The sequence below is a fragment of the Oncorhynchus nerka genome, linkage group LG18 (genome assembly GCF_034236695.1).
Source record: "Oncorhynchus nerka isolate Pitt River linkage group LG18, Oner_Uvic_2.0, whole genome shotgun sequence".
In the NCBI taxonomy this organism is placed as follows: domain Eukaryota; kingdom Metazoa; phylum Chordata; class Actinopteri; order Salmoniformes; family Salmonidae; genus Oncorhynchus; species Oncorhynchus nerka.
The window spans coordinates 58993493-59064326 of NC_088413.1; the positions used below are offsets into that span (position 1 = coordinate 58993493).

Consider the following 70834-nt stretch of genomic DNA (forward strand, 5'->3'; position numbering starts at 1 on the left):
GTCACGACTTCTGCCCGAAGTCCAAGCCTCTCCTTGTTCGGGCCATGCTCGGCATATGTATTCATGTCACGACTTCTGCCCGAAGTCCAAGCCTCTCCTTGTTCGGGCCATGCTCGGCATATGTATTCATGTCACGACTTCTGCCCGAAGTCCAAGCCTCTCCTTATTCGGGCCATGCTCGGCATATGTATTCATGTCACGACTTCTGCCCGAAGTCCAAGCCTCTCCTTGTTCGGGCCATGCTCGGCATATGTATTCATGTCACGACTTCTGCCCGAAGTCCAAGCCTCTCCTTATTCGGGCCATGCTCGGCATATGTATTCATGTCACGACTTCTGCCCGAAGTCCAAGCCTCTCCTTGTTCGGGCCATGCTCGGCATATGTATTCATGTCACGACTTCTGCCCGAAGTCCAAGCCTCTCCTTATTCGGGCCATGCTCGGCATATGTATTCATGTCACGACTTCTGCCCGAAGTCCAAGCCTCTCCTTATTCGGGCCATGCTCGGCATATGTATTCATGTCACGACTTCTGCCCGAAGTCCAAGCCTCTCCTTGTTCGGGCCATGCTCGGCATATGTATTCATGTCACGACTTCTGCCCGAAGTCCAAGCCTCTCCTTGTTCGGGCCATGCTCGGCATATGTATTCATGTCACGACTTCTGCCCGAAGTCCAAGCCTCTCCTTGTTCGGGCCATGCTCGGCATATGTATTCATGTCACGACTTCTGCCCGAAGTCCAAGCCTCTCCTTGTTCGGGCCATGCTCGGCATATGTATTCATGTCACGACTTCTGCCCGAAGTCCAAGCCTCTCCTTGTTCGGGCCATGCTCGGCATATGTATTCATGTCACGACTTCTGCCCGAAGTCCAAGCCTCTCCTTGTTCGGGCCATGCTCGGCATATGTATTCATGTCACGACTTCTGCCCGAAGTCCAAGCCTCTCCTTATTCGGGCCATGCTCGGCATATGTATTCATGTCACGACTTCTGCCCGAAGTCCAAGCCTCTCCTTGTTCGGGCCATGCTCGGCATATGTATTCATGTCACGACTTCTGCCCGAAGTCCAAGCCTCTCCTTGTTCGGGCCATGCTCGGCATATGTATTCATGTCACGACTTCTGCCCGAAGTCCAAGCCTCTCCTTGTTCGGGCCATGCTCGGCATATGTATTCATGTCACGACTTCTGCCCGAAGTCCAAGCCTCTCCTTGTTCGGGCCATGCTCGGCATATGTATTCATGTCACGACTTCTGCCCGAAGTCCAAGCCTCTCCTTGTTCGGGCCATGCTCGGCATATGTATTCATGTCACGACTTCTGCCCGAAGTCCAAGCCTCTCCTTATTCGGGCCATGCTCGGCATATGTATTCATGTCACGACTTCTGCCCGAAGTCCAAGCCTCTCCTTATTCGGGCCATGCTCGGGCCATGCTCGGCATATGTATTCATGTCACGACTTCTGCCCGAAGTCCAAGCCTCTCCTTGTTCGGGCCATGCTCGGCATATGTATTCATGTCACGACTTCTGCCCGAAGTCCAAGCCTCTCCTTATTCGGGCCATGCTCGGCATATGTATTCATGTCACGACTTCTGCCCGAAGTCCAAGCCTCTCCTTGTTCGGGCCATGCTCGGCATATGTATTCATGTCACGACTTCTGCCCGAAGTCCAAGCCTCTCCTTGTTCGGGCCATGCTCGGCATATGTATTCATGTCACGACTTCTGCCCGAAGTCCAAGCCTCTCCTTGTTCGGGCCATGCTCGGCATATGTATTCATGTCACGACTTCTGCCCGAAGTCCAAGCCTCTCCTTGTTCGGGCCATGCTCGGCATATGTATTCATGTCACGACTTCTGCCCGAAGTCCAAGCCTCTCCTTGTTCGGGCCATGCTCGGCATATGTATTCATGTCACGACTTCTGCCCGAAGTCCAAGCCTCTCCTTGTTCGGGCCATGCTCGGCATATGTATTCATGTCACGACTTCTGCCCGAAGTCCAAGCCTCTCCTTGTTCGGGCCATGCTCGGCATATGTATTCATGTCACGACTTCTGCCCGAAGTCCAAGCCTCTCCTTGTTCGGGCCATGCTCGGCATATGTATTCATGTCACGACTTCTGCCCGAAGTCCAAGCCTCTCCTTGTTCGGGCCATGCTCGGCATATGTATTCATGTCACGACTTCTGCCCGAAGTCCAAGCCTCTCCTTGTTCGGGCCATGCTCGGCATATGTATTCATGTCACGACTTCTGCCCGAAGTCCAAGCCTCTCCTTGTTCGGGCCATGCTCGGCATATGTATTCATGTCACGACTTCTGCCCGAAGTCCAAGCCTCTCCTTGTTCGGGCCATGCTCGGCATATGTATTCATGTCACGACTTCTGCCCGAAGTCCAAGCCTCTCCTTGTTCGGGCCATGCTCGGCATATGTATTCATGTCACGACTTTTGCCCGAAGTCCAAGCCTCTCCTTGTTCGGGCCATGCTCGGCATATGTATTCATGTCACGACTTCTGCCCGAAGTCCAAGCCTCTCCTTGTTCGGGCCATGCTCGGCATATGTATTCATGTCACGACTTCTGCCCGAAGTCCAAAGCCATGCTCATATGTATTCTTGTTCGGGCCATGCTCGGCATATGTATTCATGTCACGACTTCTGCCCGAAGTCCAAGCCTCTCCTTGTTCGGGCCATGCTCGGCATATGTATTCATGTCACGACTTCTGCCCGAAGTCCAAGCCTCTCCTTATTCGGGCCATGCTCGGCATATGTATTCATGTCACGACTTCTGCCCGAAGTCCAAGCCTCTCCTTATTCGGGCCATGCTCGGCATATGTATTCATGTCACGACTTCTGCCCGAAGTCCAAGCCTCTCCTTGTTCGGGCCATGCTCGGCATATGTATTCATGTCACGACTTCTGCCCGAAGTCCAAGCCTCTCCTTGTTCGGGCCATGCTCGGCATATGTATTCATGTCACGACTTCTGCCCGAAGTCCAAGCCTCTCCTTATTCGGGCCATGCTCGGCATATGTATTCATGTCACGACTTCTGCCCGAAGTCCAAGCCTCTCCTTGTTCGGGCCATGCTCGGCATATGTATTCATGTCACGACTTCTGCCCGAAGTCCAAGCCTCTCCTTGTTCGGGCCATGCTCGGCATATGTATTCATGTCACGACTTCTGCCCGAAGTCCAAGCCTCTCCTTGTTCGGGCCATGCTCGGCATATGTATTCATGTCACGACTTCTGCCCGAGTCCAAGTCCAAGCCTCTCCTTGTTCGGGCCATGCTCGGCATATGTATTCATGTCACGACTTCTGCCCGAAGTCCAAGCCTCTCCTTGTTCGGGCCATGCTCGGCATATGTATTCATGTCACGACTTCTGCCCGAAGTCCAAGCCTCTCCTTGTTCGGGCCATGCTCGGCATATGTATTCATGTCACGACTTCTGCCCGAAGTCCAAGCCTCTCCTTATTCGGGCCATGCTCGGCATATGTATTCATGTCACGACTTCTGCCCGAAGTCCAAGCCTCTCCTTATTCGGGCCATGCTCGGCATATGTATTCATGTCACGACTTCTGCCCGAAGTCCAAGCCTCTCCTTATTCGGGCCATGCTCGGCATATGTATTCATGTCACGACTTCTGCCCGAAGTCCAAGCCTCTCCTTATTCGGGCCATGCTCGGCATATGTATTCATGTCACGACTTCTGCCCGAAGTCCAAGCCTCTCCTTATTCGGGCCATGCTCGGCATATGTATTCATGTCACGACTTCTGCCCGAAGTCCAAGCCTCTCCTTGTTCGGGCCATGCTCGGCATATGTATTCATGTCACGACTTCTGCCCGAAGTCCAAGCCTCTCCTTGTTCGGGCCATGCTCGGCATATGTATTCATGTCACGACTTCTGCCCGAAGTCCAAGCCTCTCCTTGTTCGGGCCATGCTCGGCATATGTATTCATGTCACGACTTCTGCCCGAAGTCCAAGCCTCTCCTTGTTCGGGCCATGCTCGGCATATGTATTCATGTCACGACTTCTGCCCGAAGTCCAAGCCTCTCCTTGTTCGGGCCATGCTCGGCATATGTATTCATGTCACGACTTCTGCCCGAAGTCCAAGCCTCTCCTTGTTCGGGCCATGCTCGGCATATGTATTCATGTCACGACTTCTGCCCGAAGTCCAAGCCTCTCCTTGTTCGGGCCATGCTCGGCATATGTATTCATGTCACGACTTCTGCCCATATGTAAGTCCAAGCCTCTCCTTGTTCGGGCCATGCTCGGCATATGTATTCATGTCACGACTTCTGCCCGAAGTCCAAGCCTCTCCTTGTTCGGGCCATGCTCGGCATATGTATTCATGTCACGACTTCTGCCCGAAGTCCAAGCCTCTCCTTGTTCGGGCCATGCTCGGCATATGTATTCATGTCACGACTTCTGCCCGAAGTCCAAGCCTCTCCTTGTTCGGGCCATGCTCGGCATATGTATTCATGTCACGACTTCTGCCCGAAGTCCAAGCCTCTCCTTGTTCGGGCCATGCTCGGCATATGTATTCATGTCACGACTTCTGCCCGAAGTCCAAGCCTCTCCTTGTTCGGGCCATGCTCGGCATATGTATTCATGTCACGACTTCTGCCCGAAGTCCAAGCCTCTCCTTGTTCGGGCCATGCTCGGCATATGTATTCATGTCACGACTTCTGCCCGAAGTCCAAGCCTCTCCTTGTTCATGCTCGGGCCATGCTCGGCATATGTATTCATGTCACGACTTCTGCCCGAAGTCCAAGCCTCTCCTTGTTCGGGCCATGCTCGGCATATGTATTCATGTCACGACTTCTGCCCGAAGTCCAAGCCTCTCCTTGTTCGGGCCATGCTCGGCATATGTATTCATGTCACGACTTCTGCCCGAAGTCCAAGCCTCTCCTTGTTCGGGCCATGCTCGGCATATGTATTCATGTCACGACTTCTGCCCGAAGTCCAAGCCTCTCCTTGTTCGGGCCATGCTCGGCATATGTATTCATGTCACGACTTCTGCCCGAAGTCCAAGCCTCTCCTTGTTCGGGCCATGCTCGGCATATGTATTCATGTCACGACTTCTGCCCGAAGTCCAAGCCTCTCCTTATTCGGGCGATGCTCGGCAGTCGACGTCACCGGTCTTCTAGCCATGATTGATCAATTTTTCATTTTCCATTGGTTTTGTCTTGTCTTCCTACACACCTGGTTTCAATCCCATTCATTAACTGTTTTGTATTTAACCCTCTGTTTCCCCTCATGTCTTTGTCAGAGATTGTTTGTTATTCAGTGTTGTTGTTTTTACAGTCAAAATCACAATAGAAAAATCGATGAACAGTGTGTGTAAATGTAGAAGAGGGAGGTAAGGCAATAAATAGGTCATATAGGCTAAATAATTTCAATGTAGGATCAACACTGGAGTGATAGACGTGCAGGTAGAGATACTGGAGTGCAAAAGAACAAGAGGATAAATAACAATATAAGGATGAGGTAGTTGGGTGTGCTATTTACAGATTGGCTGTGTGGAGATACAGTGATCGGTAAGCTGCTCTGACAGCTGATGCTTAAAGTTAGAAAGGGAGATATAAGACTCCAGCTTCAGTGATTTTTGCAATTCGTTCCAGTCATTGGCAGCAGAGAACTGGAAGGAAAAGCGGCCAAAGGAAGTATTGGATTTGGGGATGACCAGTGAAATATACCTGCTGGAGCGCGTGCTACGGGTGGGTGTTGCTATGGGGACCAGTGAGCTGAGATAAGGCGGGGCTTTACCTAGCAAAGACTTATAGATGACCTGGAGCCAGTGGGTCTGGCGACGAATATGTAGTGAGGGCCAGCCAACGAGATCATACAGGTCACAGTGGTAGGTAGTATATGGGGCATTGGTGAAAAAACGGATGGCACTGTGATATACTACATCCAGTTTGTGGAGTAGAGTGTTGGAGGCTATTTTGTAAATGACATCGCCGAAGTCAAGGATCGGTAGGATAGTCAGTTTTACGAGGGTATGTTTGGCAGCATGAGTGAAGGAGGCTTTGTTACGAAATAGCAAGCCGATTCTAGATTTAATGTTGGATTGGAGATGCTTAATGTGAGTCTGGAAGGAGAGTTTACAGTCTAACCAGACACCTAGGTGTTTTCAGTTGTACACATATTCTAAGTCAGAACCATCCAGAGTAGTGATGCTAGTCGGACGGGAGCGGGCAGCAATCAGTTGAAGAGCATGCATTTAGTTTTACTAGCATTTAAAAGCAGTTGGATGCCACGGAAGGAGTGTTGTATGGTATTGAAGATGATTTGGAGGTTTATCAGTACAGTGGCCAAAGAACGGTGGATCAGAGAATCACCAGCAGCAAGATCAACCTCATTGATATATACAGAGAAAAGAGTCAACCCGAGAATTGAACCCTGTGGCACCCCCATAGAGACTGCCAGAGGTCCAGACAACAGGCCCTCCAATTTGACACACTGAACTCTATCTGAGAAGTAGTTGGTGAACCAGGCGAGGCAGTCATTTGAGAAGCCAAGGATGTTGAGTCTGCCGATAAGATTGTGATGATTGAGTCAAAAGCCTTGGCCAGGTCAATGAAGACGGCTGTACAAGTACCGTCTTTTATTAATAGCAGTTATGATATCGTTTAGGACCTTGAACGTGGCTGAGGTGCACCCATGACCAGCTCGGAAACCAGATTGCATAGTGGCGAAGGTACGGTGGGATTCGAAATGGTCGGTGATCTGTTTGTTAACTTGGCTTTCGAAGGGCTGGATGGATATAGGTCTGTAACAGTTTGGGTCTAGAGTGTCTCCCCCTTTGAAGAGGGGGATGACCGCAGTAGCTTTCCAATCTTTGGGGATCTCAGACGATACGAAAGAGAAGTTGAACAGGCTAGTAATAGGGGTTGCAACAATTTCGGCAGATCATTTTAGAGAGGGTCCAGATTGTCTAACCCAGCCGATTTGTAGGGATCCAGTTTTTGCAGCTCTTTCAAAACATAAGCTGTCTGGATTTGGGTTAAGGAGAAGCAGGAGGGGGGGGGGTTGGGCAAGTTGCTGCAGGGGGTGCTGAGCTGTTGGCCGGGGTAGAGGTAGCCAGGTGGAAAGCATGGCTTGCCGTAGAAAAATGTTTATTGAAATTATCGATTATAGTAGATCTATCAGTGGTGACAGGGTTTCCTAGCCTCAGTTTAGTGGGCAGTTGGGAGGAGGAGCTGTTATTCTCCATGGACAGTGTCCCAAAACGTTTTGGAATTAGTGCTACAGGATGCAAATTTCTGTTTGAAAAAGCTAGCCTTAGCTTTCCTAACTGATTGAGTATATTGGTACCTGACTTCCTTGAAAAGTTGCATATCATGGGGGCTATTCGATGCTAATGCGGAACGCCACAGGATGTTTTTGTGCTGGTCAAGGGCAGTCAAGTCTGGGGTGAACCAAGGGCTATATCTGTTCTTAGTTCTATTTTTTTTTGAATGGGGCATGCTTATTTAAAATGGTGAGGAAAACACTTTTAAAGAATAACCAGGCATCCTCTACTGACGGAATGATGTCAATATCCTTCCAGGATACCCGGGCCAGGTTGATTAAAAAGGCCTGATCGCTGAAGTGTTTTAGGGAGCGTTTGATAGTGAGGGTGATCGTTTGACCGCGGACCCATTACGCACGCAGGCAATGAGGCAGTGATCGCTGAGATCCTGGTTGAAGACAGCAGAGTTGTATTTAGAGGGCAAGTTGGTCAGGATGATATCTAAGAGGGTGCCCATGGTTACGGATTTGGGGTTGCACCTTGTAGGTTCCTTGATAACTTGTGTGAGATTGAGGGCATCTAGTTTAGATTGTAGGATGGCCGGGGTGTTAAGCATGTCCTAGTTTAGGTCACCTAACAGTTTGAACTCTGAAGATTCACATATGATGTCCAAGGCACAGCTAGGGGCTGAAGGGGGTCTATAACAAGCGGCAACAGTGAGAGACTTGTTTTTGGAAAGGTGGATTTTTAAAAGTAGAAGCACAAATTGTTTGGACACAGACCTGGATACTATGACAAAACTCTGCAGGCTATCTCTGCAGTAGATAGGCAGTTCTATCTTATCGGAAAATGTTATAGTTAGGGATGGACATTTCAGGATTTTTGGTGGCCTTCCTAAGCCAGGATTCAGACACAGCTAGGATATCCAGGTTGGCAGAGTGTGCTAAAGCAGTGAATAAATCAAACTTAGAGAGGAGACTTCAAATTTTAACATGCATAACCAATGCTTTTACGGTTACAGAAATCAACAAATGAGAGCGCCTGGGGAATGGGAGTGGTGCAGGGGGCTGCAGAGCCTGGGTTAACCTCTACATCACCAGAGGAACAGAGGAGGATAAGGGTAAGGCTAAAGGCTATAAGAACTGGTCGTCTAGTGCGACGAGAGAGTAAAACAGAGAGTAAAAGGAACAGATTTCTGGGCGTGGAAGAATAGATTCAAGGCATAATGTACAGATGTATGGTAGGATGTACAGTGGAGATAAAACCTAGGCATTGAGTGACGATGAGAGAGGTTTTGTCTCTAGAGGCACCAGTTAGGCCAGGTGAGGTCACCGCATGTGTGGGGGGTGGAACAGAAGAGCTAGTTAATAAACAATAATCACTAACCAAAACAGCAATAGACAAGGCATATTGACATTAGGGGCATGTATAGCTGAGTGATCATAGGGTCCAGTGAGTAGCAATATATGAGTCAGGGAGCTAATTCAGTAGTGCTACTACGCTAGGTGAGCTGGAGACAGGTCGATTCAGACAGCTAGCGGGCCGGGGCTAGCAGATGGGCATCCGGGGACGTCGCAACGGAAGAGCCTGTCGAAACCATCTTGGACGGTTACATCGGCAGACCAGTCGTGATGGATCGGCGGTGCGCCGCGTCGACAGTAAATGGTCCAGGCCAATTGGCAAACGTGGTATTGTAGCCCAATAATTGGCTGATGGACCTCTTCGGCTAGCTGGGAGATGGGCCTAGCTCGAGGCTAGCTCCAGGCTATCTGGTGCTTGCTTCAGGACAGAGACATTAGCCAGGAGTAGCCACTCGGATAGCAGCTAGCTAGCTGTGATGATCCGGTGTAAAGGTTCAGAGCTTCCAGTAGGAATCCGTAGATGTGGTAGAGAAAAAGCAGTACGATATGCTCTGGGTTGATATCGAGCTGTGCAGACTGGCAGGAATTGACCGGGCTGACTGAGGCTGGCTGATGTCCGAGTTAACGGTGATGACCGCTAGCAGTGGCAAACTGACTACTAGCTAGTAGCTAGTTAGCTGGCTAGCTTCTGGTGGGGGTTCCAGTTCTAATGTATAAAAATATCAGATCCGTACCACATTGGGTGAGGTGGGTGGTTTCAGGAGAGTATGTTCAGTCCGTAGATGGAAATTGAGATTGAAAATATATGTGAAATATATACAAATAAAACTATATATACATGGGACAGGAAGGGACAAGACAAAAACAGACGTCTGACTGCTACACCATCTTGGATTCTGGTGCAACCAATTACTTTCAGAAGTCACATAATTAGTTAAATAAAGTCTACCTGTGTGCAATCTAAGTGTCACATGATCTGTCACCTGATCTCAGTATATATACACCTGTTCCGAAAGGCCCCAGAGTCTGCAACACCACTCAGCAAGGGGCACCACCAAGCATGTGGCACCATGAAGACCAAGGAGCTCTCCAAACATGTCAGGGACAAAGTTGTGGAGAAGTACAGATCAGGGTTAAAAATATACGAAACTTCAAACATCTAACGGAGCACCATTAAATCCACGATTTAAAAAAATGGAAAGAACATGTCACCACAACAAACCTGCCAAGAGAGGGCCACCCACCAAAACTTATGGACCAGGCAAGGAGGGCATTAATCAGAGAGGCAACAAAGAGACCAAAGATAACCCTGAAGGAGCTGCAAAGCTCCACAGCAGAGATTGGAGTATCTGTCCATAGGACCACTTTAACCCGTACACTCCACAGAGCTGGGCTTTATGGAAGAGTGGCCAGAAAAAGCCATTGCTTAATGAAAAAAATAAGCAAGCACGTTTGGTGTTAGCCAAAATGCATGTGGGAGACTCCCCAAACATATGGAGAAGTGTAGTGGGGTGCGTACTTGGCGGCAGAGAAGTCAGGCGCAGGAGAGCAGAACTGGGTAATAACCAGAGATTTATTAATCAAAACCAGCGGCATCCAGAACAACAAGATAAATGGGCACAAAAATAACCCATCGTGCGCTCACGGGGAACGTGCACAAGCACTACAATAAACAATCCCACACAAAGACATGGGGGAACAGAGGGTTAAATACACAACAAGCAAATGAGGGAATTGAAACCAGGTGTGTGGAAAAACAAGACAAAACAAATGGAAAATGAAAAGTGGATTGGCGATGGCTAGAAGACCGGTGACGCTGAGCGCCGAGCGCAGCCCGAACAAGGAGAGGACCCGACTTCGGCGGAAGTCGTGACAAGAAGTTACTCTAGATAGATAAGACTAAAATTGAGCTTTTTGGCCATCAAGGAGAAACGCTATGTCTGGCGCAAGCCCAACACTTCTCATCACCCCGAGAACAACATCCCCACATTGAAGCATGGAGGTGGCAGCATCATGCTGTGGGTGTGTTTTTCATCGGCAGGGTACTGGGAAACTGGTCAGAATTGAAGGAATGATGGATGGCGCTAAATACAGGGAAATTCTTGAGGGAAACCTGCTTCAGTCTTCAAGAGATTTCAGACTGGGACGGAGGTTCACCTTCCATCAGGACAATGACCCGAAGCATATTGCTAAAGCAACACTTGAGTGGTTTAAGGGGAAACATTTAAATGTATTGGAATGGCCTAGTCAAAGCCCAGACCTCAATCCAATTGAGAATCTGTGGTATGACTTAAAGATTGCTGTACCCATCCTATTAGAAGGATCTGGAGAAGTTTTGCCTTGAACAATGGGCAAAAATCCCAGTGGCTAGATGTGCCAAGCTGATAGAGACATACCCCAAGAGACTTGCAGCTGTAATTGCTGCAAAAGGTGGCTCTACAAAGTATTGACTTTGGGTGGGGGGGGGAATAGATATGCACACTCAAGTTTTTTTTTTTTTGTTTCTTGTTTGTTTCACAATAATATTTAGCATCTTTAAAGTGGTAAGCATGTTGTGTAAATCAAATTATACAAATCCCCCAAAAATCTATTTTAATTCCAGGTTGTAAGTCAACAAAATAGGAAAAATGCAAAGGGGGTGAATACTTTTACAAGCCACTGTAGTCTAATGTTGCTGGGGGGCAATGAGATGATTCAGGATCTTTTCCCCACAGCCCCACGCGTTTCCATGGCAATTCCATTGTTTTGGTCGAGTTCGATTGACCTATTTACCTTCCTATTTCTATGTTGTCACAATGGGAGCTTTAGCATTGTAAACCCTGGGGGCAGTTGGACATTTGAGACAATTCTCTTTGTTTTATTTGATCATATCAGACATTACCAAGTCTTGTACTTAAAATTTGAAAAGAAATTGACTTGAACAAAGCACTTTGGTTCAACCGGTGGCTTTTTAATTTAGTTGACATTTTAAGTAAATTTATGGAGGAAGATGATCTATTAAATGATTACCTCCGTTTGTATTCCCCAATCCTCCTTATGAAGCTAAAAAAACAAATGTTTTAATTTCTTTAATGTTGTCATTTCAGATGCAATTGGTGCTTGGGTGTCTAGCAGGTTATTCAATTAAATGTTTGTTTTGTGAATTGTCACATTAACATTAACATGAAACAGTTGACTTTAATAAAAAGCTTCAATTCTCAATCTATGCTAAAATTCCTATTCATTTATGTTTATAAGAAGTCAAAGCTTTATTCGTACATTTAAGGGTATTGTAATGATAGTCTTTTTATAGATTTATAATCAATCATCATGGCTGAATGTCATGGCAGGTTTGAAGTTGAAAGGCTTGGATTGAGCTAACAGCAGGCGGCTCTCTATCAGATAACAGGGAGAGGAACCACACCATTCATAGTTGTGGTGTCACAGTGTGTGTGAGCGTGTGTGTTTGTAAAGTGACTAACACGCTTTGAGCGGGCCGGTGCCTGGAAGAAAAAGTCAACGGGTTTGTGGAATTTTGCTTTGGTGGCACAACTCTGATATGAGGTCACATTGGGCATTACTCATTAGGAGGGAATGCATTGTGTCTGTTTTTAAGACAAGGCAGTTGTTCGCATCCGCGCTGCCCGCAGGATGAATGCAGGCCTTAGAAAGTTGACTTGTATTGGCTTCAGTGAACAATGTGAGAAACATAGTTTGTAGGACTTCAAACAGCTGTCTTTAATTACATGGATTAGAGGTACCTTAGTGGCTCAGAATTGAGGCAGAATACTTTATATGGGTTGTTACAAACATTAGTACTTCAAATGTCAATTATATTTACAAAATTTTTGGCAATGCCTGAAACTAATTGTGAAATAATTCAGTAAAATAAAATTGTGCTTGTTTACATGCAAGTAATTTTAGTAGACACTCTCACCCAGAGCAACTTACAATCAGTTATAACGAAACAAGACGTCACAAGATGAAGTTAAGTGCAGCTTTAATCTATCAACTGGACTATCAAATAACCACTCAAAATATGGTGTCTATGGAAGTAAGATGACAGTAGGCCATAGACTATAGCAATAGGCACACAAACTTCTAAACAGCTTTTTTCGTAAGTTTCTGGTCATTTGCAATATTTACATGTTATTAGGTTATTTATTTGGTCTTAAACACTGTAATTGTAGCGTATTTACATTTACATAAGACACTTGATACGAATGAATCTTTCTCTCACCTATAGAGACGATTAAATCCCATGTCCATTGAGGAAACATAAGTCAAATATGTATAAAAAGTACAAATTTCTTAACACTTGTAAGTCTACCAGACCTAGCAAGTACACTATAGTACTGAAGCACTGCCTTTAAATATCAGTAAATCTACAAACATGCAACTACATATTGTATTAATTGAATCCACATGGAAACACAACGACACAGTAACAACATATGCACTCAGCTAAGTCTTTAAAAAAACTCAGTAACACTTTACTTGACACCCACGGTCATAACCATGTCATAATATGTCATAACAGCTGACATAACTTGTCATAACCTGTTATAACATGGTCATAACACTGTCATGACACATATATTTCAACCTGTTGTGACACATATTGCGTTATTTTATGGCTGGTTATGATACCTACATAATAGTGTCAAAACCCACAAAACCTACCACACAAGGCAAAAACCTACCACACAAGGCAAAAACGTACCACACAAGGCAGAAACCTACCACACAAGGCAAAACATTCCATACACATATTGCGTTATTTTATGGCTGGTTATGATACCTACATAATAGTGTCAAAACCCACAAAACCTACCACACAAGGCAAAAACCTACCACACAAGGCAGAAACCTACCACACAAGGCAAAACATTCCATAACACCATAGCCTACGTGTCAACAGTATGTTTATGTTATATGATGACTGGGATGAATGCAGGAGCAGATTTCAGGGGCAAATGACTGATGACCGATATAAGGGCATGTACGTGATAGGCCTTTTTGCCTTATATGATTACGATGGTCATAACGCTTCATGACAGTGTCATAAAGTGTATTTTCTACAAGTTATTTAAAATGTGATGAGAAAAAAAACATGACTAAAGAATTCATAACAACAACAGAATATTGAAGAAACAAACGTTCAAATGAAAGGAAACCTCTTGGCAGGGAAAATTTTTTTTTTGAATACATGTGGGTTGTGACCTTCTTATGTAGGTGTCATAATCAGCTGTTGTGAGATATTATGACATGGTTATGACCTTTGTGTCAAGTATGTGTTACCAAAAACTCATAGGAGAGAGCTGAAGCAGTGTTATAATGTGTTTACTAAGACTGTAAAAAGTGTGTGCCATAAGTAGGTTCCTGCTGTGTATAATACAACTTCATGTTTTTTCCAGAATTTCCTCACTAAAATCCAATTCATTGGCAACGGGTTAAAATCAGAATTTATTGTCATTGCATGACTTCAAAATGTCCTTCCTTCCTTGAGCATGGCTTTTGCTTGCTCTGTCTATAGGCAGGTGGATGATTTGAACTCATCTGGGACATCACTGTCCATCTTACAGATGACCTTGTAGATTGCCTTCTTCCAAGAGGGGTCAGAATCTTTAGCAGTTGAAATGGCGTTGAAAAACTCCTGAAGAGTAATTTCAGAAACCTCAAGGAATCTCTCAGGAACCTGTTGGTAGATGGATCAAACACAATGTTGTGCTTAAAGTCAAGTATCATCATAATCACCTGCACTGGTAGCAACAAAAATCTAAGCCAACAGCTTAGAAGTTGTGAGTGGCAAACCACTTCAGTAGATGGTAAGTGTGTTGTCTCATTGATTTACATTACTGGTGCTCTGTGTAACGTCTGCTTCCAACTCACACTCTCAAACAAGTAGATCCCCTGAACGCAGCTCACTCTCCAGATCCCAATCACCTTAATTCTGATCACCTGTTCACACACCTGTATGTCATTTACACACTCTATTTAGTTCAGTTCTTTGCACCCCATCATTGTGAGGTATTGTTTGTTTTGATACACATTCTATTCGGGGGCTCTGTTTATTTCCGTATTAGTCCTCCTGTGTATCGTAGTTTTTTGGCCATCCTCACTAACGACGCCTTTTTGCCTATTCCCTGCCTGTACTTTTGCCTATCAGATTTCCTGTCGTCAACCTCTTGCCTGATCTCCCTGACTATGTTATTAGCCTTTCCCTGCCTGTACTGTTACTGTTTTGGCATCCCTGTGTGTGACCTTCTGCCTGTCCCTGGACAAAGCTACCTGCCTCTTCCTGTGGTCCTTTGCTAATAAACACATGCTGCGCCCTGCGCTTAAAACCAGCACTCTGTCTCCCATCATCTTTCATTACACTCAGACCTACGAGCATGTTTTTCAAAAACGGACAGCTTCTTGTTCTTTGTCCTCTCTGTCCGTTCCGAATCATTAGTCGTCTGTGGTGGGATTCTGCTTTGACTTTGTAGCCTTAAACTTAACTGTTTGGAAAGAGAGAAAGCACCAAGCCTTCCCAGGAATTTCACTCTGCTCTCAACAAAGATCATCAGATCGAGGCTTGGATGTTGGGACAAGGATCTATCCGGTGCAATTATTTCCCATAGACCAGCTAACAGTCAAGTTCTTGGCATAACTTATTTTTCTTTGCCCTCATCTCCCAACACAAAGCATCCCTGGGAAAGGAATGTCTTGGTCCCAAGGTAAAGAAAATGGTCTCTGCTCTTTCCCACCAAACAGCCTTCTCCCTCTGAATTTACAGCGTCTTTCTCAGCATTCCGCGTCAGTAGCAATCTGAGCATCGCTCAGGCGTACTGGTCCTCTAATCCCGGGTTGTTTTAGTGGGATTCATGCGGCTAACTCTTCCCACAGTTTGATAACGCATCGCTCTAGAGTCTAGATAATGGCTGTGAAGCCACAGGTGCAGAGTGACACATGGGTCAGGGCAAGGACACGGTCATACGTGGCCGCAGCCACAGAGGTAGGAGTTAGCTGACCTGACCAGAATCACAGAAGTAAGAGATAGCTGACCAGACCAGAACCACAGAGGTACTGTAGGAGATAGCTGACCAGACCAGAACCACAGAGGTAGGAGATAGCTGACCAGACCAGAACCACAGATGTAGGAGATAGCTGACCAGACCAGAACCACAGAGGTACTGTAGGAGATAGCTGACCAGACCAGAACCACAGATGTAGGAGATAGCTGACCAGACCAGAACCACAGAGGTACTGTAGGAGATAGCTGACCAGACCAGAACCACAGAGATAGGAGATAGCTGACCAGACCAGAATCACAGAGGTAGGAGATAGCTGACCAGACCAGAACCACAGAGGTACTGTAGGAGATAGCTGACCAGACCAGAACCACAAAGGTAGGAGATAGCTGACCAGACCAGAACCACAGAGGTAGGAGATAGCTGACCAGACCAGAACCACAGAGGTAGGAGATAGCTGACCAGACCAGAACCACAGAGGTACTGTAGGAGATAGCTGACCAGATCAGAACCACAGAGGTACTGTAGGAGATAGCTGACCAGACCAGAATCACAGAGGTAGGAGATAGCTGACCAGACCAGAATCACAGAGGTAGGAGATAGCTGACCAGACCAGAATCACAGAGGTAGGAGATAGCTGACCAGACCAGAACCACAGAGGTAGGAGGTAGCTGACCAGACCAGAACCACAGAGGTAGGAGGTAGCTGACCAGACCAGAACCACAGAGGTAGGAGGTAGCTGACCAGACCAGAACCACAGAGGTAGGAGGTAGCTGACCAGACCAGAACCACAGAGGTAGGAGGTAGCTGACCAGACCAGAACCACAGAGGTAGGAGGTAGCTGACCAGACCAGGAACATTTAACACCCATATTTCTGTGAGGAGTTCTCTGATAAGCTAATGAAGGTGTATTACATTTATATTACATCACACACACAATATATCACATTCATGCCAAAACAACTGTATTTTTTAGCTCACTTTAATACAAATTGTAGTTTCCAATTGTTTCTCTCAGGACAAAAAACACAGAATTGGCTGTATAAACTGAGGAGTGTTGATGAAAGCAGAATGAACACACTGTTCCCATACGTAAACATAATTCACTCAATTTACTTTGGAAAGGGAGGGTGTTAATGTAATATCTAATGATTTAAAGGTCATGGAAAAACATTGACGAGCTTATATACAGTATATAGTTACATTGGATACCAGGGGAGGAGCTGACCATATGGTAAGATACAAATATTTTGACTTACCTGGAAGTCATTGGCTTTGTTGTAGTGCATGTTGAGGGCTCTGAACAGCTCAGAGTCTCTGCTGATGGACATGTCTTTCACATCCCTGACCCCGTCCACTATGGCCTGGCGGGCAAACTTCTCCATCTGGATGTAGTAAAACTCCCGGAAGTTACTGAACCACTTGATGAGCTGAGAGGTGATGCATCGATTGAACTGGGGACACAAGGTCAACAACAAGTTTGAGAAGATGGCCTGATTTTGTCATTATCAACCAAGTCACGATCAACTTGATATCAAGATGTTTGGGGGGAAAAACGGTCATATTTCTTTTTCATTATTGACTTGTAAAACCTTCCACAAGACAATAAATGTGTGTATGGATTGTATGTTTAGCCTTGGTCTGTCATTTTATTCAATGTTAATTACTCTGATATTTTCCCACCAACTTACTGAATGAAAAAAACATCTGTCAAAGCCATGTATTTCCAATCTCAGTCTTGACATTAGCCTTCTTATTCTATCTCTTCATCCAGAGAAAAAGAAAGAAGAACACCCAAGGGCTGGGCAGGCATCAAAGACCTTTCTTTTCTCTGGTGTTTTCGGACGGTGAGAAAGCCGCAGAGCAGCGTAAGGACAGAAGGAAGCTTCCCTCTCAATGACTCTGCCTGATAGGATTGATACAGACACCCGGATTAGAACTGTCTTTTGTTCAGTGCCACTTCCCACCACAGGGTCGTGGGCAAGGAGGAGATGCAGTGGGCTGCTGGCTGCAGGTCTCCCCCATGACCTTAGGGGTCAGAGTAGTGAGGAGGCCTGGGCCAGACACGGACAGGCTCCAGTAGGACGTCCCGGCCATGGTGGAAGGAGAGGAAACATGAGAGGAGACACACAGGGCACACAGACATACGGAATACCGTGGTTAGGCCCAGAGTTCGCCTCACAGCCTGCCTGCCTGCATTTTAAAAACCTGCCCTGTGTTGACGCCAAATGACAGTGGCTTTATTGCAGAGGCTTTTGTCACTCCATTTGCTGACTGGAGTGGCTTTTAAAATAAATAATGCCTCTCTATCTCCCTGACCTATGCCCCAGGACATGCTACTGGCTTAACAGCTTTGTTTTTCTAAACCGTGTCTTCTTTTGTTTCCTTCCTCCAACCCACTTCTCATTCTGCCCCCAAAATACACCCACGAGTATTCTATAGGCAAATATGGTGAACGTAGAACAAACTATTAATCCTAGCAGGAAATACTATCATGTTAAATGATAATGTGATTGCTTACCTTGACATCTGGAAAGAAGGTTTTCAGCACATTGGAGCTGGGGTAACGGGTGTAGAAGAACATCAGCTTAGCTTTCTTCAGATGGTTGGGGGTTAGGCCTTGCTGGATGTGTCAATGTGTTAAGTACTTTCAGTCAATCACAATACAGTTCAAATACAATGTTCAAAGTGTTAATGGACTAGAATACTAGGTTGCTTCTGTCTCCAGTTCAAATGGATGACACTAAATAACAGCTCTGCGGTAACCAGGAAGTCAACAATGACCCTACAACAATATTCATTAGATTAGGGATTTTAATTAGTGACTGGGGCTCTGTTGCAGCTATTTCATTGTATTAAACTAATCAAATGTTTAACATTTAAAAATACATTTTTGTCACTGCATTGGTATTTTCATAAATTATATTTTATATCATCCCTCTGAACATTAAAAGATGAGTAGTTTGGGAGGAACAACTTAGTCTTATTAAATGAAATACATCATGTAACAAATAAAATATCTCATATTTCAACGCAATTTGTCTATGCATCTAGATCTTTAGAGGTCTTTCTCTCTGTAGCCCACAGCCACACCGTAGGTAATACTTTTCAGCAGGTCACAGCACACCATACATTTATTAGGGAAATAAGGAAGTTGGAATGAAAGATTGATGAGAAATTGTTCAAAGAGAACCATAGCTCTTTACACAGTAAATATAAAACATATCCTGAGAGAGAGCTGATAATATTATTCTCCAGATACTTACAACCAAGGACAATGACCACTTCGGAGCATGTTAAGGATCTTCACATAACTTTGAGTTGTTCAGTAGCTTAAATACATATCACACAAGAGCTGCCTTACAACAGTTTACCTGTGATGTTTCTATAACATATTCGATTTTTTTAAAATGATCCCCAAAAATTTAAAAATGATCCAAATTTGTTTTATATTATAGTGATTATGGACATAATTATTATTACGCTGCTTATGATAATGTTATTATATTAATAATTATCATTATAGTTATCATAATCATTCATTGAAATAAAATGCAGAGTGGTGTGGTTGAAAATATTCTCACTGGATTATATTTCTTGGATTGCTTGTCTCTTATTTTGCAAAAACATTATTTATAAAATGTACTCATTCATGTACTTTATAAATCTACATATTTGTTTAATGGCTGTGTATGTATGCTCAAGAAGACAAGTGTTCTGCTAGGGAGGCACTTCTGCTTTCCACAGGCACTCAGCACTGACCTTTCAGATACACCCCTATCACACTGATGATAGAGAAATATATTCTGTACCTTTTCAAGTCTGAAAAAAACACTGTTTCCTGGACAGAAACTGATGCTTTCTCTGCCTTTGAAAATTGGCTTTTGTTCCTGACAATTCTTATCAAAGCCTTGTATTCCTTTTTATTTGTCTTTTTCTAGACTTAAAGTCATTACTCTGCTCAGATTATAGAAGATGCTATAATTTTCTGTGTGGTTAGCGAGATCAAAGAAAAGAAACATTTCCTTGAAGTTTGTTTTACTGGAATTGCTCGTGCTGCAATGAACCTCCACAAGTCTTTGTTCAAATGGGAAGGCAAAACACAGGGACTTTGAATACTGAGGTACTGGATATTAAGGTATATATCAGATAACAAAATATTACTAAACATTTAGGTTTCAGTGTGTATGTAATATTATATCAAATCCTACGCAATTATAGACGTTAACTGGGACACTATGAGAGTAAGAGATTTTTCAGGCCAGTAAAAGGATATATTGAGAGACATGTAGGAGTTTCTCTCTGCTATGCTCTGCAGGTCCCCACACTCCATCTTGACATGAGGGAGACACAGACTGTCCACGGTCACTGGACCCAGGCCTGATGGGTGATGGTGGTGGGCCAGGTGGCTGGATGTCACTTTGGACCTCATGGACCAGGGTAGGTCCACCGAGTTTGGTGAGGTTCTGTCCATGGATGGGGGCATGCATGGGAGACCTCCGAAGTTAGTGTGGGGCCCGTATTTGAGGAGGTGTTCCAGCATTTGACTGTCATGGAGAGGTGTGCTGTAGTTGAACTGGAATGGAGACTGGTGTAAGGGATAGGGCCTCTTCACCGTCGGGGTAACTGAGCTAAGCTGGCTCAGGGGCGGCTTACGGACCACTAGAGACAGAGCTTCGGTCTGATCCTTAGGACTGCAAGCCTCACTTCTCTCATAGTGCTCTAGAGCCTGGGGTTTGACTGACTCCTCAGTGTGTGATTGCTCCTGGTTACAGGGTACCTGGCTCTTCCTCTCAGCTCCCATAATGATGTTCTCCGGGGTGTGACACATGCGCTGATGAGATGACTGGTTGAGCCCCGTGGAGGAGAGTTTCTTGAACACCATATCTACACTCTCACTCATCGCTTTGGAGAGCTCATGCTTCAGAGTCTCCTGTAGGTTCTTGCCTCCCCTTTGATGTGTCAGATAACTTCTGTCTGTCTTCACTCTGTCCTTACAGCCCCCTTTACCACTGTCATGCTTCCTCTCTAACTCCTCATCCATGTTTATACGGAACATGAACCCAGACTCTTTGCTTGGTGTGGTGTCATCATTTTCAGGAGGGCTGGCTGTGCCTGTGTCATCTCTGTCTTCGTGCACAGCGTCGTCCTGGTTATAAACCTGTAAGAACTTATCCTGGAGCTGTCTCAGGATTCTCTGCATGCTCTGGAGCTGCACCTTCAGTTTGTGGCACTCTTCATCCTTACTGCTGCTGCTGCTACTGCTGCCTTTGTTAGCTGGAGCTACCGCATTGAGACTGTGCTCCTGATGCTGGGGGAGCATCTGTTTACGTTTGTTCTCCCTGTAGGCCTCTCTAGCCTCCCTGGTGTCTGACTCAGCCCTTTCACTTTCCCCATGGAGCCTGCTGTTGGGAGACCCCGCCATGCTGCGGATGATGTTCTCCACACGGGCACGCTTGGCCTGGAGGTGATCACTCAGGGGCCTGTCCTCCTCAGGGCTGACCCTGGTCGAGAGGTGCCTGCCTGGGGATGCAGACTCTGCCGCGCTGTCCTTGGACGAGACACTGCTCTGGTCCTCCTGACTGGAGTCAGCCATTGTGGAGCTGGACACAGTCGATGTGGGTAGGTAGAAATGGCTTTCGTCCAGAGCCTTCTTGTTGTGGATGGTTTTGCGCAGGAGGTGAGAGATGATGGATCCATTGGAGTATGAAATTAGAGGCTCATCGTACATGTTTCTACGGAAGCAGGGGATCATGAGCCCAGCCTTGTTATCCTCCAGACCACCGTCACTGGGGTTGTGCATGTTCTGGTCAGGGAGGCTCAGGTTCATACTCACTGTGCAAACCTTTTTACTAGCTGTGTCAGGACACCTTGGAGTGAGTCAGTATGAGGTGACTGGACCTCAGACTGCTCTAGAAAAAGTCAGGGGGAAAAAGGAACATACCGTAAATCTCTCATTCTGTACACTATCTATAGTACAGTATATATGTGAACAGTATAGCACACTTAACAATATTTTTTATTCATATGGTTGTGTTTTGGGGAAAGTAGAAAGTTAAACATACAAAACATAGAGCAGAGGACTTGCACCAGAACACTTCGGCTACTAAATGTTAGTGGACAGCTCTCCCTCATTTCTCTACTACATACCACTTAGATTAAATCAACTCTGTTGAATATAATTTATGTAATCATGGTGGGAAACAATAATCTCCTCCCACCATTATGCTTATGACACCTGAGTTAGGAGCTTAAAGTAGTGATGTCCACCACCACACATTTCTATTTATTTAAGTAATATAAAATATAATGCAATAGCCTCACATTTTTAGAACATGACATTTAATCTGGGATCTTATAATGACTACCTCAGCTAACAAAGTTGTTATTACATATTTATAGCATGGAATATCAAACGACCCGTCGCTCATTATATGAAGACCCTCAGATTTATAAGTGAAATCTCTAAGATCTCAAGGCACATGGGAGTGCACACTAGTGTCTCCCTTTCATCTTGGGTTGGAGATAGTCAATATGAATGATAAAAAGAATAGCAGTTTTATACTCATGAAAGGTATTCTTTAATCAGTATATGAAAGGCAAGAAAAGATTCCCGAAAAACCACACAAAGGTTCAATGTACAGGTAACTGCCAAAATAATGGAAACACTTGAGTAAATGAGGGATACAAAGTACATTAAAAGCAGGTTCTTCCACACAGGTGTGGTTCCTGAGTTAATTAAGAAATTAACATCCCTTATGTTCATGTTGAAAAATACTGGTCAGGCCCTTATTTTGGCTTCCATGGCTATGATGACAATGTTTCCATCCACAGGGCATGAGTGGTCACTGAAAGGTTTAATGAGCATGAAGATGATGTAAACCATATGCTATGGCCTTGTCAGTCATCAGATCTCAACCCAATTGAACACTTATGGGAGATTCCGGAATGGCGCCTGAGACAGCGTTTTCCACCACCATCAACAAAACACCAAATTATGGAATTTCTCATGGAAGAATGGTGTTGCATCCCTCCAATATAGTTCCAGACACTTGTAGAATCTATCCCAAGGTGCATTGAAGCTGTTCTGGCTCATGGTGTCCCAACACCCTATTAAGTCACTTTATGTTGGTGTTTCCTTTATTTTGGCAGTTATCTGTATATTATTAAGAGAAAAATAAAGGGATTAATATTTTAATCTCTCAATTGTGTTAAATTGTAGTTTCTTAGTAAGTGGATTTTATTCCGATATGTGGACCATGTATGCACTGTTTTAAAATCTCTGTAAAAACAATAGGTTAAGTTGGCTCGTAAAAAATGTATCCTGGTGAAAACATGCATGGATCGAATACACCTTTAACTACAAATTACAAATGACAGAATTTCAGTCTATAAAAACAAAACAACTCATTTGTGAGAGATCCACATTTGATATATTTCTATTTCACCTATTCCTCACACCATAAACCTCTACTTTTATATAAGTCCAAAATAACCATAAGCCTCGAGCCAATAACATGAACCATTTTTTACAATAACAATTTATGAGAGGACAAAACAACTAAAAAAGTTGTAAAAAGAGGCATCCTCAATAAATACAGTGAAGTCATTCATATTCCACATACAGCACCTAACCCAGGTGTCATAATTTACAGCACCTATCCCAGGTGTCATCATTTACAGCACCTAACCCAGGTGTCATCATTTACAGCACCTATCCCAGGTGTCATCATTTACAGCACCTATCCCAGGTGTCATAATTTAAAGCACCTATCCCAGGTGTCATAATTTACAGCACCTATCCCAGGTGTCATAATTTACAGCACATTCCATATTGTATACTTGAAGAGCAGATAGTCTCAACACTTGATTTACAGTTTAAATAAGGATTATTTCATCATTATTTCATCTAATTTATTTGATGGAAACCCTCCTTGCAACTTTTAGTAAAGCGAGCCTAATTAATATATAGTAAGGTAACGCTATCTAATATATCGTATTCTTTAGGCAACTCATGATGAAAGGTACATTATGAAGTACTTTTCTTTTGATCAAACCTTAACGAGGCAAGATATTCTACCATAATACCAAACAGCCTATACATCAATCTGCATAGAAATGACGAAACAATCCAAAAAACTGTAATCAATATAATCAATATGAATATATTTTCACAAGACAAGCATTACAAACTGTTACAGTGCAGCTTGTATCTGTCATGAAAAGTATATGTGCTTATTGATGATGAGATAAGTTGAGAGTTCTTGTCCATCAAATGTTTGATAAGTTAGTCTAACATCACCTTAAAATACCAAATAAACGTGCCTTTATTCACTGAATTATTGATAGAAACAAACAAAAAACGTACAGATTTCAACATTGAAATCATAAGCAGCCAAGCTATTTGGACGTGGACAATGCTGTCCATTATTGACATCAACTAAGGTCAACCAACAATCAATCATAGCCATTAGTTTTGAAAATGCGGATGCATCTGAGTTATTTAGACTTGGTTGTCATCATGAGCATGTGCCAAAGTAAAATAACACAGAGCATGTGAACCTTACCTGTTACGTTGAGTAGAGTCGGGTCGGGTTATACGCCGAGTGAAGAGATGAGATGAGTGCGGGAGCGACTGTCATTGTATCAAACAGAAACAGAGGCGTGGCCTCGGAGTTGACTCAAACAACTGGGAAAGTGAAGAGACAAACATATAAAGGATTGTCATTCAAAAGAACTCCTCAATACAAATGAGTTGAGCTCATATTAGTTGCTTTTAGATTTAAAACAACAACAACAACTAATTTACAACAAATCTATGGATTGGCATAATAGACCAATATTTCAGAGCGGTGAGTTAGTACAATTTGCAAGAAAACTGATTATGGAATTTGAAAACAATATAGGCTACCATTTGTGGTGAGCTCATAGTTTGTTTTAGGCACTAACGTTATTGAGTGTAGACTAGAATAAATCACATTGTCAACGATTCGATTGGCCTACCATACGTAAAATGTATATACGCATTACTGTAAATCGCTTTGGATAAAAGCGTCTGCTAAATGGCATATGTCATGTTACCATTTAAAAAAAGTTATATTACACATTAATAAACTGTCATAAAAATACACATGTATAATAATAGTATTATGCAATTATATTTAGCCAATCCTAGATGAGTAAATATAAAACATACATTAATCTATTTTATTCCACAGTGAATCCGCTTTGGGATAGCCTTTGATCACTCCCCACTTTAGCTGGTTCCTCCCAGTCCCACACTGCTTCCGCTGGATCTAGCAATTTTGGGTTTCCACTAGTTACCACAGCCGCAAAAAAACATATTAGCGGTCTGGTTAAGGTTAGCGTTAGGTTTAATAAAATCATAAGATAATTACCCTGCGAAACAATACCTAAAGAAACTCAAAAAACACATGCACATTAACTGTGTTTTTTTTGTGTTGAGCATCCAGAAACAGTTGTGCATTTATTTTGGCATTATCTACATCTAAATAAATTATGGCAAGATATTTATAGTTTTATAAATTCACAAATAAAAAATAACTTTTCCATGTTTTCTATAAGGAATTCGAGCAGTACTTTAAGACCATTATACATTATTTCAATAAGAAAGCTGATAAAACAATCAGTACGTGCGTATTTTTTACGGTATTTGTATAACCTGTAATTTGTTGTATGTTATCATTGTCTGTTTGTATGCTTATTGTATGTATCCTGGTGTTTCTGAAGAAATCACAAGAAACATTTTAAAAATAGGACTTTGTGACTGTGGTAACTAGTGACGACCCAACTTGGCCTGCTGAAGGAGATTCCCTTCCGCGGACAAGTTTCTGTCACTTCAGCCGCCATGTTATCCCACTCCCGGTGTGTCACCCGGAATGTTAGCCGTTTTATCGCTGTCATTAGTCAGGTAAGTATTACACCATTGGCAAGCTTGAGTGTTTTCTGTGATCGCATGCGTAGATTCATCCATGCTGCTGCCAATGCTAACGTTAGCTCGCTAGCTAGAGAGTGGCGCCGCCGGTGCGATCAGTAGGCCGTGATAGGCCTTCTTAGCATTGTCAAACCAAGGACAGCCTGACACCCTGTATGGTTCAAACCTATTTTGAATTCTAAAGTAGTCTCCCCCATGTAGCTAACGTTAATCTGATTTGTTAGCTGACATTTTGGTTTTACGCGCTAACTTGTTCGTTAGTCAACCAGTGGTTTATTTAACTACCTTGTGTCTTGGAAACAATCTGAGGTCATTTGAGAGTTTTGGCTAGCACACATACCTGTAACTATTTGTGTAACGTTAATGATAAAGACTACTGTACGTGGCCTAGCAAGTTAGTTATATATATCTTGAACTATGTCATATTTTGAGATTAACGTTACATTGCACACGATGTTCGAATTCCCTCTTCAAAGTTCCATCACCCCTCAATTGACTGTCCAATCTTAGTATACGATAAACAGACCGGTTTGAAGTTGAACTTTCACACACAGATAGCCCTCTATTCAGTCTATTTTCACTTGGGTCATATATTAAATTATAGTAGTATGATAATGTAGTTGACCCTATGTCTACATTGTTTCCAAGTGTTGAATTCACTGATTGGTCCAACACACATGTTGACCTCCCCTACCACGACTACACTGACCTTTGACTTGGGAGGTACAGAACAGTATGTACCAGTTTGACTGTCAGACTGTTCATGTGAACAGGTGTGCAACTTTAACGTTAGAAATTGGGGAGAGACATAAATTATATCTTTTTTATCCAGTCGGATTAACACTCCAAACAGCCTACGTCTGCTTGGAGGCGTCCGCATGGTCCTAAAGCAAACTTTTGACTCGTTTTGTGTCACATTCCAATGATAAAATTGGGGGGGGGGGGGGGCATGTCCCCAATGAAAGTTGCAACCCTGCATGTGGACGTTGTAAAAACATGGTCCTTGGTAACAAATACCTGTTGATTTTATGCATATTCAGTCCCTTGTTTTGGAAGAGGGGAATACAGTAAGTGGAATATGATATGAGCAATCTGAGTACTTCCAACTTTTTGAAACTATGTGAATTGTACTGTAAACCACCTGAAAAACATCACATCAGGATATTATTTAGAATTGTTTAATAAACACTTTATATTGATAGCTAACAGGTTGCTGTTTTCTATGACAGGGAAACAATGTATTGGCACGGCAGGCTGTGTCAGGTGAGTGTGTTTTGAAACCGCATGTACAGTGCATTTAGACGTTTTCAGACCCCTTGACTTTTTCCAAATTTTGTTACATTACAGCCTTATTCAAACATTTATGAAATTATTTTCCTCTCTCAATCTACCCACAATAACCCATAATGACAAAGTAAAAGCTGATTTTTAAAAAATGTTTGCAAATTTATATAAATTAAAAAGCTGAAATATGACATTTACATAACTATTCAGACCCTATACTCAGTACTTTGTTGAAACACTTTTGGCAGCGATTACAGCCTCGAGTCTTATTGGGTATGTCGCTACAAGCTTGGCAGACCTGTATTTGGTTCTTCTCTTCTTCTCTGCAGATCCTCTCAAGCTGTCAGGTTGGATGGGGAGCATTGTTGCACAGCTATTTTCAGGTCTCTCCAGAGATGTTCGATCGGGTTCAAGTCCTGGCTCTGGCTAGGCCACTCAAGGACATTGAGACTTGTCCCGAAGCCACTCCTGCGTTGTCTTGGCTGTGTGTTTAGGGTCGTTGTCCTGTTGGAAGGTGAACCTTCGCCCCAATCTGAGGTCCTGAGCGCTCTGGAGCAGGTTTTCATCAAGGATCTCGCTGTACTTTGCTCTGTTCATTTTCCCTCGATCCTGACTAGTCTCCCAGTCCTTGCCGCTGAAAAACATCCCCACAGCATGATGCTGCCGCCACCTGCTTCCCCTTGGGATGGTACCAGGTTTCCTCCAGACGTGATGCTTGGCATTCAGGCCAAAGGGTTCAATCTTGGTTTCATCAGACAAGAGAATCTTGTTTCTCATGGTCTGAGAGTCCTTGGTCTGGGTGCCTTTTGGCAAACTCCAAGCGGGCTGTCATGTGCTCTTTACTGAGGAGTGGCTTCTGTCTGACCACTCTACAATAAAGGCCTGATTGGTGGAGTGCTGTAGAGATGGTTGTCCTTCTAGAGCTCTGTCAGAGTGACCATCGGGTTCTTGGTCACCTCCCTGACCGAGGCCCTTCTCCCCCGATTGCTCAGTTTGGCTGGGCAGCCAGCTCTAGGAAGAGTCTTGGTGGTTCCAAACTTCTTCCATTTTAAGAATGATGGAGGCCACTGTGTTCTTGGGGACCTTCAATGCTCTAGACATTTTTGGTAGCCTTCCCCAGATCTCTGCCTCGACACAATCCTGTCTACTGACAATTCCTTCGAGCTCATGGCTTGATTTTTGCTCTGGCATGCACTGTCAACTGTGGGACCTTTTTATATAGTCAGGTGTGTGCCTTTCCAAATCATGTCCAATCAATTTCATTTACCCCGCCTGGACTCCAATCAAGTTGTAGAAACATCAAGGATGATCAATGGAAACAGGATGCACCTGAGCTCAATTTCGAGTCTCATAGCAAAGGGTCTGAATACTTACGTAAATAAGGTACATGTTTTTTATTCTTAATACGTTTGCAAAATAATCTACAAACCTTTTTCGTGTTGTCATTATGGGGTAGATTGCTGATTTTTTAAATTTTTTTTTACCCATTTTAGAACCAGGCTGTAACATAACAAAATGAGGAAAAAGTCAAGGGGTCTAAATGCTTTCCGAAGGCACTGTAAATCACAGTAGTTCAACTCAGCTCTTGCCTGTATGAAGTCGTTTTAGATTCTGCACGAGCAGGGAGTGATTTACTGTTGTCATCTGCTCCAGGACTGTCAGCTAGCCGTAGTGTCACAGTCAACAACCCAGCGTAAGTATTATCAATGCCCCGTTGACCTCCGTCTTCTCATTAGAGCATGGCTTCACCTGTCTTTTAGCCTCGTTATGTGCAGTTGCACTTTCTATATTGACACTTTTTTTATCTGTAGGAAATGCGGAGCCAGGTCCAGCGTCTTCCAAATCAGATACTTCAAGACGTCTTCAGCTTGCAGTATGTATCTGCTTCCACTCTTCTCCCTTTTTTTTTACCCTTGTGATCTAAGCAGTAATGTGTATAATACTACAGGAGTTGTATGGAGTCAATATTGTGTGATCTTCTAGGGAATGAAGTTATCACAGTAAAGACACCTGCATTTGCGGAGTCAGTCACAGAGGGGGATGTGAGGTGGGAGAAAGGTAAAGTAACTTAGGCTTATTTGTGTCTGTTCTTTGTGCTCATGTAGATGTCGGTTGCAGCCGGGTAGATATTTCTCTGTTAGCCACGCTAAATGTAACCTTCTCCTTGCAGCGGTTGGTGACTCTGTCAAAGAGGATGAGGTGGTTTGTGAGATTGAGACGGACAAGGTACCGCTCTGGGAGTCTATTGTTCTTTTGAAATGCCATTTTTACAACCTCCTTATATATTAATAGACTAATATGGTTGACTGTTTTTTGTTAATAACAGATACATGGATAGTTTGTTGTGTCATGCGTGGTCTGCAATGGTTTGTCTTGCTCCGCAGACATCAGTGCAGGTGCCGTCTCCTGCTGCTGGGGTGATTGAGGAGCTACTGGTCCCTGATGGGGAGAAGGTCGAGGGAGGACAGGCTCTCTTCAAACTCCGGAAAGGAGGTCAGTACCATTGAGTTTACCAGGTGTATCGTCGGCACATCCTCCACTGTTCTGACCTGATTGTGGCATGTTAATGTTGGAGGACCCAATAAAAAAAAAAAGTCTAAATTCCATCAATTCAAGACACATGGTAGATGTTGTTTACAGAGGTATTAGATCATATTTATCTACACTGCAAACACATTTACTATTGTCTAGTGTTAATCTTGCCTGATGCACATTCTTATAACTTTCTCTCTTCAGCTGTTGCTGCCCAAGCTGCAGAGGCCCCAGCAGCAGTAGCAGCTCCTCCACCCCCTGCTGCTGCCACACCTCCATCCTTTGCTGCCTCTGCAGTGGGCCCCATCCCCACCACAATGCCCCCCGTGCCACCCGTGCCAGGAGCTGCCATCTCTGCCACACCAGGTTAATCAATCAATCACATTCATGTATAAAGCCATTTTTACATCAGCAGATGTTACAAAGTGCTTATACAGAAACCCAGCCTAAAACCACAAAGAGTAAGCAATACAGATGTAGAAGCACGTTTGCTAGTAAAAACTCCCTAGAAAGGCAGAAACCTAGAGAGGAACCAGGCTCTGAGGGGTGGCCAGTCCTCTTCTGGCTGTGCCGGGTAGAGAGGAACCAGGCTCTGAGGGGTGGCCAGTCCTCTTCTGGCTGTGCCGGGTAGAGAGGAACCAGGCTCTGAGGGGTGGCCAGTCCTCTTCTGGCTGTGCCGGGTAGAGAGGAACCAGGCTCTGAGGGGTGGCCAGTCCTCTTCTGGCTGTGCCGGGTAGAGAGGAACCAGGCTCTGAGGGGTGGCCAGTCCTCTTCTGGCTGTGCCGGGTAGAGAGGAACCAGGCTCTGAGGGGTGGCCAGTCCTCTTCTGGCTGTGCCGGGTGGATATTATAAGAGTACATGTCCGTTAAGGCCAGATCATTCTTCAAGATGTTCAAACATTGTTAAGAGGAGAGAAAAGAGAACAAGAGGAGAATTAGAGGGAGCATTCACACTGGACACCAGATAAGACAGGATAATTACACCAGATAGCACAGACCCTAGCCCCCCCGCACAGACTATTGCAGCGTAGATACAGGAGACTGAGACAGCGGGGGTCGGTAGACATTGTGGCCCCGTCTGACGATACCCCCGGACAGGGCCAACCAGGCAGGATATAACCTCACCCACTTTGCCAAAGCACAGCCCCCACATCACTATTGGGCTATCAGCAGACCACCAAATTACTACCCTGAGACAAGGCTGAGTATAGGCCACAAAAATGTCCCCCACCGCACGAGTCCAAGGGGCCCAAAACATGATAGGAAAATCAGGTCATAGGACCTACTGAAGAGCTGATTCTTCAGTACAGACTTAAAGGTTGAGACTGAGTCTGTATCTCTCAGATAGGCAGATCATTTCATACAAATGGAGCTCTATAGGAGAAAACCCTACCTCCAGCTGCTTGCTTAGATATTCCAGGGACAATAAGGAGGCCTGTGTCTTGTGATCGCCGTAGCATACCTTGTAGTTATGTACGGCAGGACCAAATCAGAGAGATTGGTAGGAGCAAGTCCATGTAATGCTTTTTAGGTTTGCAGTGAAACCTTGAAATCAGACCTAGCCTTAACAGGAAGCCAGTGTAGAGAGGCTAGCACTGGAGTAATATGATCACATTTTTTTTGTTCTAGTCAAGATTCTAGCAGCCGTATTTAGCACTAACTGAAATATATTTAGTGCCTAATCTGGGTAGCCTGAGAGTAGAGCATTGCAGTAGTCTAACCTAGAAGTGACAAAAGCATGGAATAGCTTTTATTTGCACAAAAAGTTTTAGATTTTTGCAATGTTGCGAAGATGGAAAAAAAAGCAGCCCTTGAAGAATTATTGAAATGTTTGTCAAATGATAGATCAGGGTCTAGAGTAACTTTGTGGTCCTTCACTGTTTTATTTGAGATGACTGTACAACCATCAATATTCATTGTTTTGATCAAACAGCAGATCTCTTTGTTTCCTGGGACCTAGAACGAGCATCTCTGTATTGGCAAGGTTTTTAAAAGTAAAACAATTCCCACCATCCATTTCCTTATGTCTGAAACACAGGCCTACAGGGTAGGCAATTTTGGGGCTTAAGTCTGTCAACCGGCCACTCAGTGGACTCAATGTCATGAGAGGTATTTAGCCTGACCTGTGTGCACTGTTGATTATGGAAATTGAATAAATCACTTAGCCCTTGCCTGTTGACAGTGACAATTGCTAATGGCTAAATGGAGGTGGCGGGGTACTAACAGCTCCTGTTCCCCTGTCTGTCTGACACAGTTTCAGCCATCAAACCCACTGCTGCCCCAGCCGCTGTTGCAGATGGAAGGGGGATACCAGCCAGGACAGAGCACAGGGTGAGGGATCATAATCACGAAATACTGCAGTAAAACACCCATGTTATTCACAATAGCTCAGACCGGAGGTGGAGTTGGTAGAGTAAACAAAAAATAATAATCAACTATCTGCTAGTCTGCATAGCTGTTGTGGCATTGTTTTACATTTTTTCTTCAGAGAAAATATTTTGAGAAATTCTTAAAATAGTTTTTCTATTTTTGTTTTCTTTCTATCTCAGGTGAAGATGAACCGTATGCGTCTGAGAATCGCCCAGAGACTGAAGGAAGCCCAGAACACCTGCGCTATGTTGACAACATTTAATGAGGTCGACATGAGGTAGGAAATAACAGAATAGGTTGCCCTATATCCCTATTAACATTATTAGATAGGAAGTCCTTCTTAAGGGAGATGATTACTCAACCACCACATTTTTAACATTAGCAATACACTTTCCGTGAAACAGATTCACTTATATTAATGTATACATTTTATATGAGGGATTATGTTATCTGGAAATTTAAATCCTGTATCTAAAATAAATGTCTGGATAAAGTAAGGTCAAAAGTAAAGAAATGCTATACTTCTCTATGTTATTCAAGCTGAGGCCAATGGTTATAGATTGGATCTGCTCAACAGGAAAACCTTTTTGCAACCTGATCCCCTCTTAAATGATGGAATGTAAATATTTGGTCCTAATGTTGGTGAAAACAAAGATAAGATTTGTTAAAACGGGGGCTTTATTAATTTACAAGGAAATGTTAGTGCTCATGTTTGCCCCCCTGTGCTGAAGATGAAACTTTGAGGATTTCTTTTCTGTGTAAATGTGGGGTGTCAGCTTTCAGCTATTCAGGGGTTTCTGTGCATCTTAATTGAATTGGCATTGATGATCTGGAGGAAGACTTCCAGGCCTGGGCTCATCTGGAGCCGAAGGAGCAGCCAGAGCAGGAGGCCAGAGCATCTACTGGGGCCCACAGAGACCTGCGCTCTGAGTGGACGAGCTGCCTCAACCGATATGGGCTTTTATGACAGGCCAATAAGATTTAGAGGGTTTGGAAAGTGAAGATTTTTATCGCTTCTTCTCTCCTTTCTCGGAGAGTGCGCGTCTTGGGAGGGGCTAATGCCGTTAGCGGAGAAACCCTAGAGTTTAAACCGGGTTAGAGACAGGAAAACAAACAATTAAAAAGTGAGATATAAGAGTCCTTTTTCATCATACAGAAGAGAAATGAGCAATGGTGTAACATTAGCAGCCCAGTGTCAATGGCACTCAATCACCATGACCTGGAGAAGCAGAACTTTGACAGAAACATATGTATTGGTTTTTAAGATTGGTTGAAAAGATTGAGAGAGTAGTGCATGTTTGTGCTGTCAATCAATATCAGAGATGTCTATGAAAAATGTATTTTAGTATGGTCAATTACGTAACATTTTCCTGTAAATACGTACATATACTGGGTGTTGGTTAGGGCAGCAGCATTCTGACTTGGTCTAGTTTCTGTCCATAGCAACATCAGTGAGATGAGGAAAGCCTACAAAGACACTTTCCTGAAGAAACACAACATCAAGCTGGGCTTCATGTCTGCATTTGTCAAGGCTTCAGCATACGCTCTGATGGACCAACCTTCTGTCAACGGAGGTATGCTCTCCTTTACCCAAAGTCACATCTATCTTAATAAGGCAAAAAAAACATACGTTTTGCCTCTTTCATAGACAACCTTCAGAACCACAGTGTACCTATATACTCCACCAAGGCCTCTCTGGCCTATTTAAACTAACCATAGCCAAGTAGGTTTGATCTTCACTGCTAACCCATTAGTATCTAAAATTGTCTGTGGGTTTCCCCACCCACAGCCAGAAAGAACACTATGCTTCAAGGAAGTGAATCATAGAAGCTAAATCAATTTTTAAAGTTCATTGGTTAACCTCTTAAATGTAATGGCAAAATGTTAGATTTTCGCCTAAATAGACATACCCAAAAGTAACTGCTATTCATGTGTAATTACATGATTCGGACATGCAAACATTTGGAAAGAAGACATCTGGGAGATTGTGAGGAAACGATCAGAAGATAGGAGTTACATAGTTCAGAATTCACAAGATCAAACACACACAATCTTTTTTTTTTAAATGTTGAAAGTCATATTTCATTGATACGTGCGTTATTGATCCCCAGAGGTGGAAACACATCAGATGGCTTCCACAACATGTGCTCACTATCAGGGGGAAAATGGGATTGATAGACCTAACAACTAGAAATGGGCAGATGTTTTAGTAAGTGGTGTCAGGTGTGGTCATGGGACGTTTCCGAGTGTCCTTTACCCCACCAGACATGCCACCAGGGGTATTTTCACAGTCCCCAAATCCAGAACAAATTCAAGAAAACATTTGGTATTATATAGAGCCATTGTTGCGTGGCACTCTGTTCCATCTCATATTGCTCAAATAAACAGCAAACCTGGTTTCAAAAAACAGAAAGCAACACGGCACAACGCCTCTCCCCTATTTGATCTAGATAGCCTACATATCAATGCATACACACAAACTAAGTGTGCCTTTTTAAAACCTACGTAGTTCTGTTCTTGTCTATTAATGTTCTTTCTGTATTGTGTGGAAGAAAGAGTAGAAATTTTGCGATAGGAGATCCCAATAACAATTCCAAATACCAAACCTCTCCAAAGTGGCATATGCCTGTAAATTAGATAAATCCAGTGCTATAACATATATTTGCAATCCCTAAATGTTATTTGTTCAGTATAAAAACACAATTTCTACCATATCAACCTCACTCAAACATTGTGGTGGTGTTAAGGGGTATCCAGGGTACATTCCAGTGTCCTTTCAACCTCTCCAAAGTGTCTGAATATGGTAATTGCACTGTTTTTGCACCCTGGATGTGTCTAGTGCCTGTTCACTATAGAAACGAAATTTTCTACAACATCAACCTCTCTCAAACATTGTGGTGGTGTCGAGGGACATCATACAGGAGGTATCCAAGTGTTTTTTTTTTTTTTCAACCTCCAAAGTGCCTGAATGTTTAGCCTAGGCATATCCAATGTATTGGTCCCACATACAAATGAACTGTTTACAGAAACGATATAAAAGCAACAGATAGACATACAAATGAACTGTTTACAGAAACGATATAAAAGCAACAGATAGACATACAAATGAACTGTTTACAGAAACGATATAAAAGCAACAGATAGACATACAAATGAACTGTTTACAGAAACGATATAAAAGCAACAGATAGACATACAAATGAACTGTTTACAGAAAGCGATATAAAAGCAACAGATAGACATACAAATGAACTGTTTACAGAAACGATATAAAAGCAACAGATAGACATACAAATGAACTGTTTACAGAAACGTTATAAAAGCAACAGATAGACATACAAATGAACTGTTTACAGAAACGATATAAAAGCAACAGATAGACATACAAATGAACTGTTTACAGAAACGATATAAAAGCAACAGATAGACATACAAATGAACTGTTTACAGAAACGATATAAAAGCAACAGATAGACATACAAATGAACTGTTTACAGAAACGATATAAAAGCAACAGATAGACATACAAATGAACTGTTTACAGAAACGATATAAAAGCAACAGATAGACATACAAATGAACTGTTTACAGAAACGATATAAAAGCAACAGATAGACATACAAATGAACTGTTTACAGAAACGATATAAAAGCAACAGATAGACATACAAATGAACTGTTTACAGAAACGATATAAAAGCAACAGATAGACATACAAATGAACTGTTTACAGAAACGATATAAAAGCAACAGATAGACATACAAATGAACTGTTTACAGAAACGATATAAAAGCAACAGATAGACATACAAATGAACTGTTTACAGAAACGATATAAAAGCAACAGATAGACATACAAATGAACTGTTTACAGAAACGATATAAAAGCAACAGATAGACATACAAATGAACTGTTTACAGAAACGATATAAAAGCAACAGATAGACATACAAATGAACTGTTTACAGAAACGATATAAAAGCAACAGATAGACATACAAATGAACTGTTTACAGAAACGATATAAAAGCAACAGATAGACATACAAATGAACTGTTTACAGAAGCGATATAAAAGCAACAGATAGACATACAAATGAACTGTTTACAGAAACGATATAAAAGCAACAGATAGACATACAAATGAACTGTTTACAGAAACGATATAAAAGCAACAGATAGACATACAAATGAACTGTTTACAGAAACGATATAAAAGCAACAGATAGACATACAAATGAACTGTTTACAGAAACGATATAAAAGCAACAGATACACATACAAAAAAAATATAAAAATGTCTTATCAAACACAAACTTTCTTACACACGCATCATCCTTCACTAAAAAAGGTTTAAAAATAGAAATAAGCTGAACTATTTACAAATGGTGTTTGTTTTATATCCCAGGTGTAGATGATTAGTTTTCACTTTCACAATAGCTCGTGTATGTCGTGATTAGTCTTTGAAGCAGTCCCTCTCTGCCAGGAAACAAAAACTGAACTGGCATTTCGGACAGGAGATCTGGCATTTCACTCCCCCCTGGGTTTTGCTTGCAGTTCTTCCTTTTTGCTTTTGGCATGTGTGTTGGATAGTGGCGCTCACCTTGAGTGGGGGGTCTTGTGATGATTGCGAGGTTGCTTTGGGCCTCCAATTCAGCCATTTCCATCACCAGCTGCTCTCAGAAGGCCAACTGGGAGAAAGAGGAGCTTGACCTTTTGCTTTGGCCATCTGCTTGTGGAGCAAGAAAGCATTTACTGTAGCAATGTCCACAAAATGGTCAAAGAAATAGTATTATACCACTTTTTGGTCTTGTGGAGGACGGGGTAGTAGGCTTGGTAGTAGCCTATCAGAGCATCAGATAGGTCGACACCCCCCATGCTGGCATTGTAGTCCTTCACAGAAACAGGAATAGGGACATTCTTCAGTTTTTTCACCCTCCTTGAGACATGGCTGTTATTGAATGCCTTATGTTGTGTGGTGAGCAAGGTTACTTCCCTAGTGTCCTTCCATTTCACAAAAAGCAGCTTGTTTCAACGTATGGTCCCATTCTCCACTGTCTTTGTCATGTCGTTTACCTTGGTCTTGGGGAAACTGATTCTGTTAGGGGCTTGTGGCAACATTCGTCCTATTTTCTTTTACAAGCGGTCTATGAAAAGTGGATGTAGAACCACCAGCCGGGGTGATTGACATACCAGTTGGGGGGTGAAGACCTTGACTGGCAGGCGCGCTTGCCGGGGAACGGTGGCTCCCAAACGTCATCATCCAAATCAAATATATATATATATATTGTTGTAAGGCACAAATAATTGCAGTTGACAAAATGTACAAAACAACATTACTGTAAAGTAAAAACACCAAGCCTAAACGTTCTGTACAATGACTCGCATAGGTGTGAAGCACACACACACAATGCAAACAGTAACACCTTGGAGACAAAGGCAGAGGTGAGAACCTCAAATCATCAATGGCTATGAGAGTTTAGTGGCCTCTCCAAAGTTACAAGGATGAAACTTAGAACAGCATACAGTGAACTAATATGAAACATAGACAATAACTACTTTGGAATTCTATAAGATGACATGACTTGTTACATAGGCCTATGTCAACTAAATCCAATGCACAAAAAGCAGACTACTTATAAAACACATACATATAGTACATGAGCTATTATAAAGTCATGAAAATAATGTACTTACAGATCTAAAAGTGGATCCAATCCTTCTAGAAAGAAATCTTCATCGGCCGTGTCAAAATACTTGTTTTCCAAATCGCTCCCCTGATCCGAGTCCGACCAGTATTTTATTCAAAGCTTCTATGCCGGTATACTTATTCAGAGCTACTGCCTTTTTAGCTTCCTGCTCAATATTCTTAGTTTTTACCCCCCCCCCCCCCCTCCCCCTTGAGAACAAATTTTATGCTAAAGCGATGGAATCTGTTTACAATGTAATGTAGCGTGCTCGGTGTGTCTCGTCTCTGAGATTGGTAGCAATAGTTCGAATTACGGATAAAAGGTTCTAGACCAGGGGTAGGCAAACCTTTTTGGCTTGAGGGCCACATCGGGATTTTGAATTTCATCGGAGGGCTGCATTTTATAGGGATTATAAAGGGACTTTACATTTAAGAGGTTAATACACTATTTAAACTTTGAAAAGCTATTTTCATAACTTTTCTCTTTTTAGTAATTGATGACACCACCAAAGAGGTTGTGTACAGGGACTACGTGGACATCAGTGTGGCTGTAGCAACACCAAAGGTAATGCCTATGGTTGGCTACTCACTGTTTACATACACTTAGGTTGGAGTCATTAAAACTCATTTTTCAACCACTCCACAAATTTCTTGTTAACGAACTATAGTTTTGGCCAGTCGGTTAGAACATCTACTTTGTGCATGACACAAGTAATTTTTCCAACAACTGTTTACAAACAGATTTCACTTATAACTCACTGTATCACAATTCCAGTGGGTCAGAAGTTTACACACATTAAGTTGACTATGCCTTTAAACAGCTTGGAAAATTCCAGAAAATTGTTGACTTTAGAAGCTTCTGATAGGCTAATTGACATAATTTCAGTCAATTGGAGGTGTACTTGTGGATGTATTTCAAGGCCTACCTCCAAACTCAGTGCCTCTTTGCTTGACATCATGGGAAAATCAAAAGAAATCAGCCAAGACCTCCAGAAAAAATTGTAGACCACCACAAGTCTGGTTCATCCATGGGTGCAATTTCCAAACGCCTGAAGGTACCACGTTCATCTTTCTGAACAATAGTCCGCAAGTACAAACACCATGGGACCACACAGCCGTCATACCGCTCAGGAAGGAGACGCGTTCTGTCTACTAGAGATGAACGTACTTTGGTGCAAAAAGTACAAATCAATCCCAGAACAACAGCAAAGGACCTTGTGAAGATGCTGGAGGAAACCAGTACAAACGTATCTATATCCACAGTAAAATGAGTCCTATATCGACATAACCTGAAAGGCCGCTCAGCAAGGAAGAAGCCACTGCTCCAAAACCGCCATAAAAAGCCAGACTACGGTTTGCAACTGCACATGGGGACAAAGATCGTACTTTTTTGAAGAAATGTCCTCTGGCCTGATGAAACAAAACTAAAACTGTTTGGCCATAATGACCATCATTATGTTTGGAGGAAAACGGGGGATGCTTGCAAGCCGAGGAACACCATCCCAATCGTGAAGCACGGGGGTGGCAGCATCATGTTGTGGGGGTGCTTTGCTGCAGGAGGGACTGGTGCATTTCACAAAATAGATGGCATCATGAGGAAGGACAATTACGTGGATATATTGAAGCAACATCTCAAGACATCAGTCAGGAAGTTAATGTTTGGTCGCAAATGAACAATAACTCCAAGCATACTTCCAAAGTTGTGGCAAAATGGATTAAGGACAAAAAAGTCAAGGTATTGGAGTGGCCATCACAAAGCCCTGACCTCAATCCTATAGAAAATGTGTGTACCAAATACTAATTGAGTGTATGTAAACTTCTGACCCACTGGGAATATGATGAAATAAATAAATCATTCTCTCTACTATTATTCTGACATTTCACATTCTTAAAATAGTGGTGATCCTAACTGACCTAAGACAGGGACTTTTTACTAGGATTAAATGTCAGGAATTGTGAAAAACTGAGTTTAAATGTATTTGGCTAAGGTGTATGTAAACTTCAGACTTCAACTGTGTTCATGAACCGAAGCTCTGAATATCTCATTCGTCCTGTCTCCCAGGGCCTGGTGGTGCCTGTGATCCGTGGGGTGGAGGGAATGAACTTCGCTGACATCGAGAAGACCATCAACGAGCTGGGGGAGAAAGTAGGATGACAAGGATATGTGCTGTTTCGCTGTACTATATTTTTTGACGGTTGTGCATTTTCTAAGTTGATGTTGTTTGCAGGCCCGTAAGAATGAGCTGGCCGTGGAAGACATGGATGGCGGCACCTTCACCATCAGCAACGGTGGCGTATTTGGATCAATGTTTGGCACGCCTATCATCAACCCTCCGCAGTCTGCCATCCTTGGCATGCATGGCATCTTCGACAGGCCAGTGGCCATCGGGGGCAAGGTGGGTGTTGGCTCTGTTCTGTAGACTTTGAATTACTCCATATAATATAGACTCACATCTCAGGAGACCCCCTTATCAGATGTGGTATAGGGACAGGAAGCAGTATTTGTTTGTCTCTGAAGCTCCTCCTTTGCTGCAGGTGGAGATCCGCCCCATGATGTACGTGGCTCTGACATATGACCATCGGCTCATCGACGGCAGAGAGGCGGTCACCTTCCTGCGTAAGATCAAAGCAGTGGTAGAAGACCCCAGAGTGCTGCTTCTGGACATGTGAGCCAGCGTCTCGGCAGTCACAACAAGCCACCCTTCACACAACAGTGGCTATACCCTTCCTCCTGATGATGTTTATTGTTGAATAACTAGACAAAGTGATACTTGAAAAGAGCGAAAGGTGCATTGGACTTATTGCATGGCCTGAAATGATGAAAGAATTTCTGCTAAATGTTCTATATGTCTGGGCCAGGGGTTTCACTAAAACGGGTCTCTGGAGATGGAGAGGGTGTTGTACAACGCAAAGCACCATTTGCCATTTTCTACCTACAATAAATATTTGTCAAATAATTGTAATATAAATGACCAAAAAAAACTTAGTTATGTATTGTTCATTTATTTTTTCTGAGAAAAGAACAATTGCAGTCCATCATAAGATGGACTGCAAACAGTAAACACTATAGACTAAGATGTGGTACATGGGACAGGTTTTTATCCGTTGTTACACTGAAATCACAGTGGGTCCTTAAAGCATTTAAAAAAAATCTGATTCACACACAGACCCTAAGAAAAGTATCTTTATGTTGTGTAAAGAAAAAAAGATTTAACAAAATCTTAACTATCCTTTTTGTTGTCTACTGTTTACAAAGACACTTGCCTTTTTTACAGAATGCTCTCAAAATGACTGACGTTGACAATAATTCAGAAACCAGGTGGCTGGTATGGTTTAAAATAGCTATCGCCAGGGCTTGGAAGCTAAAAGAAATAGAGAAGTTTGAAAGACGCATGTCAGTGGCCACATCACAAGTCCGTTTTAATTTCTCATGCACAAGTCAGTGGATAGACTGAGCTGTGGTAAATGTTTAGTTATGAAGGCTATGTACAGATGACCAAGCAAAAATACGAGGCTTTGCTTCTTTTTTATTAACCTCAAAGTATTTGACAATGAAAAAAAACGTCATGCTTGGTTTGCAAGGATGATATTCATGGATTCACTGAACAAAAATATAAATGCACCATGCAAGAATTTACAGTTCACTCTTTACCCATACCTACATGTACAAATTACCTCGACTAACCTGTATCCCCGCACGTTGACTCGGTACCCCCTGTATATAGCTTTGTTATTGTAACTATTTCTTACTTCTTGAACTGCATTGTTGGTTAAGGGCTTGTAAGTAAGCATTTCACTGTAAGGTCTACCTACACCTGTTGTATTCAGTGCATGTGACAAATAACATTTGATTTGATATAAGGAAATAAATTCAGCATCTGGTGTGTCCACCATTTTCCTCATGCAGCACAACACATCTCCTTCACACAGAGCTCTCGATTCTGCAAGCCCACAGTTTCCTCGTGTGGCTACTCTCAGACGATCCCGCAGGTGAAGAAGAATGTGTAGGTCCTGAACTGGTGTGGTTACATGTGGTTGTGAGGCTGGCTGGTTGCACTGCAAAGTTCTCTAAAATGACGTTGGAGGCGGTTTACAGAAGATAAATTAACATTACATACTCTAGCAACAGCTCTCGTGGACTTCCTGCAGTCAGCATGGTAATTGCACGCTCCCTCAAAACTTGTGGCATTGTGTTGTGTGACAACACATTTTAGAGTAGCCTTTTATTGTCCCCAGCACAAGGTGCACCTGTGTAATGATCATGCTGTTTAATCAGCTTCTTGATATACCACACCTGCCAGGTGGATGGATTATCTTGGCAAAGGAGAAATGCTCACTAACAGGAATGTAAAAAAAACATTAACAAAAGTTGAGAGAAATACATTTGTGTGTATGGAACATTTCTGGGGTCTTATTTCAGCTCATGGAACATGGTACCAACACTTTGTTGCGTTTATATTTTTGTTCAGTATATTAACAGAAATATTGCTTGTCATTTTTATGACAGAAGTACCCCAAAAGTCAGCTGATAAAGAATACACTTTAAACTTTAAAACATCTTGCCCTACCATATGTCAAAAGGACAGGTGAGGTTTACACTAGCCTCTATCATTCAAACATGGAGGTTGGTTGTTGCAGGGTTGACATGTTAGCTGTGTGTCTGCTGCTCTGAATTATACTTCTAATCTATAATCTTTCTTTGGGAAGTAAGATGCTCAGGAAGTAGCACCAGAGCTGGGGCTTCAACTATTTTAGCCACAAGGGGGCAGTGGCTGCCCAGAACAGTTCAAGCTGCATTTAGGCCAGAGACACACAGGTAGTCTGTTGGCATGTTAACTTGACAGTGCCTTCCAGGAGACACCATTGAAGAAGGGGTGACACTTGATGTCACTCACACCACCACCTCCAGAGCCCAAACGATAACCAGGATCAAACTGCAGTAGCTGTGGAACATGTAATTGTCACTCATTCAGAAATACATGACTTTGTACAATGTTTATGGCTCTGTGTTTCTGTGGTAGCAGGCTAGAGTTGATATGTTTACGGTAGCTAAAGTACAGGCCACATGGGTGTGTAAGGGGGATGCAGTTCTAACCTCAGTGAGCAGGGAGGCGGCTGCAGTACTCAGGTGGTCTGGGATCAGGAGCTGGGTGTGAGAATGCACCCCGGCTGGGTGGAACTGCCACAGGGGCTGGAGGCACAGACATACAGTTTCATTAAACAACCATGCCTTGATAATGGTACCAACCATGGGAGCAACTTTGGTTTTAGAACTGGGGGGCACATATACACTGCTCAAAAAAATAAGGGGAACACTAAAATAACACATCCTAGATCTGAATGAATGAAATATTCTTATTAAATACTTTTTTCTTTACATAGTTGAATGTGCTGACAACAAAATGACACAAAAATTATCAATGGAAATCAAATGTATCAACCCATGGAGGTCTGGATTTGGAGTCACACTCAAATTAAAGTGGAAAACCACACTAAAGGCTGATCCAACTTTGATGTAATATCCTTAAAACAAGTCAAAATGAGGCTGGGTAGTGTGTGTGGCCTCCACGTGCCTGTATGACCTCCCTACAACGCCTGGGCATGCTCCTGATGAGGTGGCGGATGGTCTCCTGAGGGATCTCCTCCCAGACCTGGACTAAAGCATCCGCCAACTCCTGGACAGTCTGGTGCAACGTGGCGTTGGTGGATGGAGTGAGACATGATGTCCCAGATGTGCTCAATTGGATTCAGGTCTGGGGAACGGGCGGGCCAGTCCATAGCATCAATGCCTTCCTCTTGCAGGAACTGCTGACACACTCCAGCCACATGAGGTCTAGTATTGTCTTGCATTAGGAGGAACCCAGGGCCAACCGCACCAGCATATGGTCTCACAAGGGGTCTGAGGAGCTCATCTCGGTACCTAACGGCAGTCAGGCTACCTCTGGCGAGATACCTCTATCACCTGCAGAACCACTCCTTTATTGGGGGTGTCTTGCTAATTTCCACCTGTTGTCTATTCAATTTGCACAACAGCATATGAAATTTGTCAATCAGTGTTGCTTCCTAAGTGGACAGTTTGATTTCACAGAAGTGTGATTGACTTGGAGTTACATTGTGTTGTTTAAGTGTTGCCTTAATTGTTTTGAGCAGTGTATATCATTTATACCCCCCCCCCCCCGTATTGTAAACACTACAAACAGCCTACCCGACCGCTCGGAGGCGTCCGCATGGTCCTAAAGCACACCATTGCCTAGTTTTGTATAACTTTCCAATTATAAAAACTGGGGGGGACAAACATGCAATTTCAGAATATTGGGGGGGGGGGCAGACATGCAATTTCAGAATGTTGGGAGGGGAACATGTCCCCAGTGAAAGTTGCGCCCCTGGTACCAACAACAGATATACATTATCAACAGGCCCAGTGGGCAGCAGTGTCAATATATCCAGGTTTGGATTTACTACAGCACAGGGAAAGAAACAGATAGAGACCATGGAAAATAGAGTGTTGTTTACCATTCCAGTAAGAAGTTCAATCAGCAATGCCCCCAGACTCCACCAGTCACACGCCTCTGTGATTTTGGACACACCTCCAATCTCTGTTGGCCAACAACAGAACTTGTTCTTTACAGAGTTATTGTTGGATCAAGCTAAATGTCTGATTCTTACCACTAGATCACACTTTATATCTATAGGGTATGAACCCTATGTGTAACGGTTGTAACATGTGACTGAAGTTTATTGAATGAACAGTGTTTTCACCTGGGGCACAGTACATCTGGTCCATAGCTTTAGAGTTGATTTCTGACTGAACTTCACTCCACTGGCCAAAGAATGTCAGGCAGACCTTTCCTAGTGAGAAACATCAAATTATGTCACAATCAAAGTTAGTTGAGTTTTCAAGAGTCATGCCAAAAACAGACCAACAATGACACCCCTTACCAAGTTAAAGTGATTTAGGTGACTAACCATTACTCGTGAGCAGGATATTCTTTGGGTTGAGGTCTCGGCACACCACACCTTGCTGGTGAAGACTCTCCAGGGCCAGGAGGATCTGAGCCCCCAACAGACGCACCTCTGCCTCAGGCAGCCCCCAGCTACTTTGCCTGGCCCTGTCTCTCCCTCTGGAGGCCTTGGCTGTGAACTTGGGTAGGTGGCACCAGCCATCCACCTCAATGATTTGATCCTCATCCTGTCCATCCGATTCCTCTGACTTTAGGAAAGCATCCATGTCCCCCTTCCGGCACTGTGGGGAGGCCCCTGTGGGGTCAGGGGTGTTGGGGTAACATAGTGATCCTTTCTCTCGGGGGAGGTCCTTACTCACAGGGCTCAGCAGCTCCCAGCCCTCCTCCACCTCCTCCCCTGGCTCTCTGCCAGGAGGCCCCACCTGATACTTCACCCCTGTGAGGGCCAGAGAAGTGCCTGGCTGGGTCCCCAGCTGTGTCCCAGTACTGTGACAGTGAGGGACTGAGGGGGGTTGAGAGTTCCCTGAGGATGTCCTCATGAGCTTCAGCTTGTCTACTGTAGAGGGACACACAGCTCTGCCAGGCTGGGGAGTCTCTGTGTCCCTGGTTACTGAATTCACCATGCTCTCCTCAATGTGATGGTTTACCTTCTCCTTCCCTCTACCCTGGTGTGTGTCTGTCACCATGCTCACAGTGTTCTCAAGTTCTCTACCTGAAACACTGTCTCGGTGAGAGCCATTGGAGGTCAAAGTTGCTCTCTCACTAACCTGACTTTGAATATGGAGGGGTAATTGCAATGTATTGGGAACGTAACTTTTCTGTGAATATAAACTGATAGTAGAATTCTTGAAGTTCACTGTTGACCCTGTACCACCAGAAGAGGTCTGAGTTGTTTGAGGTACAGATTTACCTGCAGCTATATCTGAGTCAGTACAAGTCCCTGCATAGGGGGCTGGACTTTCACAGTTACGAGTCAGATCAGCCTTCCACACAATGTTGAAATTCAAACTGGATTCAATTTTTTCTGTTCCAGTGGCCTTCCTAGAGGGCTCAGAGGTGACATCAGGGGCCTGATCGATACACGGATGACCACAGAGAGCAGGTTTGTCCTGAGTTTTAGAGTGCAAACACTGACTGAGGCCTGCTGGATGGATATGGGGCCTGGTGTCTGACCTAGATAAGGAGGGCTGTGTCGCCGGAGTGTGTGGCGCTGCAGACCTGGAGTTGTTCTGCAGGCAGCCTGTCTCCTCGCAGTAGGAGTGGGTCCTACAGCTTTCTAGACGATGCTGAGCCTCGAGCCAGAATGCCGGGGAGTCTGTGTCTGAACTCTCCTCGTTCTCCGTCTCCAGGAGAGAGGTTTTCTCTGTGCCCCCTCTGTCATTCTGCTGGTAGTCTGAGCTGATGGTAGGGGAGGTGTAGCTGTTCTTCAGTTTGATCCTGTGCTGGCTGGGACTGGAGCATTCTGGGTGCTCTTTGGCTCGGTCGTTCCTGACCTTGTGAAGTTTAGAGAAAAGCTTCCCACCTACAGATCATAGAATAGTCAGACAATAGTTGTTTTTCTTCATTTTAATTCAGCTATCTTTTCTACTCTCTATGGCATCCTTGACCCAAAATGGCTGAAAAGTGCAGACATCAGCAAAAAATGAAAACTGTTGGTCCACTGCCTTTGCATGGCTATAGGCTAGATAAGAGCATCAGCTAAATCTCCCATACTGCAGGGCTGGCAGGCAGAGCCTGTGTTCAGCTCACCTTGAACATGCTCCAGATGCAGGTACACAGCATCCTCACTGACATAGTACCTCAGCAGCTTCACCATGAAGGGGACGCCCTGGGGGATGATAGTGGGCTGGCCCCGGCTCTCCCAGCTCGACTTGGGCAGGCTCTGTGACGACACAGCTCAACAGATCAACACACATATTACTATGCTGTTATTACCTTTGTCAAAATACAACTTATCACTACTGTACTACACATTATTTTCAGGCTAGTCTTAATAAGTCTATTGTTAATTGATCGAAAAATGAATCTTGGCCCTACCAGTGCCTAGAAAGCATTTTTTCTGAGACCTACACCGTAGCCAACCCTGCAACAGTATGTTCCAATAGCAACTCTCTGGTTACAGATGGGAGGTGCATTTGCACTAAGAGGGTCAAAGTAGAGGGCTTTTAGCCAGATCAATGGAGAAGGATACTCATGGAGACAAGGCTGATAATATTCCTATCAACTGGGCTGCCCTGGCTGGCTGGCAGGGATCCAGACAGTACAACAGCCATCTGTGCACTGGATATGCATCTACACAGATAGACATTTTACATTTAGCAGACACTCTTATCCAGAGCAACTTGTAGGAGTAATTAGGGGTTAGTGCTTGCTCAAGGGCACAAAGACAGATTTTCCACCAAGTCGGCTTGGGGATTCAAACCAGCAACCTTTCAGTTACTGGCCCAACGCTCTCAACCACTAGGCTACCTGCACTGCTAGATAGCTGTACTACATGTGTACTCTGTCATTCTGCCCTCCCCCCTGACATACTGTATTGGCAGTGCTGAGGCATAAGTACTTACTTTAACAACAAAGTTTTCCTTGGTAATCAGGCTTTGGACAATCAAGACCTTGGGGAGAAGACATACATTTTATGTTAGTTTAAATAGAGCTGAGAATAAATTGAGTAGTATGTTAGTAGATGGTTATGACCGTTTTGGGACAAGTTCATATTTGGAAAGGTAAGCATCATGGTTCACTGGATCTATAAGACATGGTTAATAAAGGGTTAACTACAGCCAGGACGTCTGTTGAAGAGGTGATCATCAGCTGGAACAAACAGTTCATGTAAAAACCTCCCTACCTTATCGATGATCCCCACCACTTTACACATCTCCAGATCCTCCACTGGGGAGCTCAGGTGTCTGATTGGCCGGAATCTCAGACTACTGTAACCCTGGTGATAAAAAGAGATTACTGCACAGATGTCAGCAATGTGGACACGTGTTTGTGTTGAATTCACATCTGAAAGTGCTTCTACTCTGGGATTAGTTACAATCTTAGGACATATATTAGAATGTTACATAAGAGAGAGGGGAAGTGAGAGCTCCCAGCGGCCCAGGGCGAGCCACCCTGGCAGATCGTGTAACAGAGGGGATGTTGTGCTGCTCTGTAGCCAACCTCCAGAGACTGTTAGCAGCACAGACTGGTTGCTCTGAAGATGTGACTCAGACTTTCCCAGAAGGAAATGATTCAGAGAGGTGGACATATAAATAGCATGTCAACCAACTCTTCAATAAACAGACTAGACATATAAATCAATACAGGACTAAAAAACTGGAAAATGAGTGCCCAGTATCATTGAGTAACACAGATGGTCAGAACAGGTTGATTACCATTCATAAGATGTGCACAGTAGTATGGCATGTTAATCGTGTCGAAGGAGGGTTTACTGTAAAAAGTAATCTTCTTACCCCTAAGTGAGAGTTCCCCTTCCCCAGGTTGTCCTGCAGGTGGGAGATAAAGATTTCCTCGGCCCTCTTCAGATACTGAGTAGTCTTCCTCTTCACTGCCTCCCGGCGCTCCTTGTTAGGGTCCACTGGAAGACAGACCAACCTCAGATTTCTCTCCCCCTCACACAGAGAGGGACTGAAACCTCACTTCACTAAACTGAAATCAACTCACAGGGATTGACATTAAGGGTTGCCCTATTGGCCGGGGCAAGTGAACTGAGCAGTTGCGCAACTTGAGCCTGCTCTGAGGTTGCCCTATTGGCCAGGTGATAAAAAAAGAACAAGTAAAACAACTAAACTGTAAAGAATTCCAGTAGCCTAAAACTGATCTTTCTCATTCCTCCACATTGTTTATCCTAAGTGAATTTATGGCATTTATGCCAGTCAGAGAAGCTGAGCCTGCTCTTAATTGTATTTTTTACTGAACTACCGAATTCAAAGAATTCAAGTCCTGCAAGTGATCATAATCTGCGGGCAACCCACAAAATACTCCTGACTTGCTGTATGGGCAAGTGCCTTTCAGACTTTAATGTCAATCCCTGACTCATATAATTCAAAAGCTTCTGTTTTACCTACCTCACTAAAACAGCAGAGGAAAGAGAGCAGAGTCAAATTCAGCATGCTTTACCAGTATGGAAATCTCTCCTCTGACTTTGGCTTTCTGAATTCCTGTTTTTCCTAGCAATGATTTAATTCTGCTTTTCAATGGATGAATCATGGACCGACAAATCCACATGTTCCTGTTTCATACCATGTGACTTGTTCTCACTGTGTTGACTAGCTGATCTACTCAATATCACCTTAATCAGAACCCTGCATGTTGACAGAATACAGTACAGTAGATTTACCGCTGTACCTTGAACTCCATTGAGCAGCAGGTCAACCCCGTTCTTGTAGTAGCTGAAGGCAGCCTCATAGTCTTCACTGACCTCCCTGTCCAGAGCCATGCGGATCTGCTTGGCTGCCTCCACCAGGTAGTCTCTCTTGGCCATGGCTGTCCTGGCTCGACCCTGTGGAGGTCCAGATGGGCCTAGCAGCCGCACAACAGACCCGGTTAAAGGAGTGTACTGTATGTAAATCACACTGATCTGTATGTTCTAGGAGGGATCATAACATGACTAGCCACCACTAAGACTTTACTCTCTTTAAAGGAAGTTGCTAAGAATAATCCCTATGCTGGCGGTGAATGATTGATCAAATCTCCAGAGGTGGTAACTGCCAAAAACCGAGAGTCACTATTTCCACAGGGCTACAGTAAATCCCTTATCTAGTCACTTGTCTGAGAAAAACATGACAGCAAAGCACGAGACAGAGAGTAATGTGATCAATAACAGACTGTTTCTCTCCCCTTCTCCATGCTAGCGTCAGATCATAAACTTGTGGAGTAAGTTGTCTCACATTTGCTCCCTGGTCCTATCAGCAGTGGGACTCATCTCTGGCAGCAGTCAGTCGGCTCACTGGGGGGTTATCCTCCTCCACTTGAAGGTTAAAGTCTTTGTTGACGAGCATGACGATACGAACCTGGGTAATCAAGAGAGTTTGGTTCAACTTCACCAGAGCACAGGAAGTGATTGAGTGTGCTGCTCCTGTATTATTGATGAATGAGCAGACACTGTCAGTGCTGCCGGGGTGGCCGAGGATCGAACGATGACTCAGAGTGCTTAACTGCCTGATGTCCACTCACTCATGTCAGACTAAATACATATAGGAAAGCTGTGGGCAGATCCCTGTTGTCAGAGGACTTATAAATGCTAATGTATTGCAATCAGAGAAGCTCTTAGAATACCACAAATGTGCACTATGAAAATGTGCTGATGCCTTACTACAGTACCATTGTGACATGGGGCTAGCGTTGTATACACACCCACACACATACACTCATTATCATACAGTCTGAGGAGGGGAAGTCAAGCCAAGTAGCACTGCAGCACCCTAGTGTGTCTGTCGTTGAGAATCCACACAGCAAAAACATGCAGTCAGCCTCCTGCAGTATTCCCATGATACATGCACCGACATCCTTGATACCAATGACAAACATATCATGTGATAATAGACACAAGATTCACAATGGAATAATCACATTTGTTTGTCTCGAATGGATAATTGCTTGCATCACACACACATCATGGTCGCCACACGACAGACAGGGATGCTATAGCATAAAATAAGCCACTGTCATGAAACACAGCCATCTGCAGTCTCTCTTGATCCTCCCTCACTGCTATTTAAGCATCTCTGATCTGGCCCTCCTTAGAGGGGGAGGCAGGCTAGATAGATCTAGAAATCAGTGCTGCTACACACACACAAACACCACTACATATATTCTACCTACCTGATGTGATCAGAGCATGCCCTGGACCCACCGCTCCAGTAGCAGCCTGCGTCCTCAGCAGCCTCCCTCCCTTCACGGACCTCAGGAAAAGGAGGAGAGAGCTCAGCGAGGCAGCCTATTGGCTTGCGATGATGTCACTAAGGGTACCATTAGCCACAAGGCTTTCACTTCCCCTCTCATCCTGATAGATGCAAGATTTAAAAAGACAGTGCTATTTTTGTCGTGCTGTGTCTCCAAACCTCTTTTTCAATTTCAGATAGATTTTGCAATATGTTACAGTATGCTATAGTGTAATTTTGTATGAAAATGTGAATGAGTCAATGGATTTGTACAACAATTACCTGAAACCGTATGAATAAAATAATGTGCCTGGTTCATTGTTGTATATGCAGTGGGTGGCTGCTATGTGGGCTCACCCTGCCTGGTTAGTCTAATCAGCTCTGACTTGGTCCTCAGTACCAGTGGGAGCCAGCTTCTCACTGGAGCACAAAGAACAAACCCAGGGGAGGGCTTGCTTACAGAGGAGCCGGGTGGAAGCTCCAGCCTGAGCCAAAGGAGGGGAGGAAAGGAGGCGCCCAGCCCATCAGCTAGGGTGGGAGGGGTCTGATATCATACTGGGGATGAGTATGTCAGCTCGGGGGTTTGAACTCGCAACCTTCCGGTTACTAGTCCAACGCTCTAACCACTAGGCTACGCTGCCGCCCCATGATAATAATGCACATTTTATTTTTCAATCCAATTTCAAATGAACCAAAATAGAAAACATACAGTTATTTCAATGCTTCAGTTTGATTTTATTTCAGGAATTCAAGAGACATGATTTTAGAATGCATGTCAATGCATCAGGCAAAGTAATTAATATCTATCTATTCAGCAAAGCCCCATGCTGTCAGAAAGTCATATCAGTCACATCAATCAAGATACGATTAGACCAGAGGGGGAATCTAGTCTTTGATCAACTTGACACTATAGGGCACATAGTAGCCCTTGTTGTACATGTAGATTTTCTAATCAATAGGGTTGTAGTGCAGGTTTAAATATTCATCCTGGAACTTCTCAAATGGAATGCGGAGGTAGTTCTCCTGCTCTGTTTTGGTGTCATAGGAGTAGAATATCTCCTCGGTGTGAACATCGACTGGTCTAGTAGCATAGAGAACACCACACACCATGAAGGTATTACCTACCAATGATTTGTACACACCGGTACTCCATACATCCTCTATACCAAATTCATCCTTGTTTACTTTGGCAATGACCATTTTACGGCTGAGAAATCCATGTTCTGATTGGCTGAGAAACTGTATGAGAACGTTGCACTGGCCTTTTCAATGACTCTGTAGTCATATTTGGATGTGGTCAAATTCAGTTTAGCCATGCTGAGTGGGCTGTTTTTCTGGTAATACAGGGTGTTACCATGAACAATGTAATTGTTGCCAGTACCCTGCCATCCATTTGGTAAGGTATGTTGTTTAAATAAATTCCTTAAAACCAGATTTTGATAGTTGGAATAAAGATCAAATGTATTCACTGAGGCACTGCTGTAGGCACCATACCAATACATTGATTCAAAGCCACGATTGGGTTTTGAGTCTTTCCCCCACCCCCCAAATCTGTAGCCTGCATTCAAGTTTGCATTCAGTTGGCTGACCACTGGCTTCCCTACACTGGCGATGCCTTTGTGGTTGCAGGAGCCTGGGGGGAAATATAAATAGCTATTAATAATATGTATGACAAACAAATTCACAAACTACTGCTTTGATGTAATGATACAATATGTCAACAATGCTACCATTACAGAGGCTCCTTACCAATATCTGGGTTTATGCCCTTCTCTTGGTTCTTCTGGCACTCCTCCAGCTTCTTCTGCAGTTTTCCAAACTCAATACGGATCTCCTCCAGGTTACTCTTGTCATAGCTCTCCAACTGGTTCACAGTCAGGCTCATGTTGCGAATCTATGGATGCATGTGTACAAAGGACAAATAAGTATTTAGTTCCACACAGCAACATTCCTCTTGCTCCTGCATCATATTGCCTGTCACTTATTTATTATGCCACTGCCAGTCATTAATAGATAGACAAATATATCGGAATGACTATCACACATTTACCTCTGTGTACAGGCTGTTGAACATAGGCGAGGAGGAGTTGAGGGAATCCTTCAGCTGTGTCACCAACAATTCAAACTCTCTCAGCTCGATCCTGAGAAGCTCGAAGTCCAGTCGGATGTACTGGTCAGGGCCGCTCTCCACAATCTCAACTCTCATAGTCAGGTTCCTCAGCTCAGCCAAAAAGATCACCAGCTTTCCCTTGGAACTGTCCAGCTGCAAGAGAGACACAGGTGGTAGTCCTGGTGTAAGATATCTAGTAGGCTATACTGTGAATGAGGTCTCAGTTAAATATACACATGCATCTCCTCCGAGGTTTACAAGACTCCCCTACAGATGCAGTCACATTGCCAGAGTCCCAGTCCTCCATTGGCTGGAGGAAAATACATGGTACTTCACAATGGTAGTAAACTGGCAGTCTATTTGGAAGTATCTCTAGCTGTTAAGTTTTAGTGGAAGGAGAAAATGAAAGTCCCTTACCTGCCAAGGCCAAGGAAAGTCAGGAGCAGTAGAAATGGAGCCATCTTGTCTCAAGTGTTGTTCCGGTGAGTCTCCTTGTCTGTTCGCTCTGTATTTTTAAAGACCCTCCTATCAGCTCATGAGAAACATCTTGCTTCTTCCCAAAGTTACTGCTGTTGCGTAATAGACTCCCTTCAATTCTTGACACAATATATGCAGACATCCTTGTTTGATAAAATACTCAAATACAATTTTCTGAAACCTGTCTCTTATCCTTTTATTTGTTAAGAAGTATAGTACTGGTTTAAGTGTTTGATTCTGCCCTAGTTTTTCCATGAACCACATTTGAGTAGTTAATTCACTCAAGCAGAGTTCCATAGTCCGATCAATACTGTTATGCATGTTTGAATAATAATACATTGCTGATATAATAAATGGCTTTTGTAAATTATTCTTTCATTTACAGGAAATGATGGCCAAAGCGGATTGGGTCTATCGTAGTATTCATTTGTTTTTTCAAGACTTTGCTGTAGTCTACACATGTAAACTTTCAAATTAAATTGAACACGTTTTATTTTCTATGTGGTTAGATATCAATAATGAGCAGACTAAGTATACTCAGGAATGAAGGGGGTTATTGTTAATTAATTCTTAACAATGTGCTACATATTGAGAGAGATTATCCCCTAATACAGTATCACAATATCCCGCTATAATGTTGGTGACACTGTTTGATACCTACAGTACATGAAGATGAACAAAGTCTACAGTCCAAAACTACGTTTCCTCTAACTTTAAGTTTGGAACTGAATTTGCTATCAGCATAAGGGACTGTTGTCAGCATGGAAAAAAACATTTAAAGTATTTTATATAAGATATAGTCATGCTTATTAGCCACAACTGACCTTCATTTGGCTGATACACATCATTATATAAGTACTAATACACCTCATTATATGAAGATCTGGTTGTGGTGCCTATCACACTCCTTCAGTTTGAGCTGTATCTTGATGTACTCACGACGGGTCACCAGCAGCAGGTTCTCATTGTACCACTCCAGCTGGGTCAGGACCACCAGCATGGAGGAGATCTGACAGAGAACACAGATGACCAATCACAAGACCAAAAGTTTTAAATCGTACAAAAGAGAAATATCTCAAGTGAAAAGTCGACATGGTCATTGACCATAGCTGTATCATGACCATATGAGTTGTTAGGAACAGTCTTGGGTAGAGTCCTGGTACTAAATGGTATCTAAATGGTACCTTAAACAAAAGAGTTCATAGTATTGAGCTAAGGCACATCAATTCAACAACTAACCCAACAACTAAAGATAATCATACCATCGAATTTAGCTGGGTAAGAATAAGGTTTGCATGAAACGTGGCCATGCATACTGGAATAATATTTATTTTGTGTAATACATGGACTCTATGTAATTATTATTATTAATACCTATTATGAATATTTCCAGTAAAAATAATATACAGTGGGGCAAAAAAGTATTTAGTCAGCCACCAATTGTGCAAGTTCTCCCACTTAAAAAGATGATAGAGGCCTGTAATTCTCATCATAGGTACACTTCAACTATGACAGACAAAATGAGAAAAACAAATCCAGAAAATCACATTGTAGTATTTTTAATGAATTTATTTGCAAATTATGGTGGAAAATAAGTATTTGGTCAATAACAAAAGCTTATCTCAATACTTTGTTATATACCCTTTGTTGGCAATGACAGAGGTCAAATGTTTTCTGTAAGTCTTCACAAGGTTTTCACACACTGTTGCTGGTATTTTGGCCCATTCCTCCATGCAGATCTCCTCTAGAGCAGTGATGTTTTGGGGCTGTTGCTGGGCAACACAGACTTTCAACTCCCTCCAAAGATTTTCTATGGATTGAGATCTGGAGACTGGCTAAGCCACTCCAGGATCTTGAAATGCTTCTTACGAAGCCACTCCTTCGTTGCCCGGGCGGGGTGTTTGGGATCATTGTCATGCTGAAAGACCCAGCCACGTTTCACCTTCAATGCCCTTGCTGATGGAAGGAGGTTTTCACTCAAAATCTCACGATACATGGCCCCATTCATTATTTCCTTAACACGGATCAGTTGTCCTGGTCCCTTTGCAGAAAAACAGCCCCAAAGCATGATGTTTCCACCCCCATGCTTCACAGTAGGTATGGTGCTCTTTGGATGCAACTCTCCATTCTTTGTCCTCCAAACACAACTAGTTGAGTTTTAACCAAAAAGTTATATTTTGGTTTCATCTGACCATATGACATTCTCCCAATCTTCTTCTGGATCATCCAAATGCTCTCTAGCAAACTTCAGACGGGCCTGGACATGTACTGGCTTAAGCAGGGGGACACGTCTGGCACTGCAGGATTTGAGTCCCTGGCGGCGTAGTGTGTTACTGATGGTAGGCTTTGTTACTTTGGTCCCAGCTCTCTGCAGGTCATTCACTAGGTCCCCCAGTGTGGTTCTGGGATTTTTGCTCACCGTTCTTGTGATCATTTTGACCCCATGGGGTGAGATCTTGCATGGAGCCCCAGATCGAGGGAGATTATCAGTGGTCTTGTATGTCTTCCATTTCCTAATAATTGCTCCCACAGTTGATTTCTTCAAACCAAGCTGCTTACCTATTGCAGATTCAGTCTTCCCAGCCTGGTGCAGGTCTACAATTTTGTTTCTGGTGTCCTTTGACAGCTCTTTGGTCTTGGCCATAGTGGAGTTTGGAGTGTGACTGTTTGAGGTTGTGGACAGGTGTCTTTTATACTGATAACAAGTTCAAACAGGTGCCATTAATACAGGTAACGAGTGGAGGACAGAGGAGCCTCTTAAAGAAGAAGTTACATGTCTGTGAGAGCCAGAAATCTTGCTTGTTTGTAGGTGACCAAATACTTATTTTCCACCATAATTTGCAAATAAATTCATTAAAAATCCCTACAATGTGATTTTCTGGATATTTTTTCTAATTTTGTCTGTCATAGTTGAAGTGTACCTATGATGTAAAGTACAGGTCTCATCTTTTTAAGTGGGAGAACTTGCACAATTGGTGGCTGACTAAATACTTTTTTGCCCCACTGTATGACGATGGGTCAGTGGAGCGGTTACTGCATAGTAAGACACAGCAGCAGCAGTCACTTTGATGATTGTGTTTGATTCTGTTCATGTGGAGTTTTATCCACGCGTTTCTTTTTTTTCTTCACTTTGGTGGTTTTGGTTTTAGTGTCTGGCTGCTTGGAGTTCAGTGCTGGACTGGACCTGGTCAGGTGGTTGGCAGTGGTGCTCAGCTTGTGGTCAACATCAGGGTTGGAGTCAGAGAGCATCCCCTGGGCCGAGGAGGGTTTGGATTGGGGGTATCGTTGGGAGTCATCCATCAGGTTGGGCTGGGAGTAGGAGCGCATGGTGGGGGAACTGGTGGGCCGTTGGTGGGTGCTGCCCCCTAGCATGGGGAGGTGGATGTGCTCACTGCTCAGGTTTGTGACAGAGTAGCGGCTGCTGTTGGACATGACAATGTGGTGCCAGGAGCTGAGTGGGGTGGCAGAGAAGTGCTGGGGGCCACTGGAGTCCTCCTTGGTGCCCCCTGGGGACATAACCATGGAACTGCGGGGGGTGTTGGCCTCCACGGCGCTCTGGAAGGTCTTCAGGATGCGCTCACTCTTCTGCTTCTCTTTCTTCTGACGGGACTCCACCTTACGCAGCTGCCGCCGGTGGTCCCTCATCATCTGCTTCCTGGTGTCGGCCAGGCCCCTGAGGAGAAACCAAAGAATGTATTTAATGTGATGATTCACTTAAACTAATTTCATTTCAAGTCAGATGTAAACTGGACTTTCTCAGCTTTTGAATGGGGAAAACATAGGCATGGCACTACAAGCAATTACACATAGATAAGACTGCCCTACTTCAAAACTCTGACCATACAGATCTGCTCATGTTTTGTTTGTAGGGTAAACAGGTCTAGACAGTTTATAACTAGTTTCTGTTCAGTTCTCAGGTTATTGCTGATGTTAGGTGTTTTCTTTACACACCCATAATAGTCTCCCCACTCTGGCAGTTTGTTCTTATGATAAAAGCCCACCTGTAGTCTACCATCCCTGTCCTTTCACGATCCAGTCTCTGAATCAACTCCTCAATCTGGTATCGATCCAAGGGGATGTTGGATTGCTGTAATGGTTACATAAGACATAAGAGTAAACAAATAAAGACTATGAGCTAGCTGGCCACTAACTTCAATATAAAGTACATCTTGGAGCATTGGAAATGCATTAGCTCAACAGACCTAGCAAATGTCAGGGACTATGGAATGAGCAATTAGTTTGAGACCTGCACAGCCTTCCTGAAGTCTGCCACAGGCACTCGCATTGTCCCATCTTTATCGATTTTCCGAAAGAAGTCCCAAAGACGCAACTTCCGTTCATCCAGATAATCCTTCAAAGAAAAGAATAGAGCAGTTGCGACGGTTTTTTTTGTCTTAAAATTCCTCCCTATTTCAAATCTTACACTGTCTTTAAAAACAGACTAAATAAGTCCTAGTTTGTAGAATTAGCCGTAAACAAACAAAACATACAATGCACTGGCATGCAATGATATCACATGTGATTACCACTTTTCTACATGACTAAAATTGTTTTATGAGTAACAGTAGCCTACCCCAGTACCTGGATTACTTTCATTGGGTCAAGGCGTTTGGGTGGTTTCTTAGCAATAAAGCCCCCGACCCCTGCATACTGCACCTCTAGAGAGGGATGCTCCTGGCATGTCAGATCCAGCAGCTGCACAAAATTCTCATTCACCAACACATTCTACACACAAACACAAAATATTCAGTTCAAATGCAGGGACCAAAACACTTCTGTACATCAAGAAGAGAACAACAACGCTCACGGATATGTTGATCTCCTCCAGAGCAGTTTTGGGGGTGTTCTTGACCACAGTAACAAGAGCCAGCGCCCCCTCCACTGTCAGAGAGTTATAAGCCAGCTGCGGGGACACAAAACATAGAAAGTCACCCTAGTTTCATACCACACAGGTCAATGGGTGTGTGCCCTGTCCATCAAGCACCTACCATCAGTGCTCTGAGAGTGTCGTTGGCCTCCAGCCCCTTGCACAGCATGCCCACCCCCTCGTTGGTGATGCGGTTGTTGTTGAGGTCCAGGTACACCAGAGTGTTGTTGAATTTCAGTGCCTCTCCTAAAGCCAAGGCCCCCTCATTCCCAAAGCCATTCCAGGACAGGTCCAGGTGTTTCAGGGTCACATTCACCTATGTGAATTGTAGGTATTTTCATCACATACTGTTTTACTCTTCTTCTTTTTTTTTTTTTTTTACAAACTTACACCTTAAATGTGCGAATTGGGTAGAGTATGTTTATCCAAACCTTGAGGCCGGCACAGAAAGCCACAGCTCCTTTCATTCTCAGATGGTTCCAGCTCAAGTCTAGTACCTCCAGAGCTTCATTGTTTGCTGTAGGATTACGTCAGTGACAGCAGATGCAAAACACTCACATTGTGCATGATTCTAACCCTAATGACTCCATTTGCCTGTATACTCCATGAGACTGCTCAGCCATAATGATGTGAGATACAAAGTGAAAAGGTCTCTACCTAACATATGGCCCAGATGCTCCCCACCTCTCCCACAGAACTGATTGTGGCTCAAGTCCAGCTCCTTCACTCTATAGTTGCTCTAAAGGGAGAGATATTGCAAGTAGCTAGCTATAGACTCCAATGACAGTAATATCATCAATATGCCTGTATGTTTGAATGTCATTTCTTTTCACTTACTGCCAGGGCATCTGCAAAACTTTTAGCATCGTCCTCTATGAATCCATTCCCTGTGAAGAAATTGTTCATATAAAAAGATTCAGAAATAGAGTAGAGAAATATAGTATCTAACAGACCATTCTTTTTGTTTCCATTTTCAAATCTGTGTGTACTACCTGAAAGTTTGATGGATTTGATGGAAATGTTATCGAGCAACATTTTTGTAATGCACTCAGCCCCTTCAGACTGTAGGTGATTGTTGGACAAATCCTATGAGACAAACAGTGGGCATGTTAACACAGAGCTATAATTCCATCGTGAAAGCATGACCCGCAAGACTCTTATGCCCTCTTGTGGCAGATTCAAATCAAATCAAGGATTGTGGGACATATCATGTCATACATATCCCACTTCTGAATAAACATGTTATAGAGATACCAGATACAATTACTTTACCTTCTTACAAAGAGCTGCCTAAAGACCATCTCATACAAACTTACCAGATGCTGAATGGTGAAATTTGCCTTTAACATCTCTAGAAGGTATCTGGCTCCCTCAGCCAGCAGGTAGTTGTCTGCCAACTCCAGGTTGGTGATGTGCATGTCAGTCTGAGAAGAAACATTGGAACATAAAGAGCGTTCCTTGAACATATAGAGCATTCCTTGAACATAAAGAGCGTTCCTTGAAGTGGATATTATGTTAATAGACATCCACCAGACTTACCACCAGGGCGATGGCTAGTGCCTTGCCCCCTAGAGGTCCCAGGCCATGGTGGTTGAGGTTCATGGTGGAGGTGCCTAGGTTCCGGAGGAAGTAGGAGACAGGAACCACCCCGACCAGCTTGCAGGCCTGCAGGTATATCTCAGCAGTCGATGTGTCTTTACTGGGTTTTTTCACCTCTAACAATGAAAACCATCAGTGTGAGACATGCATCAAACAAATCAACTTACAATACAAACAATGATACATTGTAATAACAACAGTGAGCTGATGTGTTATTATCCATAAAATGTCAATATAATAGCCTACTCACCATCAACCTCCAGGTCTGTATCCCACTTATCCTCCAGGTCTAGGTCTTCTGCGGAGGACGGACTGTCATTATCTGCTAGGCAGAGGGACTCGAGCGATAGGACAGACATCTTCTCTGTCCTAACAGTCACATACTCCCGGTCTAAAACATGTTTGTTGAATTTGTATTTTACTTCCCGTTATGACTTTGGCTCTTCCCACATTATGCACTGGTATCTGTGAGGGCTGAGCAACTGTTGTTGCAACATTGAAATCAAATACCCACCTGAGTTGTCCCAAACTGTAATTCAATCCCAAGGAGACCATGGTGTGTCATAAAGAATTCACCACTCACAGGGAAAGGCTAAGAGAAGGCCTATTGGGTGTTTACCTACAACTCACAAACAAAATGCTGCATTCCTAGTTCCAGACCATGACAATCTTCCTACATGAGCAGCTTTCTTGTTGTTGAATTTGTTTTATTTGTTGTCACTGTCATCTTTAAATCTACAGTAAAATGTTAATCGGGCACTGAGGTGGTTGCAGCAGTCACGGTTAGTTCTACCTGGAATCCTTGGGATGTTTTTATCCTAAACCATACCCTTACCTAACCATTGACATTACGTCTCAAGGATTCCATGTAGCAAGGACATTGCATTGAGGTATGATTATTGAACGAATTTAAAGACAATCATAGCTAGCAGACCAGATAATTTAGTGACGTTGTCGCTATATGTATCGACTTTTTATTGGTAAATGATTCTAGCGACAAAAATCATCTACTTTTCAGACTGTCTTTGGCGTTTGTATGATTTTGATATAATTTAGCTACTTTTTCCACTCTATTCTGCCGCAAACAGAAGTGACAGCAACAGCCCACACACCGGCACAAAAGGGGAGGAATGTTCGGCGGGAGAGGGGGCAAAACGCTAGGAAAGGGGACTGCATGTGTGCCGCAACAAGGCAAAATGATGCTGTGACGTCGTCGCGGCAACTGCAAAAGCGTAATATACCGACAAATCAAGGAGCCAATAGCGGAATATAGTTGACAACATTGGAGCAGTCATTAGAGGAGAACATGTTCAGGAGCCTGACATTTTACGAACTTTACTCGCTAACACGGCGTAGAAACGGTGTTTTAGGTAAACCACGTGCACACATGCATTTCAGTGTCATTTTGAATTTGTAGAGATTTATACTTTTATTTTGGATACTTCAGTATATTTTAGTAATTACATTTACTATTGATACTTAAGTATATTTAAAACCAAATACTTTTACTTTTTCCTCAAGCAATATTTTACTGGGTGCCTTTCACTTGAGTCATTTTCTATTAAGATATCTTTACTTTTGCTCTAGTATGACGATTGGGTACTTTTCCCACCACTGCTTTTATGGAAAATGGCTTGTTGTTGTCATCAATTGTAAGTTACTTGTGTTTTGTTTCCTCTGTGTGGCAGATATCAGCTCAAGAGGATGTGTCCTACAATATCCATGATAGGAGGGTGTTTGCCCCCCTTTGGCCATGCACCGTGGGCATCGATGACAACTGCCAATACACAACAATCCAGAGTCCAGAACCAGGTATGTTTGTGTTCGTCTGTTTGGACCATGTCAGGGTGGATTGTCGGTTATGAATACTACAGATGGCATATACAGATGTGGCAGGCAAGTATATAGAGGGATTTCAAGCTCCCATTATGGCAATGGGTCAATTCCTCTTCTCACAGACAGCGTGTCTCCATGTAAGTGTTGTGTGTTCTGACTCTGGACTTTATATTTGTTATTCCTGTGTAGGGAACCTGCAGTACAACCATGACTTCCTCTGTCAGCTGCATTTCTGTAAGGCTGCCTGTATCGGGCCACACGACCTGGAGCTCATCCCAAGGGTCACTGACAACACACATGGTAACACACACACACACACACACACACACACACACACACACACACACACACTACTACTAAAACACTTAATCTCAACAGTACTCACGGCAGGTGAGACTCCAGTTGTGTAGAGAACAGTTAAAGTGTTTCATATCAGTCAAAAATCTAAAATTCCCTAAAGGGAACCCTTATAACAAAGGGGGCATAAGCTTGATCTATACATTATTCAACTCGCACAATCTGGATTTCCTGAACTCTTAAGAACCAATGGGAAGAGGATTTAGGTGAACAACTTTCAGACTAAACTTGGCAGAGTATGCTTCAGAGAATACATTCTTCATCTATATGTGTAAGACATGCTGTAATTCAATTTAAAATAGTTAATCGGCTGCATTGGTCAAACCAAAATTATCCAAGATTAGACCATAAATATATCCCACTTGTGATTGATGTAAGCAGGCTCCTGCTACTTTATTACACATGTTTTGGACATGCCTGCAATTGACAGATTTCTGGATATCAATTTGAGACCTTTTCTAAGATACTGGAGAGACCTATAGAATCTTCTTACTTTTTTAAAATTATTCGGAGGGCACGACAGGAGGCCCCTCTAAACAGTTCTATGGAGTGGCATGACAGGGGGGCCCTCTAAACAGTTCTATGGGCAAAATGATGGCATTTAATACTCTTCTAGCTAGACGTCTTATACTATTTAAGTAGAAGGATCGGATTCCTCCTACTTTAACCATTGGATAAAGGAAGTTAAGCAACATCTCGAGCTAGAGAAAATATGCCACTCCTTTAAGGGATCTGCAATTACATTTTATAATATCTGGCAACCTTTCCTATCCTTTGTAGAAGACATGGACCTAGCTAATTTCACAACTCCATAAACCAAACCAAATTAGAAATTATATCATTATTTTTACTCTTTCACTTTTTGATTTATAATAGCTTTGTATTTTTTTTAAAACTATTTGATTATATTACTCATTGTATATCATACCTGCTTTAAATCTGATTTTGGGGTGGGTTTGATTTGGTAGGTGATCCATGTGTGTTCTGCCCTCTACCTGTTCGGTCTGTTGTCTGTATAATCATAAAAAACTTTCGGAAAAATAATAATAATAATAATATATATATATATATATATATATATATATCACACACAAGGTTGAAGTCGGAAGTTTACATACACTTAGGTTGGAGTCATTAAAACTAATTTTTCAACCACTCCACAAATTTCTTGTTAACAAACTATAGTTTTGGCAAGTCGGTTAGGACATCTACTTTGTGCATGACACAAGTCATTTTTCCAACAATTGTTTACAGACAGATTATTTCACTGTATCACAATTCCAGTGGGTCAGAAGTTGACATACAATAAGTTGATGAAACAGCATGGACAATTCCAGAAAATGATGTCATGGCTTTAGAAGTTTCTGATAGGCTAATTGACATAATTTGAGTCAATTGGAGGTGTACCTGTGGATGTATTTCAAGGCCCACCTTCAAACTCAGTGCCCCTTTGCTTGACATCATGGGAAAATCAAAAGAAATCAGCCAAGACCTCAGAAAAAAAATTGTAGATCTCCACAAGTCTGGTTCATCCTTGGGAGCAATTTCCAAATGCCTGAAGGTATCACGTTCATCTGTACAAACAATAGTATGCAAGTATAAACACCATGGGAACATGCAGCCGTCATACCGCTCAGGAAGGAGACTCGTTCTGTCTTCTAGAGATGAACGTACTTTGGTGCGAAAAGTGCACATCAATCCCAGAACAACAGCAAAGGACCTTGTGAAGATGCTGGAGGAAACCAGTACAAACGTATCTATATCCACAGTAAAACAAGTCCTATATCGACATAACCTGAAAGGACGCTCAGCAAGGAAGAAGCGACTGCTCCAAAACCGCCATAAAAAAGCTAGACTACGGTTTGCAACTGCACATGGGGACAAAGACCATACTTTTTGGAGAAATGTCCTCTGGTCTGATGAAACGAAAATAGAACTGTTTGGCCATAATAACCATCATTATGTTTGGAGGAAAAAGAGGGTCGCTTGCAAGCCGAAGAACACCATCCCAACCGTGAAGCATGGGGGTAGCAGCATCATGTTGTGGGTGTGCTTTGCTGCAGGAGGGACTGGTGCACGTCACAAAATAGATGGCAACATGAGGTGGGAAAATGATGTGGATATATTGAAGCAACATCAAGACATCAGTTAAAGCTGGGTCGCAAATGGGTCGTCCAAATGGACAATGACCCCAAGCATACTTCCAAAGTTGTGGCAAAATGGCTTAAGGACAACAAAGTCAAGGTATTGGAGTGGCCATCACAAAGCCCTGACCTCAATCCTATAGAAAACTGTGGGCCGAACTGAAAAAGCGTGTGCAAGTAGTTACACCAGCTCGGTCAGGAGGAATGGGCCAAAATTCACCCAATTTATTGTGCGAAGCTTGTGGAAGGCTACCCAAAACATTTGACCCAAGTTTAAATTGTTTAAGGCAATGCTACCAAATACTAGTTGAGTGTATGTAAACTTCTGACCAACTGGGAATGTGATGAAAGAAAGAAAAGCTCAAATAAATAATTTTCTTAACTATTATTCTGACATTTCACATTCTTAAGCGGACAGGACAGGGAATTTTTCCTAGGATTAAATGTCAGGAATTGTTTTTAAATGTATTTGGCTAAGGTGTATGTAAACTTCCGACTTCAACTGTTATATATATATATACACACACACCTCCCAGTTTAAGCTTGAAAACCAACATTATAAGAGGTTTAAAAATAGGATATATTTGACTCAAAGTTCCATGACATACAGTAGGGCATTGTTCGCAAAATAAATGGATGCAGTTCAATGCATGATTAATATAATTCACCAATACATTTCTTGGTAGTCCAAAAAACATTGCTATCAGGTTTTAAATCACAGCTGGCCTGGTACGTTGTTTGCTGCCTCCACCTATTCAGGATGCACAATTTCAATGTCTCAATATTTTGAACAAAAATTGACGACCAAGGTAACTAAGGCTGGGAATGTCAAACCACCGCGATGCGCTGCACTACAAGTCACAAGCGAGCATAAATGAGTCATCTACTTTATGAAATTACAGCCTGATGCGCGCACGTCGGTGAATTCAGTTTCAGTTGCTCTGCTTTCTTGTGTCCCGTTTACAGCGCACAGCGACCGAGGTAAAGTATGTTTCAGGGTTGGATATTCGCCTGTTGTTTTCCTCACGTCCACCAACAGCAGTTAGGGACCGTCAACATAGTGACAAATTACATTTTTCAAATTTCAATAGCTCTTTAACCATTACTCCAAACACTTTCAAAACTGGTTGTAGCTAACCCGATGGCACAGACACACATCGCACACCCTTTAGTTTGTGCATTTTTATCCAAATGTAGAATTTCAATAACTCCTTGGTCATGTGACCTAATGTCCCGCTGACTACCCTTCTATATTGCACACTCTTGTTTGTGTACTGTAAAATCACGCGGTGTAACGTACATTTTTCATAATTTCACATTTGCAATAGCTCCTTGGTCATGTCAATTACACATCTAAGAAGCATGCAGTGGATATACACCCATATTGCATAACCTCTAGTCATGTATCTTCTATATTGTTGTACATTATTATTAGTTTGACAATTAGGGGGTTCAGTCCAGTGTTGTGTTTACCCTTTTCTTTAATATTTATCTATAATAATTGGTAGTTCTAAGTACTTATTTTCCCTGTTTTCTTTTCTTTTTCCACGGTATTTAACAGTGGTACACAATAGGAGATAGACAGATAATATCTCCTTTCATTGTTAATATCAACCATAAAGGAAAAGTCAAAGTATGAGAGTCATGTTATTAATTGTCCAAAGCAGGGATGGAGAGTGAGCTAGTGAGGTGGGCTGCAGTGGGTTTGCTGGTCAATACATATACTGAACAGGGATGGAGAGTGAGCTAGTGAGGTGGGCTGCAGTGGGTTTGCTGGTCAATACATATACTGAACAGGGATGGAGAGTGAGCTAGTGAGGTGGGCTGCAGTGGATTTGCTGGTCAATACATATACTGAACAGGGATGGAGAGTGAGCTAGTGAGGTGGGCTGCAGTGGGTTTGCTGGTCAATACATATACTGAACAGGGATGGAGAGTGAGCTAGTGAGGTGGGCTGCAGTGGGTTTGATGGTCAATACATATACTGAACAGGGAGAGAGTGAGCTAGTGAGGTAGGCTGCAGTGGGTTTGCTGGTCAATACATATACTGAACAGGGATGGAGAGTGAGCTAGTGAGGTGGGCTGCAGTGGGTTTGATGGTCAATACATATACTGAACAGGGATGGAGAGTGAGCTAGTGAGGTGGGCTGCAGTGGGTTTGATGGTCAATACATATACTGAACATGTAACCACAGTAATGCTGGCCAGTAAATCAATTAATAAAAATGTAATATTGACAAATTAAATAGAAATTGTAGACTAATCTTTTCCAACAAGTCAACAGACACTTAACTTCAATTAAGTATTTTTTTATTAATAATTACAATTTTGCAGATTAACACTGGAGTGATAAATGATCAGATGGTTATGTACAGGTAGAGATATTGGTGTGCAAAAGAGCAGAAAAGTAAATAAATAAAAACAGTATGGGGATGAGGTAGGTAAAAATGGGTGGGTTATTTACCGATAGACTATGTACAGCTGCAGCGATCGGTTAGCTGCTCAGATAGCAGATGTTTGAAGTTGGTGAGGGAGATAAAAGTCTCCAACTTCAGCGATTTTTGCAATTCGTTCCAGTCACAGGCAGCAGAGAACTGGAACGAAAGGCGGCCAAATGAGGTGTTGGCTTTAGGGATGATCAGTGAGATACACCTGCTGGAGCGCGTGCTACGGATGGGTGTTGCCATCGTGACCAGTGAACTGAGATAAGGCGGAGCTTTACCTAGCATGGACTTGTAGATGACCTGGAGCCAGTGGGTCTGGCGACGAATATGTAGCGAGGGCCAGCCGACTAGAGCATACAAGTCGCAGTGGTGGGTGGTATAAGGTGCTTTAGTGACAAAACGGATGGCACTGTGATAAACTGCATCCAGTTTGCTGAGTAGAGTGTTGGAAGCAATTTTGTAGATGACATCGCCGAAGTCGAGGATCGGTAGGATAGTCAGTTTTACTAGGGTAAGTTTGGCGGCGTGAGTGAAGGAGGCTTTGTTGCGGAATAGAAAGCCGACTCTAGATTTGATTTTAGATTGGAGATGTTTGATATGAGTCTGGAAGGAGAGTTTACAGTCTAGCCAGACACCTAGGTACTTATAGATGTCCACATATTCTAGGTCGGAACCATCCAGGGTGGTGATGCTAGTCGGGCATGCAGCGAACGGTTGAAAAGCATGCATTTGGTTTTACTAGCGTTTAAGAGCAGTTGCAGGCCACGGAAGGTGTTGTATGGCATTGAAGCCCGTTTGGAGGTTAGATAGCACAGTGTCCAAGGACGGGCCGGAAGTATATAGAATGGTATGAAACATTTCACAGTGTTAACGTTGTCTTTATCCCTGGTTGATGTACATTTCAGAGCCTCTTCAGTGTGGGTGGGGTATAGTATACATTTTCAACAACAGACTGCACTTCCAGTAAGTGTTCTTTACTCTGTGTAACATGTTATAATTAATATCAAATATCAATGCAGTATGACAAATTAGCTATCCCATTGTGTTATATCATAAATTGTCTTACATGCCGTCACTGTTGTCAAAAGATTATAAACATGTTCAATAAAGTTACTAACCCAGTCAGTCTTTGGGCCACATCCAGGTTCTTTATCAGTGACACACATGAAGCAGTTGTTGGCTTTGTTGAACTCTGAAATCATAGGCATGAACTGAACATATGGCTGTCCCACACAACTACATAAAAATAAAGAATTTACATTTACTTTGAATTAAATGTCATTACATACCAGACATTTTTAGTATATCCTCAGCCATTTCTTTTCGCAGTTGCTCCATGTGTTTTTGAAGGTTCCATATCAATTTGGGAGGAGATGTTGGGGAAGTTCTGTGCAACTTCCTTGGCCATCTACAGTCGTGGCCAAAAGTTTTGAGAATGACACAAATATTAATTTCCACAAAGTTTGCTGCTTCCACAAAGTTTGTCAGATGTTACTATGGAATACTGAAGTATAATTACAAGCATTTCATAATTGTCAAAGGTGTTTATTGACAATTACATGAATTTGATGCAAAGAGTCAATATTTGCAGAGTTGCCCCTTCTTTTTCAAGACCTCTGCAATCCACCCTGGCATGCTGTCAATTCACTTCTGGGCCACATCCTGACTGATGGCAGCCCATTCTTGCATAATCAATGCTTGGAGTTTGTCAGAATTTGTTTGTCCACCCGCCTCTTGAGGATTGACCACAAGTTCCAGGCGAGGCAACAGGCGAGGCAGTCATTTGAGAAACCAAGGCTGTTGAGTCTGCCGATAAGAATGCGGTGATTGACAGAGTCAAAAGCCTTGGCCAGGTCGATGGATACGGCTGCACAGTATTGTCTTTTGCTGATGGCGATTATGATATAGTTTAGAACCTTGAGCGTGGCTGAGGTGCACCCATAACCAGCTCGGAAACCAGATTGCATAGTGGAGAAGGTACGGTGGGATCCTAAATGGTCAGTGATCTGTTTGTTAACTTGGCTTTCGAAGACCTTAGAAAGGCAGAGTAGGATAGATGTAGGTCTGTAACAGTTTGGGTCTAGTGTCTCCCCCTTTGAAGAGGGGGATGACCGCGGCAGCTTTCCGATCTTTGGGGATCTCAAACGATACGAAAGAGAAGTTGAACAGGCTAGTAATCGTGGTTGCAACAATTGCGGCGGATAATTTTAGAAAAAGAGGGTCCAGATTGTCTAGCCCAGCTGATTTGTAGGGGTGCAGATTTTGCAGCTCTTTCAGAACATCAGCTATCTGGATTTGGGTGAAGGAGAAATAGGGGAAGCTTGGGCAAGTTGCTGTGGGGTGTGCAGAGCTGTTGACAGGGGTAGGGGTAGCCAGGTGGAAAGCAAGGCCAGCCATAGAAAAATGCTTATTGAAATTCTCGATAATCGTAGATTTATTGGTGGTGACAGTATTTCCAAGCCTCATAGCAGTGAGGAGCTGGGACGAAGTGCTCGTATTCTCCATCGACTTTACAGTGTCCCAGAACTTTTGGAGTTTATGCTACAGGATGCAAATTTCTGTTTTAAAAATATAGCCTTAGCTTTCCTAACTGCCTGTGTATATTGGTTCCTAACTTACCTGAAAAGTTGCATATCGTGGGGGCTATTCGATGCTAATGCAGTATGCCACAGGATGTTTTTGTGCTGGTCAAGGGCAGTCAGGTCTGGAGTGAACCAAGGGCTATATCTGTTCCTGGTTCTACATTTTTTGAACGGGGCATGCTTATTTAAGATGGTGAGGAAAGCACTTTTAAAGAATAACCAGGCATCATCTACTGACGGAATGAGGTCAATATCTTTCCAGGATACCCGGGCCAGGTCGATTAGAAAGGCCTGCTCGCTGAAGTGTTTTAGGGAGCGTTTGACTGTAATGAGGGGTGGTCAAACGCTCCCTAAAACACTTCAGCGAGCAGGCCTTTCTAATCGACCTGGCCCGGGTATCCTGGAAAGATATTACGGACCCATTACGGACGCAGGCAATGAGGGAGTGATCGCTGAGATCCTGATTGAAGACAGCAGAGGTGTATTTAGAGGACAGGTTGGTCAGGATGATATCTATGAGGGTGCCTGAGTTTACGGATTTGGGATTGTACCTGGTAGGTTTCATGATAATTTGGGAGATTGAGGGCACCTAGCTTACATTGTAGGACTGCTGCGGTGTTGAGCATATCCCAGTTTAGGTCACCTAACAGTACAAACTCTGAAGATAAATGGGGGGCAATTAATTCACATATGGTGTCCAGGGCGCAGCTGGGGGCTGAGGGGGGTCTGTAAAAAGTGGCAACAGTGAGAGACTTATTTCTGGAAAGGTGGATTTTTAAAAGTAGAAGCTCAAACTGTTTGGGCACAAACCTGAATAGCATGACAGAACTCTGCAGGCTGTCTCTGCAGTAGATTGCAACTCCACCCCCTTTGGCAGTTCTGTCTTGGCAGAAATGTATACACATACATAGAGGCATTTTTCAGCTATGATTTTACCACTTAGAATCCAGAATGGATATGACAATGGGGCCAGGACAGGATGTATAACACACTCACAACAATCTACTTTTTGATCTTCTTGACTTCTTATCTGGTAAACTGCTACTATGTGTCAAGAAAAGAGACCCAATTAGGGGTTAGTGTACTCCAGTAAAAAAGGGCTGGTTTAGATTAAACACTATTGCCCTGTGTCCCCATTCATAGGGGCATGAGAGACTAGTCAGTGGTAGAATTGAGTTGGCACTTTATTGGCCCAAACACCCATAGACCCACAAGGTTGAGGTTACTCAGGGACATAATTAGTAATACATTTTGCATTTATGCATTGTGTCTAACAGTCCAAGAATAGGATCCAAAGTGTTAGGAAATATTTTTTCCCATAAATACAAAGGTGGATGTCGCTCCTCATACCTCTGGCACTTTAGTCAGACTGCCAGACTGTAAAAACTTTATGATGGGACCGGCAACGGAGTTCCCATTGACTAAGCACCACAGAGACAATCAGGAGAGAATACATATAGGTCCATGGTGCCAATTGAAAGTCAAGGGTGTGTCTGTGTCTTTTGGATTCTCTCTTTACAGAGAACCCCTTGTGGTTCAAGTCTGCTCTGCGCATGTCTGAAAGTGACAGAGCCAGCAGCCAAGAGAGTTTATCACAGTATGTCATAAAAAAGTATTACACTTATGAATGTATGTAAAATGCTAATATGTATTAGATCCAGTACAATGGAATAAGTAACACCTGAATTTGAATGCAGTGTGTTTCGAATCCCCCTTCTCTTTCTGTCCAGCAGAGTCAACCAAAAACACTTGGCCTGATGGTTCATGCAAATACTATGGAATCAACATAGAAATGTATTGATCCCTTAAAGGATTTTACTATAAAATGACCCATATCACAACCCTCATACCTCTTCACAAAAATGTACCTAAATCAATTTTGGAAAAAGGATTTTACTCACAAAAGACGTAGGAATTTATTTTCCCAGTTAGAAATAGTAGGCCATGCATCAAATAACTATTTATCAGAAAAACAAACCCTCAAATGCAATATGGCTTTTTGTGAATACACTCAAATATCATTATCAGGTTATGTAAACTGCGTTCTAATACTCAACGTAGAAGGATGTCTTAATGTACAGTATATGAAAGTGATGCTATGAAAAGGATTCTTTCACGTTATCAAGCTCACTGTGACTGACAAATCACTGCCTATTACTGTGATTAAAAAGAGCATATGAAA

At 43.1% G+C, this 70834-nt stretch overlaps 5 protein-coding genes across 7 annotated transcripts; 1 reads left to right on the plus strand and 4 right to left on the minus strand.

The window, feature by feature from the left end:
* Positions 1 to 12284: 12284 nt before the first annotated feature.
* LOC115146647 (prospero homeobox protein 1-like) lies at positions 12285 to 21470 on the minus strand. Its single transcript, XM_029688711.2, has 4 exons — positions 19842 to 21470; positions 18085 to 18194; positions 16823 to 17017; positions 12285 to 14245 (listed from the first exon to the last, which is right to left on the minus strand). Exons 1-4 carry the CDS (start codon positions 21391 to 21393, stop codon positions 14078 to 14080), a joined length of 2025 nt encoding a protein of 674 aa, XP_029544571.2. The 5' UTR covers positions 21394 to 21470; the 3' UTR covers positions 12285 to 14077.
* A 3888-nt stretch (positions 21471 to 25358) lies between these two features.
* Positions 25359 to 41277, plus strand: dlst (dihydrolipoamide S-succinyltransferase). Of its 2 annotated transcripts, none has more exons than XM_029688190.2 (15): positions 25359 to 25494; positions 26748 to 26781; positions 28402 to 28495; positions 28614 to 28675; positions 28786 to 28860; positions 28973 to 29028; positions 29187 to 29295; positions 29539 to 29700; positions 31588 to 31664; positions 31883 to 31980; positions 33147 to 33277; positions 37881 to 37954; positions 39452 to 39535; positions 39618 to 39785; positions 39925 to 41277. In XM_029688190.2, the coding sequence occupies exons 1-15, from the start codon at positions 25432 to 25434 to the stop codon at positions 40057 to 40059; spliced, it is 1422 nt and encodes a 473-aa protein (XP_029544050.1). In that variant the 5' UTR covers positions 25359 to 25431; the 3' UTR covers positions 40060 to 41277. The 2 variants fall into 2 exon arrangements, with proteins under 2 accessions (XP_029544050.1, XP_029544051.1); XM_029688191.2 differs by having other exon boundaries at positions 28456 to 28495.
* On the minus strand, positions 40897 to 50276 carry rps6kl1 (ribosomal protein S6 kinase-like 1). 2 transcript variants are annotated; one of them, XM_029688192.2, is made up of 12 exons: positions 50178 to 50276; positions 49244 to 49366; positions 48702 to 48875; positions 47807 to 47931; positions 47197 to 47289; positions 46916 to 46963; positions 46101 to 46233; positions 44356 to 45873; positions 44149 to 44238; positions 43903 to 43985; positions 42485 to 42580; positions 40897 to 42332 (listed from the first exon to the last, which is right to left on the minus strand). In XM_029688192.2, exons 3-12 carry the CDS (start codon positions 48835 to 48837, stop codon positions 42222 to 42224), a joined length of 2433 nt encoding a protein of 810 aa, XP_029544052.2. In that variant the 5' UTR covers positions 48838 to 48875; positions 49244 to 49366; positions 50178 to 50276; the 3' UTR covers positions 40897 to 42221. The 2 variants fall into 2 exon arrangements, with proteins under 2 accessions (XP_029544052.2, XP_064860304.1); XM_065004232.1 differs by lacking the exons at positions 47197 to 47289; positions 47807 to 47931; positions 48702 to 48875; positions 49244 to 49366; positions 50178 to 50276 and having other exon boundaries at positions 46101 to 46247; positions 46916 to 47189.
* A 785-nt stretch (positions 50277 to 51061) lies between these two features.
* On the minus strand, positions 51062 to 53653 carry olfm4.2 (olfactomedin 4, tandem duplicate 2). Its single transcript, XM_065003355.1, is given in 5 exon segments — positions 51062 to 51441; positions 51444 to 51869; positions 51986 to 52130; positions 52287 to 52499; positions 53648 to 53653. Coding segments are annotated over 5 exon segments (1110 nt in total). The 3' UTR covers positions 51062 to 51121.
* Positions 53051 to 59751, minus strand: LOC115146787 (leucine-rich repeat-containing protein 74A). Its single transcript, XM_029688829.2, has 13 exons — positions 59540 to 59751; positions 59230 to 59405; positions 59007 to 59114; positions 58683 to 58776; positions 58528 to 58577; positions 58348 to 58429; positions 58122 to 58207; positions 57812 to 58006; positions 57631 to 57726; positions 57405 to 57548; positions 57070 to 57174; positions 56825 to 56910; positions 53051 to 56496 (listed from the first exon to the last, which is right to left on the minus strand). Exons 1-13 carry the CDS (start codon positions 59646 to 59648, stop codon positions 55884 to 55886), a joined length of 1944 nt encoding a protein of 647 aa, XP_029544689.1. The 5' UTR covers positions 59649 to 59751; the 3' UTR covers positions 53051 to 55883.
* Between the last annotated feature and the right edge of the window lie 11083 nt (positions 59752 to 70834).

Coding starts and splice junctions, on each gene's coding strand:
- rps6kl1 (XM_029688192.2), bottom strand. CDS start 48,837: ATGGCCAAGAGAGACTACCTGGTGGAGGCAGCCAAGCAGATCCGCATG. Junction 47,932..48,701: donor GCTGCTCAATGGAGTTCAAG/GTACAGCGGTAA, acceptor TCTGTCTTCCAG/TGGACCCTAACAAGGAGCGC. Junction 44,239..44,355: donor TATCCTGCTCACGAGTAATG/GTTAGTCACCTA, acceptor GTTTCTCACTAG/GAAAGGTCTGCCTGACATTC.
- LOC115146647 (XM_029688711.2), bottom strand. CDS start 21,393: ATGAACCTGAGCCTCCCTGACCAGAACATGCACAACCCCAGTGACGGT. Junction 18,195..19,841: donor AAACTCCTACATGTCTCTCA/ATATATCCTTTT, acceptor TAACACATTGAC/ACATCCAGCAAGGCCTAACC. Junction 17,018..18,084: donor CCTTCTTTCCAGATGTCAAG/GTAAGCAATCAC, acceptor TTGTGTCCCCAG/TTCAATCGATGCATCACCTC.
- LOC115146787 (XM_029688829.2), bottom strand. CDS start 59,648: ATGTCTGTCCTATCGCTCGAGTCCCTCTGCCTAGCAGATAATGACAGT. Junction 59,406..59,539: donor TACAGACCTGGAGGTTGATG/GTGAGTAGGCTA, acceptor TTTCATTGTTAG/AGGTGAAAAAACCCAGTAAA. Junction 58,578..58,682: donor CAAATCCATCAAACTTTCAG/GTAGTACACACA, acceptor ATTTCTTCACAG/GGAATGGATTCATAGAGGAC.
- dlst (XM_029688190.2), top strand. CDS start 25,432: ATGTTATCCCACTCCCGGTGTGTCACCCGGAATGTTAGCCGTTTTATC. Junction 31,665..31,882: donor CAGCCAGGACAGAGCACAGG/GTGAGGGATCAT, acceptor TTTCTATCTCAG/GTGAAGATGAACCGTATGCG. Junction 31,981..33,146: donor TTTAATGAGGTCGACATGAG/GTAGGAAATAAC, acceptor TTCTGTCCATAG/CAACATCAGTGAGATGAGGA.